At 44.7% G+C, this 60948-nt stretch overlaps 2 protein-coding genes across 2 annotated transcripts; one reads left to right on the top strand and one right to left on the bottom strand.

Annotated features, from left to right (window-relative positions):
• The first annotated feature begins 216 nt into the window (after positions 1 to 216).
• EIF3A (eukaryotic translation initiation factor 3 subunit A) lies at positions 217 to 33336 on the top strand. The gene is made up of 22 exons (XM_080597404.1): positions 217 to 375; positions 3368 to 3558; positions 3758 to 3894; positions 8244 to 8407; positions 9499 to 9698; positions 10879 to 11087; positions 12104 to 12275; positions 13256 to 13360; positions 14163 to 14261; positions 14833 to 14949; positions 15268 to 15453; positions 18138 to 18485; positions 19019 to 19123; positions 19984 to 20097; positions 20371 to 20493; positions 21409 to 21562; positions 22561 to 22745; positions 24329 to 24420; positions 27745 to 28562; positions 29928 to 30102; positions 30526 to 30695; positions 32059 to 33336. Exons 1-22 carry the CDS (start codon positions 327 to 329, stop codon positions 32298 to 32300), a joined length of 4155 nt encoding a protein of 1384 aa, XP_080453530.1. The 5' UTR covers positions 217 to 326; the 3' UTR covers positions 32301 to 33336.
• A 4761-nt stretch (positions 33337 to 38097) lies between these two features.
• NANOS1 (nanos C2HC-type zinc finger 1) lies at positions 38098 to 38948 on the bottom strand (the record flags this gene model as incomplete). The annotated part of the gene is made up of 1 exon (XM_080597424.1): positions 38098 to 38948. Exon 1 carries the CDS (start codon positions 38857 to 38859, stop codon positions 38098 to 38100), a length of 762 nt encoding a protein of 253 aa, XP_080453550.1. The 5' UTR covers positions 38860 to 38948.
• Between the last annotated feature and the right edge of the window lie 22000 nt (positions 38949 to 60948).

The following is a 60948-nucleotide window of genomic DNA, read 5'->3' as shown; positions in this document are numbered from 1 at the left end:
GTCGTGGGACTTCTGGGTGCAATTCGTGTATTTTTGTGTCGCCTCAAAGTCAAAAGATTGAATTTTTCAGTGAGGAAACGCACGGGCGAGCGGCTATCGCAGACCAATCAATATTAGAAGCGACCCCTGAAGCCCACCCACCCAGGCCCCCTTTTAACCACGCCGCTCCCCATCCCCACGCGCGCCCCCGCCCCGCGCGCGCCCCCGCCCGGTTGCGCGGCCCCGTCTCGGCGTGCGGCGGCGCGCGCCCCTCCCCTTCCGGCGCCGCGTGCCGCCCGCCCGACCCGGAGCGCGCCGCCGCCCTGTGAGGAGAGGCCGCCGCCATCATGCCGGTGTACTTCCAGCGGCCCGAGAACGCCCTGAAGCGGGCGAACGGTCAGTGCCGGCCCCCTCCCCGGTCCCGCCGGGGCTCCCCCCGCTCCCATCGCGTCGCGGCCGGGTCTCGCTGTCCCCGCCGGGCCCCGCTCTGCCTCCGTTTGGCGGCGCTGAGGGGAGGCGGCGGGGCCCGGCCGCATGGCGCCGGGCGAGGCCTGGGCGGGGAGCGGAGCCCGGCCGTGCGGGTTCCCCTCCACCCCCCCCGGCAGCCGAGCAGGCCCCGTGAGGAGCCAGGGCGCAGCGGGGGGCTCCGGGACGCCGAGGCCGGGCTCGTGAAGCCGCCTGGCCTGGGCCCCGCGGGGCCTGCCCGGCCCCGGCCCGGCTTTTCCACGCTCGGGAGCCGCCTCCGGCCCCGGGGGCTGCGGGGAGGGCAGGGGTGGGAGGCCCCGAGTGCGCCGCCGGGGTGAGGGGACCCGGGGGGACGGCGCTGCCGCCTGCCTCGTGCCTCTGCCGTGCACAAAGCCGGGCTGAGGGTGCTTATCGGCTGACGCCTTTCCGGCTAAATGTACGGCTTGGGCGCCTTTTAAAATAATATCCTATTTTAAGCGCTTAGGAAAAGCATTTAGGCTCGTCGTTGGTGCAGGCTGCATGTTTAGACATCCAGAAATTACAGAGGATCAGTGGGGCTTGAAATGCTGGCTGAAGAGGCAGGGTAGTCTAGGGATTACACATAATTCAGTAACTATCTTAAAAAAAACAAGAAATACAAGATATTACGTCTCAAGATTCCTAAAATTCGTTGTATAACCATTCCTACAAACATCACAGATAAAAATACGGAAAAGAATATGAGATCCAGTGCTTCCAAAGATAAAGTTGTGTTTTAGCAGTCCTTTTATTGTAAAAGATGCATATATGATAGTATTCAACCATTGATTCAACTTCAGAATTCCTGGGTGGGGAAAGCTCCTGCTTGCTGAGGAAGTCACACACACCGTTGGAGTATTGGCCTTAAACTGCCCTTTAAATCTGCTGTTGCATTTCTGCTTTCCTGGTATCGAAGAGCAGTGTTAAATCCATGTCTTTTGTACTGCTGCACATCTGTTAAATCTGAATGAATTGAAGGAGTGGGCTTCAAGGAGTGGAACTGAAGGAAGTGTTTTCCAGACAAGCACTGACGATCCCACGCTGCAGTAGACTGAATGGAAAACACGACAAGCTGGGTCAGGTCTTTGTGGCCTGCAGGGGCTCAGCCTTGTTGCTGATTTAGATACCTTTTTGCATTTCAAGTGGTATAATGTAAAAACCAGAAAAAAATGTCATTCTGACAGCTATTCCAGGGTTAATGCTCTTACATTTGGTCTGCTGCAGTTCTTTGGTTCCATAACCTACACATCCCTGTGCCTTACAGGAGGAGACACAGTGCTGTATTTGACTCTTCAGGTTCCCTTTGTGCCTGCTTTTACTACAGTGTCTGTTAAATTAGCCATAATTATTTGATGTTCTGGCAAGAACTTGCTTGGCCAGAGTTAATTAAAAGTTTCAGCACAGTATGAATTAAGGTTGTGCTTTGTCCAGTTAGTTATCGACCACTGCGAGCTGTGGTGCTTGGAAGGGCCTGGCATTGTTGCAAGATTCAACTTGCCTTTCAGGTTCATTTTCATAAATAAAACCCAGTAAAGCTCAGCAGTAATTGCCTCAAAAGCAGCACCGAGATAGAATAGCAGTTTACATCATAGGATGGAGGATAGCTTTATTAAAATTCCCTTGGCGAGTTTAAAATACTGCCAAATACTGTCACGTTGTAGCCTTATTTATCTTTGTATGTGACCTTATATTTTTTCTGTAAAGGAGCTTGCTCATCTTATGCAAGCTCATTATTTACATAAAGTAGGCTCCAAACATCTGATAGTGTGGTCCTTAAGTTAAATCGTTACTGCTGTTTTCAAAATGCAACTTTTGGCCATGTTTAACTTCAGTTCTGACATTCTGAAACTTAGAACACTCGTTATAGTTGTGTTTTTTTTTTTTGTGTGGAGTATGATGAGGACTGTACAAGAAACTCCTCATGGTCTTTGAAGTTCATCTGTGTGCCTGAGCACCTTCAGCAGGCTCCAATTTTCCTCCTATTCTGCCGCTATTTCTTGAGGAATGGAGGCACTTCCAAAATACTCTGTGGAAAGTGCTAACTCTGTTCCTCTTTAAGAATACGCTTACCTTTCTTTTTTAGTTGTACACAACTTTATTTCCTCCCCCCTTCCACCTCCCTCCCTCCTCTCTCTTTATCTGTAACCTGTTTGTTTCCCATTCTCATCATTCTTCTGACTTGCTTTTCGTGGTGAATGCCTTCAGCGTAGGCATTCAGCGTGTGTGTTGGTAGGTGGCTGTGCTGCTTCACGATGTGATGTGCTCGTGGGTGGTTGGCTCTGTTTTGTACTGAGCGGAACATGCGGCGTATCACACAATCACAGAGTGGTTTGGGTTGGCAGGGACCTCAAAGCCCACCCAGTTCCAACCCCCTGCCATGGCAGGGACACCTCCCACCAGCCCAGGCTGCCCAAAGCCCCATCCAGCCTCGCCTTGAGCACCTCCAGGGATGGGGTAGCCACAGCTTCTTGGGGCAGCTTGTTCCAGTGCCTCGCTGCCCCCGTAGACAGGAGCGGCTGTGATGCTGACAGATCCTGTTAGATCTGTACTGCGAGGCTTGTGGTGGGTGTTTGTTGTCCTTCGTGATGAAACGAGCTTTAAGACTGGATGCACATATTTTATTAATATGTATGAAGAGCCTAGTCATGCCTAGATGGATGGAGAGACACCTCTGCCATCCCCAAATTTGCATGCTAATGGAGAGGTCTGCATTTGTTTGCCAGTTACGGCATTGAAAAACTGCCCCTGCAGTTGCATGTGCCAACATTTTTGGTATAGCTAGGTAAATCAAACCATCAGTGGAATTTGATTAGAGCTGATTAAATTCTAAAAGGTTACACTATTAATCATAATAGCATGTATCTTCTAGGTTACAACTCCTCTGCTAATTAGATTTTACTTTCAGAATTCCTTGAGGTTGGCAAAAAGCAGCCTGCCCTTGATGTTCTCTATGATGTTATGAAAAGTAAGAAACACCGAACATGGCAGAAAATCCACGAGCCGATTATGCTGAAGTACCTGGAACTCTGTGTGGATCTCCGCAAGAGTCACCTGGCAAAGGAAGGGCTGTACCAGTACAAGAACATTTGCCAGCAGGTACGGCTTCTGAATCGTTTCTTTGTTATTTGTAGCAAGCGTGGTTTGTGTCAGCTGATGAGATCTAAATGTAACTGATCAGTCTTGACTCAGAATTAATCTGCTTTTTAGATGTTCCTGGTCTTGTAGCATTTACATCTTAAATATTTGTTGCCTGTCGTGGGGGGAAATAACTTCACATGTTCTGCCTTTGGCGTAGGTGAACATCAAATCTTTGGAGGATGTTGTTCGAGCCTATTTAAAGTTAGCTGAAGAAAAAACGGAAGCAGCTAAGGAAGAATCCCAGCAGATGGTACTGGACATAGAAGACTTAGATAACATTCAAACTCCAGAGAGGTAGGAGGCCTGGCTTTACACTGTAAGCACTTCGCAGATAACATTCAAACTCCAGAGAGGTAGGAGGCCTGGCTTTACACTGTAAGCACTTCGCAGCAAAGTATCCTTATTTTTGTGTTTATAGAGCACTGACGCAAGGATTTCTAGATTTTTGGTGAATGTTCTGAGTGTGTATATATATGAATATATATATATATATATACACACACACACATACCTATAAAGACAACAAGGAAGACTATATTTTGATGTTCTTCAATTGAGACTTTGTGTTTTTTATGAGCAGTACACCTGAACAGTAATTTCCTGACTTAATTATTAAACTATGGCTTTTGTATTGATTTACGAGGTGCATGGTGCAGTTAAATGACTAGTACCACGCTGTCAGATTATCTAAAGTTACAACCTGTGGTTTTATTTTTCATGCACTTACTTTCCTTGTATTTTAATGGCGTTATGGAAGATTTTTTTAAAAAGCCTTGCTGTCAGCAGCAGAGATGATGTTGGAATTTGCAAACGGCTAGGGAACTTATTGAAATAATTGGGAATGAAAAAATAAATAGAAGTGGAAGCTGACTAAGGGAGTAAAGGAGAAGATTCACCGTAATGACAAGTCAGAAGTAGCTGCGTAAAGAAAATGCAGACTGGATGTTTTACTGGCAAGGGTACGTAATAGGTGTTACGTGGATACAAAGTGCTTTCTGATGGAGCACGCAGGAGACTTGTGATCTAAAAACACAGCTGGAGATGACCATGGATATGAGGGATATAACGGAAGAGAAGGACTAAATGTGTACTTTCAGTGTTACATGCTGTGCTAAAGGACGAACCACTGCGTTACGAGGCTGAGACGTAGAAATATCTGGGTGCTGGAAGAAGGCGGCAGAGACGAGCTAATGGAAAAGACCTAGAGCTGAGGAACAGGTTTGCTTCACACAAAACAGAAAATCTGAGAGGGGAAATTAGCAAAAAACAGGTGAAGGTGATTGGGAAAGAATTGGAGAACTGCATCTACGAAAGACGAGAGAGGGAGAAGGTGATGAAGCAAGCCAGGTGTCAGTGTGCAAGGAGTACTGATGATGGTGCAGGAAGAAACTGTACCTTGAAGGGAGAACAAGAGGTAATTGAGCAGTCTCTTTCTAGCTTTCACTGTATGAGTGGGGCCATCTTTTTCAAGAGGCCAGATCCAGAAGAGGATAAAATGAATACCTCTAAGTAAAAGGATTGACAGCAAAAGAAGGGAAACGTGAAGTTATGTGTTCAAGTGTCAGAATAATAAAAATGTGGTAGAACCGTAGTTGCAGTTGGAATTCATCTGATGGAAGATAGTTAGGAAGCTGAGAAATAAAGATGATGGCTTGAAAATGGAATACTAAGGACGTTTGAGAGGTAGCAATAGAAATAGGAAGGGTCACCTCTATTGAACAAAATCCTTGCATCTGTAGTAAAGGACATAAAATAAGCAGTAAAGAGAAGAAAAAGGAGATGCAGTTCCGAGAGTTGGGTGACAGCTTTATGGGGTCTGCTGAAACCTGCACCTATAATGGTATTGGTGATTTTATTATTGAAAGCTGCTTGTTATCAGCTGGGAAACAATTAAATTTGGTAAAGCTGGTAAACTATTAATTGTATTAGGCTAGTTTAATTCTCTTATGTAGTAACCTTCAAACTTTTTCACCACATTGTGCATCTGCAAACAAAAGAAAATGTTACTTTATACTTGCTTAGGCAGCTGATGAGGTAATAGCAGAAAAGTTGTAACAAATTTGTTCTATGTGTCATAATTAATTGGATAGAAAATGAGAATTTAGGAATAATGGAAAAAAGGATCAGTCAGTATATCTGCTTTAGTTCCTTTGTAGGCCTTCAGTTAGCAGACAGCTTAAGCAACAGTGTGCCACGTTGGATGAACCACTCTGGCTTTTGGTTTCTTCTGCCTCTGCGAGAAGTCAGCGTTCTGTTGTCAGAACGGTTTGTGGGAGAATTTCCTAATCTGCTTCAGGCAAAGTGGGGTTAGCTCATACCGTGTATTTATGTTCTTCAGATGAATCCCTTAATTTTCGGGAATGGTCACATGAACGCTGCTAGTACAGCTGTGTGTGTGGTGATAGTTCTGAAAAAGAAGTGGCAAGGTGAGGTAATATAATGAGTCTGGGAGAGGATAATTGTCTGTATCCTTGAAAAAAAAATCAAGGTGTGTAGGTAATAAATCAAACCAAATTAAACTTTGCTGAAGTTGTTACGAGAAACAATAAAAGGATGTTTAGCCATAAGTGGAGAATTCTAGGAAAAAGGGTGGTGGAAGTCTGATAGGTTGAGATTGGCCATCCTAGGTGTGGTCTACATACCAAAGCAACACTTTACTGCTGCTTTTTTGTAAGCATATGGATTGTGGAATAAAAGAAACACGCTTTTTAGGGGCTTGGAAATTACTTAGCCTGAGATGGACGGAAAAGTCAGCTTTATTGTGTTGGGTGACGGCATAATCTCAGATAGCCATCTGAGCAGGCAGCGTGGTTTCTCATCGTCCATAGGCAGGCCTGAGGAGCAGTCTGAACAGCTGCTGATCTGCTGTTAGCTTGTCTAGATCATTATAGTGTTCAGGTCGTTAGCACGAGTTCTGAAGAATTAGTACGTGGGGTTAAAAACACAAAAACAATTCGGCACAGGCTTGCTGAAGGGTGAATGATGTCCGGTAACTTCAGAATCTTTTTTTTGGTGGTTACGTTTTTTAAATTCAAGAAATGACAGAGGTGTAACAAGGAGAAAAGTAAAGCTGTCGATACTGTACCGGATGGGATGTTCTTCAAGTTGGAAGGTGATAGAGGCATTGCCCAGGGACAGACAGACAGCATGTAATGGTGCGAGGAGGGGGAAATCGAGAGTTAGGGTGAAGTCTTTCAATTAAAGTCTTGGAAAGTAACTGGAAAAGTCAGCCATGTTTACTGACGGTACAAAGTTCAAAGAAATTAGCAGTGAAATTATCATTGTAGGTAGTGGTGAAGAATGGAGTTAGAGAAGTCAAATACAATTCACAGGGACTTGGAGTAGAAGACTGTGGATTTGCATGTTAACAGCAAGGCTCGTTGGTTGCAAAAACTGAAGAGGTTAAAGTTCTGTCCTCAGTAGTTGTTCCAGGATGATAGTGCAATCAGTGACATGTGACCACAAAAAAAAAGCAGTTAGAAACTAACATTTCTTAGGTACTGTGCTCTGGTGAAGACCAAGACTTTTTAAAAAGTAATCATTGAGAAGGATCTGAAGAGACTATTGAATCTTTTCTTTTGCAATGAGTCATAATAAATTATAAAATATTCTTTAAATATGCTTCTCTCATCTGTTCTTTAAGTCCTTCAGTAACAGGAATTCCTCAGCTTTCCTTGTAATTCCACGTTATTTTCAATGCCTGAAACAGTCCTTGTTACGAAGGAATCCCACTGGTACTTAGACACTGACACTGACTGCTCATTTCTAGTATTCTAGCTTTTAGTGTCAAAGCGTTGGTTAGAAAAATAGTATGTTTGTGTTGGCTGGAGAGATCTTTGGTTGAGCAGTGAGAGAAACTGCAGGATAGTTTTAAAAATAATAAGGTATGCTTGGTTATGTATGCTGAGATACTTCTGTGAGTATCCTTGACAAAGTGTGTTGGTTGGTAAATTCAGACTTGAGTTTTGCTGTAATGCTCCCGGGTTGTAAACTTATCCTTTACTGACCTCCAGTTTGCTTGCTGACAAAATTAAAGACTGTAAAAGGTGAACTGATTTGAGGTTACAAATAAAAGTAGAGGAAGAGAATGTATTGAGCTTGTTCGTTTCTCTGTGTGCCAGTATGGGAGTCTTCAGTGGCAAAAATGCAATTCATAAGGCACACATTTCTCCTGTGTCAAGTATCAACAAGCAGTGAGCTCCTCCTGGCAGCCTTGCCAGTGACTAAAAAGGAAGTGTCAGCAAGCAGCAAAGTATCTGAGTAGCCAGTGGTACTGGGGTCAGACAGAAGTAACACTGTGCTGCTCCTTGATAGAATGGGGAAGGTGAAGGTCCTAGAGCTAGTTTCCTTTGGCTTCCTTGTGTGAAGGGCGCACAACCTACAGAAGTCTTCACCTGTGGAACTTGTACGTATCAGTGATATACGCAGGGGCCGAGATTGGAAACTTAACATCAAGAAAAGATATCTACATCCTTTGAAGGATCAATCTGAAACTAAGGAGTAGCTAATTCAGCAGCACGTAGCTGTTTGGATTCCTACAGTCTTATCTTAGATCTTAATGAGAATTGAACAAAAAGAACAATGAGAATCTGAACCACTTCTTTTTCTCCTTCTTTTCCCCTTTTCTCCGTTCCCAACCGTAGTGTTCTTTTGAGTGCTGTAAGTGGAGAAGACACTCAGGACCGTACTGACCGACTGCTTTTGACACCATGGGTTAAATTTCTGTGGGAATCATATCGGCAATGTTTGGATCTTCTCCGAAACAATTCTAGAGTGGAACGTTTGTACCATGATATTGCACAGCAAGGTGAGTTGAAAAGATGGAAACTTACAGCGTAAGGAGATTATGGACTTCTGTGTTACATACTGTAAAACTAGAAAATGAGAGGTTATTCCTGTCTGACTATTGCATTAGAGTTAAAACTACGTTGATCTCTTATGCATATGCATGCACACACACACTGTTCTTAAAAACACAGTTTTCTTGTGGAGGTTTCTGTATGCTAAACTTTTATTGCAACAGAATATGCAAGGAAGAAGTTATTTTTTCCTGGATATACTGAGAATAACTTATTAACTTCTGAATAGTATTTTACTAGGAAAAGGACTTGTCTGATTCTTCCTGCCATTATTCTGCAGAAAAAATAATTTCTAAGAATGGGTACTTGTGTGCTCATCTTTTTTTCTTAAGGGGGAATGAGGAGTGGAAAATATGTTCCATCTTTATGTGTAACTTGAGGCTCTGTATCTTTTGAAAAAAAGCTGCTAGGTTTTTACCTCTAGGCCCAAACTGTGCAAATATATTAGGGAAAAATGGCCATCAGATGAGTTCTAGGTGCCTTAGTGTGTATTTAAGTCTTTGTGCAACAGTATCAAGAGCTACTATTTTGACTGTTCCTGGTAGAGATACTTCAGGGTTTTCAGTGGCAATGGCCCAGCGCAGTCAGGTTTTTGAAAGGAGCTGTAGGATCAAAGACATTTTTTCCTGTTATCTTCAGCCTTTTGAAAGCTTCATTTAACTTTACCATACTAGATGGCTTGAGAATTTTTTCCCACATATGAAGGCGAAGCTTTAATTCATGCTCTTCTCAGAATTGTATTTGCACATAGTTCAAAACAAAATCTAGAATCGCTGCTTAAATCAGAATGTTCTCATTTGATTCAAAGCATTCCCTCTGCTCCTTAAGCTTAATTGCGTAGAAACGTCTTAATTTTTTGAGGTCAAGCTGGTAGTGCTCTGCATTGTAACTTATTATGCGTGACTGATTAGATCTTGTTTGCTATGTCTTTGGACTGTAAATGAAGATTCTTTAAATGCATCGATTTACATATTTGAATCCCATTTAGGACTACAATGAAATCACCATGAGCAAACATTCTTAATTCGTGTTTTTGCAGCTTTTAAGTTCTGCCTGCAGTACACGCGTAAAGCGGAGTTCCGTAAGCTCTGCGATAACCTGAGAATGCATCTGGGGCAGATCCAGCGTCATCATAACCAAAGCACAGCAATCAACCTCAACAACCCTGACAGCCAGTCCATGCACTTGGAGACCAGGCTTGTGCAGCTTGACAGCGCTATTAGCATGGAGCTGTGGCAGGTATGCAGCAGGCCTCCTCTAATCACACGGTAGCATCCAACCTTTCCAGAATCTCTGCCATGCAGGTCATGTTTCATGGTGTGTGCTCCAAGGTAAAAACAGGAGAATAGTTGAAGAATAAACTCCTTAGTATCTTGAATGCGGTATTATTTGTGTGTTATACTTCGTCTGATGCTTCTGGAACTGCTGTTTTCATGTAGTGCTTCAAACCAAGCCTGTGCTTGTAGTAGTTAGTGGTGAAGTGGTTGGAGTTGCTTTGAGTTGGGAGAGGGAGAAGTTGACTGACGTCTTCATCTCTTACATGTTGTGTTCTCGTGGACTACATCACTGGGAAGTGGTTGGCAAATGTCAAACCCTGTTGTTAGGCTGGGGCCCCAGCACTTCCAACTGAGGTACATCAGTGTCTAGTCAGCGAGGGCGCTTTCAAAGTAAATTTTTCAAAAAGGTGCTTTGCTTTTGGAATCTTTCTAACGTCAGATTCCTAAAGAGTCAACTTCTCCCTCTCCCTCTCCTCTCATGAGTTGTTCTATCTGTGAACTTGGAGAATGCTCTCTGTTAACACCGATTCCTTTTTAGTTTTAAAAGTTGTTATATATAAGGCATTTCCAAGGCACATTTTTGTTTTTAGGGAAACTAACCTTTTTTGATCACAGATGTGATTTGTATGAAAACAGTAAAAAGAGTAAATAGTAGAATTGGTAGAATGATAGAAATGGTTTTTTCTTGGTTTGTAGATTGAAAATCTGAAAAAAAAGTTTCCAAAAAAAACCCAAATTAAATAACCTTTAATTCCCAGTTTCTAACAGATGAGAGTTAATGGGTTTGCAGTACGTCCAAATAATTTCTTTATTATGAAGGAAATTTTTAATTACATGTAGCTGCCAGAACTGGAGATGACAGCTTTCAGTGGTATTAAATAAAGGTAGTCTTTGTGGAATCACAGAATGACTTGGGTTGGAAGGGACCTTGAAGACCACCCAGTTCCATCCCTTGTGATAGCACCCACTAGATCAGGCTGTCCAGGGCCCCATCCAACTTGGCCTTGAACACCTCTAGGGATGGGGCATCCACAACGTGTGACTTATTGGTTGTAGTTTTATAGTCTTTAGTGAATTTTCATTTTTTTTCCCTTTTTGCAGGGTTGCAAAAACTTCCTAAAAGTAGTGTGTTTGTTTTTTAGGAAGCTTTCAAAGCAGTGGAGGATATTCATGGGCTATTTGCCTTGTCTAAGAAACCACCCAAACCACAGCTGATGGCAAATTACTATCACAAAGTGTCAACTGTCTTCTGGAAATCAGGAAATGCTCTTTTTCATGCATCCACACTTCACCGACTTTATCACTTATCGAGAGAAATGCGAAAGAATCTCACGCAAGAGGAGATGCAGAGGTGGGCAAAGATATTTAATGTGATTTTAGATTCTATTTCTAACCTTGTAGATTCAAAAATAAGCTAAATTGTACCCCAAAAGAAGCAGATAACGTATAACATGTATGGCTATGAGCAGCTTTGCCTAAAGTGGCCAGTACTAATTGCCCCCAAAAACTAGAGAAAGAAGGATATTTTACAAAGCTACAGTGCAAGTAATGTGAACATCAGGATCACCTTATTTAAGCTTCCTTCTTCCCTACTGACAGGGAATCTAAGCAAGTGTACGAAGTACCTAGTTCTTGCTTTCAGTTTCTATTCTGAGTGGTGATACCTACACCGGTAATAGGGAAGTCTTGGGAAGTAAACTTTTCCTTAATATCTGCAAGTGTGTGTAGCCAAATGACCTTTAATTTTTTTTGGTGATAAAGTATGGTGTCTGGCAAGGGTTTTGAAGCATGCAGAATCATTGGCTGCATTAAACTCTGAAACTCATTTACAGGTATTTATAGAATCAGTCTGGTGGAAATCAACACTGTAGGGAATTCTTACATTCCTGTTCATCTGGTACTAAGGTCAACATTTAAATATTTAATGTTACTTGCATTGTAACATCAGAAGGCACCTCTAGCAGTAATTTCTTAAAAAGCAATGTAATCAAAATGACTTGCATGGATTTGGAATAAAGTAAGTTTGGAAAGGTGCTGCTTTCTGCTGGTTTCATTATTTTACACTATTTTGATATTTTACAGAGGCAGCTTCAATTTATTTTGTCTCTGTGTATACATACATGTGTGTATATATATATATACACACGTATAAGTAATGAAAACGTGTTACCAAAATCTTTTCTGTGATTACTGAAGAGCACTGCATATTGTACTTAGTGCACAGTTGCCATCTTTTCAGTTATTGCTGTTTTTTTTCCTGTTCCGCATTATGAATGCTAAGTATTCCTACTCTTGAATTGGCATGTGTATGAAAATGAAGTAGTATTCTCTTGCAGTTCATCTTTTGTGGTTATACTTCGTCAACAGGATGTCCACTCGAGTCCTTTTGGCCACTCTGTCAATTCCTATAACTCCTGAGAGAACTGATATCGCCCGCCTGCTGGACATGGATGGCATCATTGTTGAAAAACAGCGGCGGCTGGCCACTCTGCTAGGTCTTCAGGCGCCGCCGACACGTGGCAGTCTTATTAATGATATGGTAGGTGGTAGTGTCTGGATCAGATCTCTTAAACTCAGTCTTCTTTTTGGACTTTTTTTTTGTTCTAGAAGCGCTGCGCCTAGTTAAGGGATGGCAATTTCAAAATTGAAACAGCTTTGTGTTTAACTGTATATAACTTGTAGTTAAAAATTGAGATTCACGGGAAGGACTGTTTGGAAATGGTGGTGGTAATGAAGGGCCTGAATCCTTGTGTGCAGAACAGAGCGGTATTTGGTGTTGTCCTGTATGTCACCCAGGCAACAAATGTCTTGCTTTTCAAACTCTGAGGGGTCTGAAAAGCATTGTGAACCACAACTTTTTTTCCCCCTCTCTAAGGAGAGGCCTGTTTATTAAATGTAGCTCCAATAAGCTCAGGGCAGATAAATAGTGGAGGATAAGGACTTAGCTTATTATGAGAACATCCTTTTGTTTCATTAGAAGAGAGGCCAGATTTATCCGTCTTCAGACTCTTCTGGGTATTTACAAACAAATTAGGCATTCGGTCATGGATCCTTTTCAGAGGATGCTTGAATTTCTTGCTTTCGTTTGCATACATATCTAAAACTTACATTCAAGGTTCACTTTATGTTGGTTTTTCTTCTGGTACTTCTCTAGTTTGACTTAAAAACACAATTTAAAATGTCAGTTGTAAACTGAGACGTATGGTTTTTAGTTTGGATGTGGGCCTATGTCTGTGTAGTGGGACTGTAGGTCTGTAATACGTTGAGGGTGACACTCCAGTCTAAATAATTACCATGCTGCTATGTTTATCTAGTTTCCCATTGTTAAATATGGTTAACTGGTATAGTGTACAGTTTTTGTCACTATAATTAGAAATGTTTTAATTAAAAAGTCAATGAACTGTATTAAGAGGTACATGTGGTGCCTATTCAACTTCTGAAATGCAAAATTCTTAAAGCATAACTATTTGTTAATATTTATTTTGAGATCTTTGTGGTTTTTGTTGTTGTTAACGTTAGGTGAGGTTCAACGTAGTCCAGTATGTTGTTCCTGAAGTGAAGGAACTTTACAATTGGCTTGAGGTTGACTTTCACCCGCTCAAGTTATGTAGCCGTGTCAGCAAGGTAAGTTTTGTAGCTGGGTGCGTAGTAATTGGTCTTGGCTAACAGTCTGTTACTTAAATATAATTTATGGTAAGTATCAGATAGCCTTTTCCGTTGCCAGAATTTTCAGTAGGAGGCTTTGTTTGGTCAAATTCCATTAAAACTGTACGTGTATAGTAGCTGATATGTAGCACACTAGCTTATTGAAGCAGCATAAAAGTTCATTCAGACCTCTAGGGTGCTCTGTAAGGGCACTGAATTTTGGGAATATATCGGAAGATCTTGAGAGTGGAAATGCTACTGAGTTAAATTTGACTTAAATACGAAGGAATGAGAAAACTGCGTGTGTGAAGATGAAGGTGTGCGTGCAAGTGGATTGTGTAGGAGGTGAAAAAATATACCATAGACTTACTATCTGAACTATAAAAACTATACCGTAGTTTTTACTACCTCAACGTAGTGTATTGGGAATTATGTGAGATCTTGTAGACTGTGTTGATGTAAGTTCTGCAATTAATGAAGCACATCACATTCTTTTTCTTTGATAGTGGGAACAAAGATATTTGAAGTGCTAAAAAGAACTTGAAGGTAAATTAGCAGTGTGGTTGATGTTGCCAGTACTGTCAGTCACCTTCATACAAAAAGTGTTAGCTATCATAAAAAGATTCTGATAAAAAGATTGACTTTGGTAAAACAACCTAGTATCTGGACATAAATGCTGTTGTTTCATGAGCTGTAAAATGGGAGTATTTAAGGCTTAGTATTTTGATGCTGAAGTTTTAAGTGTTGGTGCAGATTAAGTAACTTTTTAGAATTTTGATAGGTTCTGAACTGGGTGAAAGACCAAGCTGAAAAGGAACCTGAACTGCAGCTGTATGTTCCTCACCTGCAGAACAATACCATTCTTCGCCTTCTGCAACAGGTATGAATCAGGAAAATGTACGTTCCTAAGTGTGCGCGAGTTAGAAAACGCTTTGGAAGAACACTGAACTGGAAACTTCCATGCTGAACTAAATTGCTTCTGTCAACTAGAAGACCATTAATATTTCTAAATACCTTTTCCAGTATATAACCCATATCTTCAGGTTTGTACTTCATTTAGGTACAGCCAAAGTAACTGTACGTAATAGTGGTTGAATACAGTGACGCAGTCTTTTGCCTAGATTTTCTTCGTGACAGATCTATGAAGTTTTATTTAAGGTAATTTGTCGTGTCTTAAAGCTTTTTGGAATAAGGTTTGGGTGCGTTTCTTTTTTTGTCTAGGTGTTCTCTGAAATGCACATTTCATTGACCTGCTTTCCTTATAAGTGATGAGCAGTGTTATTTCTGGTGTGCTAAAGAAATCCGTAAAGGCTAATTAGCAGCATAGCTGTGTGTAGCTACTGCTGCCAGTCTCCTTTATACAAAGAAGCCATGCGGGAATGGCTTTTAATCTTAGGTTACATTTGAATACAGTACTGAAAGAAAATCCTAATGTTTCTTTTCATATATAGGTGGCCCAGATTTATCAAAGCATTGAATTTTCTCGTCTGGCTACCCTGGTTCCTTTTGTTGATGCTTTCCAGCTGGAACGTAGTATTGTCGATGCAGCCAGACATTGTGACTTGCAGGTAAGCGCTGTCAGAGTACTTCTGTGAAGTGGTGTATGGATTCATGGGTATTATGTTGGATGAAAACTAGCTGGTAGACATTGAACACAAGGAAGATAGTGATTTTTAAAAAACAAAACATGGAAATTAAGCAAAATTTTATTCAGTGCTATTTTTCTTCTACTAATTTGGCATTTCCCTTAGTTTGAGAAATGTTTTTTAAATTAATTTCTGCTTTGTTGACCTCCATTGGTCATAGGCAGAGCAACAGAGAAAGCATTTAAAAGCAATAAATAATAGTCCTATTTTATTTTTCACGCTTTTTTTTTTTTTGCAAAGGTTCGCCTCGACCATACTACCCGGACATTGAGTTTTGGCTCGGATTTGAATTACTGTACTAGAGAAGATGCTCCACTGGGCCCTCAGCTACAAAGCATGCCTTCTGAGCAAATTAGAAATCAATTGACTGCGATGTCCTCAGCTCTGGCTAAGGCTCTTGCAGTCATTAAGCCTCCTCACTTGCTGGTGAGTAATCCTAAATCTTCTGAAAACATTGACGAATCCTGACATTCCCCCAAGTGTGTTGTGTGATGTGTGCCAGTTGCCCTTATGCAGCCTTTTATTAGTTTTGGCTTGTGTGATCTGCTGCTAATTCCAGTAATCTGCTTTCTGTGCAGTGGTAATGATATTGTTACTGATGTCCCCTCTCTTAAGAACAAATACTTTCTCCTTGAGGTGTTAATATATACAAATGCAGCGTAGCATTAACTCATTTTTGTTAATGACCAGATATCCTTCTGCATCTGTTGCATGACTGTTCTAATAAGCTTTCTGCTGTAGCAAGATAAATTTGTTTTGAAGTTGTGAGATCATACTTGAATATTACACCAAGAAGTTGCTTGGTTTGCCTTTCCTTGACATAGGAAAGGCACTGAGCTATCTAATGATTAATTTAATGGGACGCTGCAAGGATCTGAGTAGACAGGTTGGTGCTTCGGTATGTTTTGCTTATTTTCAGAAGTGTACTGCTCCCCTTTCAGAGCATTGTGATAATGATCACTGACACAGTTTGTCAATAATGAGCTCCATTTAATACATTGTACATTAGGTAGAAATGTAAGCTAAGAACTTGACACTTTTTAATAACTTATTTTCATGAATGTGCTCCCTCACGTTAGATGTCTCTTCATTTTTATCGACTTTTTTTATTCTATAAGTGTTTTTATGCTTCTGAAGAGCAAAGAATGATTCGTAAATGCACCCAGCTAGTTAGTATTTGGTCATAACTAAAATAATGTCAAAAAGTACACAAGAGGCATGAATTTAAATTGCTGTTTTTTGCATATCAAGTTTAGAATATACCATGTAATAACTTAGCCATAGCTGGGTCTGCAGAGCTAAGGCTTGTTTAAAATTTTGCATGCGTTTTTTGAAAATCTAGAGCCTGCTGCTCTGCTGCCTTTTTTTCTTTCTGGAGAAATTGATGTTTTAAGAAACCTGTAATGTGATTTCATAGTGGAATCTAAAAACACGAACCAAAGATCCCACAACTGAAGAACTGTCTTGTCTTTCCCTCTCACTGGGGCTGTTGGACTCAAGGTCGGACTCACTGATGAGCTCAGCTCACATTTCAGGTTCTACAGAGCCCTGTAGGAGCGAGGTCTGAGTCACGCTGGGATTGCCAGCGTGCTTGGGTTGTGGCAAGTTTAAACCTTCACTTCTCTTAAAAGAGCAGGGGTAATTTCTTTCCTTTGCTACATGCTTATGAACGAAAGATTGTTTAGCAAATACAGAAAACAATTTTTCCTTATCAGAAAAAAGGCTGACAGCAAGATGTCCATATTGGATGCTCTGTCCAAGTTGGAAATAGTAAGTTATATTCCTAAAATACCAGCACACAAAGTAGGACTGTATCAAGACACCAAATACTAGCTTGCTTGCGTTAGCTTGAACGTTTGGTAGTTGTTTTGTAGTGTTTAAGATCAGAATATTTCATGTAGGTTTTCCCCTAAAAAGAGTTTTATTCATACGAATTGTAGGCTTAAATAAAATACAAATAAAGCATATTTTATCTTTAATAGATAGAAATGACAGGTGGTCTTCTACCTGACATGTCAGTATGATTAGTCGAATAAGACAAACTTGATAATGTGCTTGATAGCGCTAGCATAATTACTAATATTTAATATTGATCTATGGGATTGGAGAAGCTTTAGAACAAATGGATATCTATTCTCCACTATTCAGATAAAAACGTGACTCTTCAAGTGGATAAAAACTCCTAATTTTCTGTCAAATTTATCACAATTTACGAAGTCATTAATTTCATCTGAAGCTTTTTATTTTCATGTTTCTGGCACCCTCATTTGTCTTTAAGTGCTTGTAGATCTGCAACAAAGTGGGGATGTTCCAGTGTTATTGTTTCATGCCCTGGAAGGGGCAGACTGCTAAAAATACCTCTGAGCTAACTCACATTTCACGAACAGCAGGACTGAGTGCTTGCTGTGAGCTGATTAGGCTGCAGTGTTTGGTGCTTGCTGGTGTGGTTAAAATGGGCAGCACCCTCAGCCAGCGCAGTTAGAGCTCGTCACGTGCAGGGCGTGAATCTCTACAAAGAGCGAGTAGACAGCTTTGGAGCAGAATTGTGGGGTGGGCAGAAGGAAGCTTAAAGAATGGTCTATATGCAATCAAGTGCTTTTCATAACTTAATTAAAATGGCTCTAAAACAAAACCTAAGCACATTAACAACACGGGAGTTTGTGGTGGTTGATGATGTGAAGGGTCTCTTCCAACCAAAATGATTCCCAGATTCTATGAAATACGCTACATGTAGTGCTCTGTGTAGAGAGAAACCAGATGGGTTCCCCCCATCTCTTTCAGGTAGTGAGTCTTACCTATCACTAGCATGTATATGTGCAGTATTTCTGAACAAAGTGTGAAAATAACACACCTAAAATAGGTACTGCAGAACACTGTCTGATACAGACAGCTTTTGACTCCATTTGCACGTGGGTCTGTTGAGTTGATGCTACCTTGTATGCCATGTGGAGGAGTGAGTAGATTTGCCATTACAGTTGCATTTCCATGCAGTTGGCAAGTTTGGGGAATAAAATAAATTTTGAGATTTCTTTGAGAAGCATTTGCTATGCTTTCTGCCTTTTTAAAGAGATGCTACATTCATCACTGTCTTATTCATAATTTAAATTCAGCAAGAGAAGGAAGAACAGCATCAGCTGGCAGTCACTGCCTTCTTAAAGAATTCGAGGAAGGAGCATCAGCGCATTCTTGCACGTCGTCAAACTATAGAGGAAAGAAAAGAGCGTCTTGAAAGTTTAAACATTCAGCGCGAAAAAGAAGAACTGGAACAGCGTGAAGCAGAATTACAAAAAGTCCGGAAAGCTGAGGAAGAGAGACTGCGCCAGGAGGCAAAGGAGAGAGAAAAGGAACGTATCCTGCAAGAACATGAACAAATCAAAAAGAAGACTGTTCGGGAGCGCTTGGAGCAGATTAAGAAGACTGAACTGGGAGCCAAAGCATTTAAAGATATTGATATTGAGGTAGGCAACTTATTATTGAAGTATTGAGTAGTTTTTTGTCTTTTTTTTCCTAGGCTGATTGAATTTCATGGTTTTTAGTAGTTTAATACTGTAATTGGTCTTACAGTCACCTAGAATTCAGAATGCCAGTTTGGCACTTAAATGTTTAAGTTGCTCAGTAATGTAAGTTGAGCCTTAATACTGAATTTGGATGGAATTTATTTTACCTGGAGGAATGAAATCCAGCTGTTTTTTATTCCTCCTTCCCTCTCCCCCTCCTTGTTGGTGAAACAATATCTGATATATGAAAGAGACCTTCAGATCCTATTTTGTTGTATCTGGACCGTGTCTCAATTAAAAATCAGGATACAAATGCTTTACAGAGCTTTAAAAATGAAATAAAAGTTACCTACCCAGAAGAGAGGAAAAGAGACTGAGAATGCTTCTGATGCATTTTTTTAAAGTTACGGGGAAATCTGCAGAGGCTTAAGTAAATAACTAAAACTGCATTTGTGACAAAAAATGTTTATTTTGTATTGATAACTTGGCTGTAGGATCTTGAAGAATTGGATCCTGACTTCATTATGGCTAAACAAGTTGAACAGCTGGAGAAAGAAAAGAAAGAACTCCAGGAACGTCTGAAGAATCAGGAGAAAAAGGTATAAACTACTAAGGGTACAAAGCTGTGTATGCAACATTTTAGTGAGTGGTTGCGAACTCGTGTGTGTATGTATTAACATTTTGAATACCATTTTTTAAATGTACAAAGCTAAAAAGTAAGCGTGTTACAAACCAACCGAGTTTTTAGGATTGATGCACAAATTTGTTATATTTATTGGAGTTGATTTGAAACTGGGCCCTTAAGTCGTGTGTGAACTGGGTCGTATTTGGGAGAACTTGTAATTGGAAAGTCTTCAGAGAAGATGAAATGCCAGGAGAAGGTGAGGCCACTACAGGAGCTAAATTAATTAATTGTATTATTCCTTACTGAAGCAGAGGAAAATCCCTTGATAGAGTCCTAGCTTGCAGAAGAGGATCTGCCTGTAACTTGTGTAATTGTAAGTGTGAGGAATGTCCTGCCAGAGTAAATGAAAAACATACAGCCTGTGCGAGGTGAAACTAACCCAGGGCTTCCACATCTTTTCAAGAAAGAACCAGAGGTTATGCCACACTGTTGGTAATTCAGTTCATGGGAAACTGACTTGATGCTAGAAAGTCGTGAATGTGATGCTAGTTAATTTGTTGTGAGGGGGAGCTGAAAATTGGTGATGCTGAGACTAGACTAGGAGGAGTATGGTACATATGCCTGCGTCTACTACATCCTTTCCTAGGAATGTGCGTAATTGCCAGTGCTCAAGCCAGGTGTTTAGTTAGATGCGGCTTTGAGCTGGTCCAGTGTGGTTACGTAACAAAGATCTATTGGAGAACTTTCCAGATACTGTTTTTTAGGAGATGTTGACGATTGTGTTCCACATTTCTTTGCGTTATGACATTCTAAAGGTATGCTATCTTTATTTAGATCGACTATTTTGAACGGGCAAAGCGCTTAGAAGAAATTCCTTTAATAAAGACTGCCTATGAGGAACAGAGAGTACGTGATATGGAGCTGTGGGAGCAACAGGAAGAGGAAAGGGTAAGAATTCTTATTCAGGTGATAAAATCTGTTAGCTGTGAATAAAAAATGGCAGTTTGGCGCTGTCTTTTTCCTGGCTCAACCCAAGACAAGAAGGGAAAAAGTTGGTATGAAAAATTCTTAGTTTTCCAATTGTATTGTGCCAGTGGGCAGCAGCCTCTTTTGGCTTGGGTTTAAAAGAGGAAAAGATAATTTGAGAAGTGACTGAGGTAGACTGAATGCAAATATCTGAAGTAAAATCTTACTATATAACTTTTTCTTATCTATTTTTAGATCACCACTTTGCAGTTGGAGCGTGAGAAAGCCCTTGAGCATAAGAACAGACTCTCAAGGATGTTGGAGGATAGAGATTTATTTGAAGCCAGGCTCAAAGCCTCGCGACGAACAGTTTATGAGGTATGTGGTAAATGGTATTGTAATCAAATGTTCCTCCAAATTTAGGAACTCAACTTGTGACCCAGTGATTCTTCATGAAAATTACAAACAAATTAGAATCTACAATGGCTCAGAATTATAAAATAACTTACTGCTTTGACTAAAATATCTATATTCTTGCACCCATTCCGAGGTATTACTACTTACAATTTATGGCAACTTCTGAAACAGCTTATGTGGAAAATGAATACCTAAAAGCTTTTTTTTAAAATGCAATTAGTAAGAGATTATCGGGTACCATATGAGCAGCCAGCTGTATCTCTAGAAGTACTTGGACTTACTGTGGTTATGGCATACTTAAAATAATATAGAAGCTGAGAAATACATAGAAATACTTGCCTCATTTTTATCTTTTTCTTTGAATTTGAAAGTTTTTTTGATAGTCCAAGTATTTGGTACTTCAAATTACATTTTATGTTTGCTAAATTTAATAAATTAGACCAAGAGGGTAGGGAAAGAACAAGGCCTTTGTTTCTTGCTCTGCTTTTTGAAAAGTCTGTTTTCTGAGACTGGTAGCTTTGATTATTTGGCTATGTTGCAGTAAAAACTGGTTGGGGAAAAAAAAAATCTGTGTATAAGTAACTGTATATGGTTCTCTGCTATAGGTATAGGTAACTTATTGAGGTCAGTAACCAGGTAATGTATTTACTTTCCTTAAAAATGCAAACACAGGACTGAAGTTGTACGTGCTCTGTCTTATAAGTAGGAGTATATTCCCTTATACCAAATTTGCTGCAGAAGAAGCTTAAAATGGTAAACAGAAATACATTGCAGTTAGTTTATTTTTCTCTACAACTTTATTTAACAATCTGTATAATTGTCCACCTCTTAAACATTACAGTTTTGGTGGTTTCAAGTGTGTTTTCTGTATTTCAGGATAAACTCAAACAGTTCCAGGAAAGGCTAGCAGAAGAGAGGCGTAATCGTTTGGAGGAACGCAAGAAACAACGTAAAGAAGAAAGACGCATCACTTATTACAGAGAAAAGGAGGAAGAAGAGCAAAGATTACGAGAAGAACAACTGCTTAAAGGTATGATTTGAGGATATTATTTTCCTTTCTGATTTCCCTGTTTCCACAGTATTGGAGGAAGTCTTCTAATCTTCAGTCAGTGGTAAAGGCTCCGTTAGTTGCTGTTAGTTATTTTACCTTTGCATTTTACCCAGTACACCTTCTGAATGCACGCTTGTACAGCATAGAGGTGAAGGCAGAGCATTACAGGGGAAAGGAAAAACGAAAGCAAATGAGTGCTTCCTGCCCTCACGTTCCCTCAGACATGAATAAAGGAGGAGATAAAGTAAAAGGGAGGCTAATGAAAAATCGAATCTTTGATTTTACTCATTTAACTTGTGTTCTGACCCCTTCTTTGTCTACATCTGAAAGAGTAGAAGGGGAATATTGGTGGCAGATGAAGAACCCAAGACTTGCAAACAACTCATGCAAATTGTTTTGTGAACAGTTTTCTCTGGTAGCCAATTTCAAAGCTTTCAGAAGAGGTGATAAGTAACCTGAAGTAAATTTCTGTCCTACTTGTAACTTGGATTGTAATTAAGATTTTTTCAGTGTGTGTTTGCGTTCATGATCACACAATATTTTAAAATGAATAAATAAATCCAGAGGTCCTGGATATCAATCTTATGATCATACTAGCTGACTTTTTGTTTGCCCTCTTCTAAGAAAGAGATCCCCTACCATACTTGATGTAGTTACTGATACTTTAGGTGGCATTTTTGTGGTCTGTTTGTGTAAGTAAGTAACATGTGGGTATTGGAATGTTTTTCTTACCGTCCTAGCTAGCAGCTATTGTTCAAGGTGTCAGGGTCGTGAATATATCAAGGGTTCTTTTCCTATTGCCTTGGAGTTAGGATACTTCCAGAAAATAGATTGTGGTTAAACATGTCTTGTGTAATGCTTACTTGGATTTTTATTTTTAAAAGGAAATGGAAGGGATTGTATTTTGTAACCTTTCTTTGGATATAGCAAAGTAATGTAATTCCTAATACATTCTTCTTATTCTTCCAACTCTGCAGAGCGTGAGGAGAAGGAACGCATAGAGCGGGAGAAACGTGAGCAGGAACAGCGTGAATACCAAGAACGTGTCAAAAAACTGGAAGAACTAGAAAAGAAGAAACGTCAAAGAGAAATGGAGATAGAAGAAAGAGAGCGTCGTCGAGAAGAAGAACGAAGAGGTCTGGATGACCCATTTTCAAGAAAGGTAGGTAAATACATGCAGGTGTGTTTTCTTGACTGCTCTTTTTTCTGTAGATTATTTGGAAAAAGTTGGCAACACAAAAATAAGAGGTTAAAAAAAAGTTGTGGCACAAGTGACTAATATTTAAATTATTAGTGTCCCTTTCAGCTCCTTATTGGTATCTGTAATCTGTAATAAAGTAAAGCAAAGAAACTACCAAATCACCAGGTTGTTCAAAAACTAAAGAATAAAGACCTGATGAATGAATAAAGAATTATGCAATAAAATTAAAAAAAAAAAAAAGTGACTTCCCTTTTACAAGTATAAGTATTTGGGAATGTCATTATCCCAGTCCAATGGGAGACAAAGAGAAAGTTATTTTGCAGATAATCTTTAATGATTTTAGAAATGGAACTGAGTACTGCAAGCCTTCTAAACTCCCGCTTTTTTGATCGTTATCAATAAGAGAGCTAGTTTTAAATTTCACCCACCATAGCCGTTGTCCTTGTTCAATGAATGCCTCATTGAGTAGCACTGTGAAAACAAGCAATCAGACCTTGTAGAAATTTTGGTGATTGTTTATCTGATAGACTGTATTATCACTGGTATTTTTCCACAGAAGAGGTATTCTTAGCCATGGGCACTTGACTATATGGAAAAGCTGACTCAAGTTCTGAGAGAGATCTCTGTACCACTTGAAAAATGCCACTTGCAGTTCTGGAATTCTTTGGTTGTCCGTGTTTGTTGGGATCATTCACAGAAGAAGATTATCAAAAACATTTAGATATACACACAAAGTAGTGAATGCGAGATCTTGCCCTACTTGTGTATCTCCCCATATTGAACCATAAACTTTGTCAAATTAAAACATTTTTCAAAGAGCAGTAGCAAACTGGACTACCCCATTTTAAATGTGTGATTATTTGAAATGTTAGTTTGTGTGGTTTACCTAATTTGCTGCTTAGGGTGGAATTTAGGAATAAATATCTCCGTAAGAAATAATTTAAATTGATTCTCTTTGTCCAGCAATGGGCAGAGGTGCTCTACCTTTATTTAAAAAATAAATAAAATTATTGCTCTGCCTTGTATCTAAGCATTTGTGTGAATGCCTTGAGGTCCCGTGTTCAGTGCTATTTAAACCCAGAATAAAACAATCTCTGCTGCATAGAGCTTAGTTTATTCAGTCACATTTTCTGATGTGATTAGAAAGCACAAAACAAAGATTTTTTTAAATAATAATTTCTACTGCTGTAACAGCAGGAAAGTGAAACTGTTACATCTTTGTGTCATCAGCTGGTAGCTATGGCTCACTGAAGCTGTCATTCATAAGCTTGTTCATAAACATTTGAGTGTATTAACTTCACGTGCATCCTACTGTTAGTAAAATGTGTGGCACAAATGGATCATGTTTTAAAACAGCCATAAACAACATAGTTGGTTAAGACCATACTTCAGTTACTCAACCTCCTGGTACTTCAGTATTCTCTACAGTGTAACAACTGAGTTTTTAATGGCACAGCTTGCTCTGAACAGTGTAACTTACATGCTGAAAATCTTTATTCTAACGTATACAAAAGGATGTTCCTAATTTTCTCTGATATATACAGGAATCTCGTTGGGGTGATAGAGGGGAGTCTGAAAGCTCCTGGAGAAGAGGTGGTGAGACAGAATCCGAATGGCGACGAGCTCCAGTGGAAAGGTAATTACTGGGCTCAGTATGGGGGGGCTCCCTTTGGTTTACTAACGCTGCACTAACTGAATGCCTTTACATTTCTGCAAGTTACCCTCTGATTGCTTTGTTAGAATCTAAAAATGGGAGATTTTATCTTGGAACTGATTCAGATAACGTTACTCTTTTACTTAGGTTAGATACATGGAGGCTGGCTGAAGGCCTTCTGCATCTGATAAACTTGTTTACTTGGTTTCTTTTTTAATTTAAAAGGTTGCGTCCCACTCAGACATTGGTGTCAGTTGTATAAGTACAAATCTAGGAAAGATAACGAACAGATAGAGTTCCTGGATGACGGAACTGTTTGAGATTTTCCATTTAGAAAGCTGATAATATTTAAGAAAGGTAAAAGTCAAAATTCAGTGTCTTTGTGAGCCATTCTGGGACTTGAATGGCTTTCGAGCAAAAAATGTGGGCCATAAACTGAAACCAAGTTCTGAAAGACTGTTGAACAGAGAGGGAAGATTTTCTGAAGAAAGAATATTTTGAAAGTACTTCGCACCTTTTTTTAGGTGCTTGTTCACATCTATGCTTTTTAGGTGTTTTGGATATATTCAGTGATAACAAAGACTGTTTATATGGTTTTAGTAGAAAAGGTCTTTAAAATTTGTTCATCCTTCTGCTCCACAACAGGATGAATTGTGCATCATCAGAAATAGTTTACGCACAAACAACTGTTTTTAAAAGCCTGTGCTGATGAAAATACCACTGCTTGCTCTGATTGGCAGTATGTTTTATTGCTTAATTAGCCTTACAGATTAGATATTTATAAGTGTCTAACCTTAATTTCCAGTGCAGCAGTTTCAATCCTTACAACTTACTCTGACTGCAGTGGAAGGAAACCAATTTACTGTTTTCCTCTCTAGTAATTTATTTTAACGTATTGGAAAAAGTATGATCTTTTGATAAACAAAATAGTGTTTCGTTCTTTCTTTAAAAGCTGTGCTGCCCTTCTTGGTAGCAGTTCCCTTTTTCTCCAATCACAGAATCAAAAATGGGATGAAACTCCCAGGTGAAGCGTTTAACTACTTGTAATGCATCTGTTTATATGCTTCAGTGTGATATGTTTTTTTCACAACAGAACGATGCTGGTGACGCATTCACTTTACAATCATATATTCAAGTTTTTCTGAAGAAGTGTTATCTTTGTTATTACTCAGCTTCCGCCCAAATTGAGCTGAGTGGCTGCTGAGGAGGAAAAATTAGGCATACTATGGATTTCCTTTTGCCTTTCACTAAAATACTGAAAAGAATTTAAATCATCTCTATGGAATTTTAAGTAAAATGGAACCTTTCTCAGTTATTTCCTTTTTCCCAGCTTAGAAAGCTAACAAAAATAAATGACGATGCTCAGGCACAACTGCAGAAGGGTGTAATTCTGCATTCTTTAGAAGCCCCTCATAGAACTTCAGTTGGAGTTTAGCCCTAAAAGGAAAAAAGGCAGAGGCATAGAGGACAGGGAATGAGATTTAATTTGCAGCTAAAAGTTGTCTGCAAAACTAGCACGCAGGTCCTGGCAGTCGTGGAGCAGCCAGCTGTCCTGTGCAGCCATCCCCAGAGCACCGCATTCCAGGTGATCGGCACGTTTCAGTGCTCTCAGTCTTTTCCAAACCATGACTCCAGTTACAAGCAAAACCAAATGACAGAAACACAGAAGAGGTCAGCAAGGACGGGCTGTCTCAGACAGCTGGCGGCTTTGTTGTGATATATAATGCTGTCTGTCTCTTGGACAGCACTGGCTTTTTCACAACTGGACTGGAAGTAGTGACTTGGATCCTTCAGTGTGCAAGAACGATAGTTAGCTGTAAGAAGCAAGAGAGGGAAATAAAGCTATTGATCTTGCTGTGGTAGATACGAAGTTTTGTAAGGGAGAGAAGGAAGTCATTGCCAATATAAAAATATTACTAATATTGCAGTCGGGAAAGATGATGTTAACATTTCCTATGTAGGAGTTAAAGTACTATGTAGGAGTTAACTAAAATCTGGTTGTTTTAGCAGAAAAAGTCATGTTATGGTGGTACCTCTTGTTTTCTCTCTAGATCACAGAAAATCCTTGCAGTGCTCTGCGGAACTGGGCATTTGTTGGAACAGTGAACTGGCAGCTAACGTAGATCTAGCATAGCTAGAACTAACGAAGTCACTGAGAGGGACAGGGCAGTGCTGCGGGCTGCCAGACCTCAGCACAGCTCATTAGAGTTACTTCTCGTCTAGAAGCACGTAAGCATTTGCTGATAGCAGTATTAAGCCAAAGAAAATAGAAAAGGAGAGTTGACCTCATGCCTCTGCTATTTGTGGCTGAGTTAAGAGAAGCAACAAAAAAAAAGTTAGAAACCTATAACAGCGGTAGACACTCTGGTGTGAATGTTCCCAGTATGTTTCTGTCCAATTTGGAAAAGCTGTCAGCATGCCCCCAGCTCTGGAAGATCTCTGCATATAGCACTTCTAGAGGCTGCTGAAACACGGGTTATATGGTAGGAACTAGATGGCGTTGCTACCAGTACCGTTCCGTTATGTTCTTTATATTAAGGCACCCCGGGTGGTTGTTTCTCTGAGATGTCTCCTACGGAGTATCGTGCAGGCAGGTTTCACACGTTCTGTATTTTGCTTATCCGATGCTGTTTGGCTCGGTTTCAGTAAACTTTTCAAGTGGGAGTTGTGAAAGTTCCAAGCAGGAAAGGATAGAATCTGATACATGAACTCCAAAACTGTCATGAGGGGAAAAATCTAAAAACAGAGGAGTCATTCCATCTGCAAATAATCGTTTAAAAATGAGATTATCAGAGAAATATAGAATGGTTTGGGTTGACAGGGACCTTAAAGCCCACCCAGTTCCAACCCCCTGTCATGGCAGGGACACCTCCCACAGCCCAGGTTGCCCAAAGCCCCGTCCAGCCTGGCCTTGAGCACTTCCAGGGATGGGGCATCAACAGCTTCTCTGGGCAGCCTGGGCCTGGGCCTCACGAGCCTCTGAGTGAAAATTAGTAATAGTTTAAAAGTCATAGGATTTTAAAATCGTTTTTTCTTGTAAATTAAGACCCTGAAACAGAACCTAGGTATGAATGAATTAAATATTTGTTCATATGAACTTTATAAACATTTCTCTACATATCTGTTACTTCAAAATAATCTGCAGATTTTTTAGAGGAGAAAATTAACCAATTTGAGTCTAAATGGAAATTAATACTGTCTTGTTTTTATCTCACAGCAGTAGTTGTATCCTCCCTTACTCTTCCAAAACTTAAAAACATCTTCTAGATGTCACTTTCTACTTGCTTATTCCTTGTGGTTTTGTAGAGATTGGCGTCGAGGCGAAGCAAGAGATGATGACAGACCTTTCCGGCGGGGGGACGACCTGCCCCGGCGGGGGGATGACCTGCCCCGACGAGGGGACGATCCGCCCCGGCGAGGCGCTGCAGAAGACAAGGACCGTCCTTCGGTGGAACCGAGCGAGGACAGGCCACCGCGGCGCGAAGGGGATGAAGAGAGGCCACCTCGGCGCGAGGGGGATGAGGACAGGCCCCCCAGGCGTGCTCTGGATGAGGACAGGCCCCCCAGGCGTGCTCTGGATGATGACAGGCCGCCCAGACGTGCTTTGGATGATGACAGAGGGAGCTGGCGGGCTGCAGATGATGACAGGGGTCCCAGGCGCGGAATGGACGACGACAGGCCTCCCCGGCGTGCTCTGGACGATGACAGGCCGCCCAGGCGCGGGCTGGACGACGACAGGCCGCCGCGACGCGCTCTGGATGATGACAGGCCGCCCCGGCGGGGCCTGGATGACGACAGGGGCAGCTGGCGTGCCGCGGACGACGACAGAGGACCCAGGCGCGGGCTGGACGACGACAGGCCGCCCAGGAGGGTGCTGGATGACGACAGGCCGCCCAGGCGTGGGCTGGACGACGACAGGGGCAGCTGGCGGGCTGCGGACGACGACCGGGGTCCCAGGCGCGGGCTGGATGATGACAGAGGTCCCAGGCGCGGGCTGGATGACGACAGGGGGCCGTGGCGCAGCGCAGACGACGACAGGCTCTCCAGGAGAGATGATGACCGGGGGCCGTGGCGCAGCAGTGAAGATTCCAGGCCGGGTCCCTGGAGGCCATTTGGGAAACCAGGTAAAATAGCCTAATAGATCATCTTTCCTCCAAAGCACGCGTTAACCCAGCCGATAACGGGGGTGTCAGAAGAGAACCATCTCTGAGAACGTCTTCAGTAATTGCGCTAACATGAACGCTCCGTTACTTGGTGTAATCAATCCTTTTCGTTTGGCTGAATTAAGCAAACAAACAAAGCACACACAGCAAAATGCAGCAGCGTTTATTGCTCGCCTCGAAGATATCTTAAGGTCACATAGTAATGCTGGTATTTGTCATATGCAAAAACAAAATACACAAGTTTAATGCTTTGGGAGAGAAACGTTATCACTAGGTGAGCACACCTTCGTCTCTTTCCCTACCCTGGCTGAAAGTAACCTGCTAGGAAGGGTTTTGATGCATCATTCAGGTGGGTCTGGTTTTGATAAGGTTGTTATTTTTTAGTGTACAAAACTATTCCTGTTCCTACCATTCCTTTTTTTTTCTTTTTTGAAAATCCCTTTTTTTTCCTTTTTTGAAAATCCCGCTCTGAGTAGCAGTTCAGACTAGCTGACCTTCTGAGGCCCCTTCTGACCTGCATTACCCTACTGCCCTCCTCTTGGATCATTTATTTCTAGTCCGAAGTCTTGCGGGTGGTGACTGCTACACCTCCTTCCTGATTCTGTTCAAAGCTGTTGATGATAGCTGAATGTGATTGTGATTGATTTTCTGGTTCTTTTTATTCAGACTTAAATATTTACAGTTGCCACATCAACTCTCTATGGCAGGCATTAATTCTGTAATTCAGACTAGTAGCAAAATTAGCGTAAGTCATGATATTTGCACTCCAATAGCTTTCTCCTTCTTCCCATTTTTTAAAAGAAGGCTGTGTAATAAAGAACTCTCATTCATGAATAACTGAACGATATTTCAGGGTGCACTGTGTAGGTTCGTAGTGAATGACAGTCCTTTTAAAGGAGCGCTTTAAAAAGCAGTAAGTTCTTACAGATTTGTTTGCCTAAGATCATCTCAGCTGTGGGTTTTCAGGAAGGAGTCTGCAGTCCGAACCACCCTATTTCCTCCTTCCTCTACTTGCTTTGCGCAAGACCTTTGAGGTGATGGCATTTTTCAGCCAGAAAACACAGGGTGTATTCAGCTCTGTGTTAAACTGACACAGGCAGTCCTGGTGTGAGGTATTTATTAGTGTCTTTAATTTAAGCAGTTTCTACGCTGCTTTGTCAGTGCTTCCCACTCAGAAGCGCACACTTCTGACAAGCATCTTGAGTAGGATGCTCAGGTGATCAAAACTTGAATCAGCAGCTTCTGTGTGGGAAGGAAATGGTTCTTTGCCTATAGGCAGGGGCCAGAGGTCAGTCAGTCACAAATTCCTCCGGCTGTTGCTTACAGGGGGATGGAGAGAGCGCGAAAAGGCTCGTGAGGACAGCTGGGGGCCTCCCCGAGACTCCAGGCCGCCTGGAGACCGCGAGTGGGACAGAGACAAGGACCGCGATGAAAACGAGAAGGACCGTGAATTCGACAGAGAGAGGGATTTTGATCGAGACGATCGTTTCAGGCGTCCCAGGTTTGACTCCTTTGTTTAAACATTTGAATGTTTCTGTTTTTAAAAAAAAAAAAAAAAAAAGTGCCTTGCTGTTTAAGAAATAATGGGCCATCACCTAGTGAGAGGAGCAGTGGCTAGGTCGTATGAAATGAAGTGCGTTAAGGCAATAAATGGATAGTGGCATTCTGGGGTCTTTTGGTTGGTTCTTAAGATGCTACCTGTTCACAGAATGAATCCCAAATGTTTCACTGCTTTCAAATATTTTTTCACTTTGTACATTAAGACAATTTCACGTTAGGCTCCAGAAAAAGAGAAAAGATTTTGGAAGTCGGTATATTAAATAGAGACCCCCTAGGCCTGAAAATGTGTTGCGATTTATTATCGCTTCTTTCTGCAGCAAAGGTAAACTGTTAACAGTTAGTCTTACGTTTTGAATGGCAACAGGGATGACGCTGGTTGGAGAAGAGGACCAGCTGAGGAAACCTCTAGCTGGAGGGATTCAAGTCGTCGTGAAGAATGGGACAGGGGTGGTCGTGACATGCGAGATCGCCGTGCTGATGACAGAGATCTACCCCCCAGAAGAGGACCACCACTTAGATCTGACCGCGAAGAACGTAAGTTCGTTTTATCGTTCCTAAAGGCTCGCGTTTATTACAGGTCCTTCACGTTACTCTGGCTGTGCTAGGACGTGGTAAAATGGGAGTAAGTTTTGTTTTCAGCCACTTAAACTCTCTTTACATAAAAAGTAATGGAAAGAAGCTTTAGTGTATTGAGAACTTTTCTCTGAATCTTAAAGTTTCTTACTTCCTGCTCTTTGCTATCATAGTAGCAGCTTGCATCTCAGTAGAAGGATAAGAAGGTTCTAAGTTTGCAGTTAGCAGAGTCGCGTTATGTTAGGGGTGAATTAAATTCTTGTAGTTTAACTGTCAAGACAGATGTCCCAGAAAATGTTTCTGGCTCCTTTCTCAAAACTGAGGAAAATATTTGCAAATAAGGCCTTACGGGTTTCACACCATTAATGATATTTATTTTTGATGAATAACCTATTTTAATTATGTACATTAACCAGGTTTAATTATGTACGTTCATTTATACTTTGCTGCTGCCTGGAAAAAAAAAAAGTAACAGCAAAGACGTTTAGCCTGAGATACCACATCTTCCAGTGCTGGACTTGTCCTGTTCAGAAGCTCGTTTGGTTTCCGCCCTGAGTGTTGGTGCTCCCCGGACGTGGGCACTGTCACGCAGCCGATCTCAGAGAGCAAACTGGAACACAACATGTCCTACAGGACCGCCAGCTGGTGGAAGGGCTGAGGGCTCTCAGGGTGGAGATACTTCTTTTAAAAAATATATCAGGAACTGTTTTGTTGTTTGACTGTCTGGTTTGGTATTGACAGCTTTGTTCACACGTAGCTGGGTTAGAATTTTTAAACTCCTTTTGGTGGAAATGAAGAATTCTTCATGTAGTGAAGAACGCTGAAGGCCATCGTCAGTGGGGTTGTGTAATCCAGTGTCGTATCTACCTCTGATTTCAGTAGGCTGAACAGCAAGGTGCTGTCTTCTGAGACATCGAACACCTAAAGATTTCCACAACTGTTTTCAGTCAGGAATTTTCTGTTTGCAGGGTTCAGTCATTTCTAAGGAGATGCTTTTGTGCTTTTAATTCTGATAATATAAGGATGTATTTTTACATTATAAAACCATGTCCATCAATAGAACATTCTTATTGCAGTTAGTGTTTTAAAGATGACGCTTCAGTTGCTCACAGCAATCCTGAATCTGGAAAGAGGCTTGAGTAGTTCCTGGCCGTTACTTCACTATAAAATTAAGTTGTGCATTTGGCTGTCATCTTCATATTAGCTCTTGGCAAGATTGAGAATCAGTAAATCTGACTGTCAGTGCTAGGCTTGTTTGTTTAGACTCTTGCAGGCTGCTGGTTGAATGTGACAAAGGTTGTTTTATTGTCTCTTGTACTTGCAGCAAGCTCATGGCGGCGTGCTGACGATAGGAGAGAAGAACGTGGAGAAGAACGTGAAGCAGTTCGGCGATCAGCTCCTGCTCCTGCTGCTCCTCCAGCTGCTGCTCCCCCAGCAGCATCAAAAGATCGAGAAAGAGATGGGGAGAAGGAGAAGGGCTCCTGGAAAACAGAAAAGGAGCGTGAGCCCGTTCGTCGTACTAAAAATGAGACAGATGAAGAAGGGTGGACCACTGTACGACGTTAAGTGGATATCAAAACAGTTTAACCAATGTTTTAGCTTTGATTTGATTGAATCCACAGATTATATTTGTGCTTATAAACATTCTGAATTGGAATTCTTTAACAAATGTTTTGAGGTAACATGAAAGCATGAGCTTGAATTACTTACTCATATAGATTGATCATGCACAAAACTCACAGCAGAAGGTTGGAAATCGAATGCCAGTTTTTGAAATTTCAAATGATGCTTATTTCATGGATCATTTGTTGCTAAAATAAAAAGAAGCAAGCCCAACAGCTGTCTTGAGTACTGCTTCTATCTTGCACCAAAACAAGCTGACCTTTTTATTTTTAGTCTTTCTTAATTCGGCATGGGGTATTATCGTCACTGAACACGCATATAAAAACACCTCTGTTCACACAGTGCAATTGCTGAAAAAGCAGAGCTATTTGCCATAATTAGAAAAAAAACAAGGGGGGGATACAACCCCCCTCTTTTTACAATAGGGATCTTTGAGGGCAGGCAGTTTGAGAGTCACACTTTATTACCTAAATTCAGTATGTTTAAATTGGAATTAAATACAATAAACATTATGAGCATTAGCTACACTGGGATATTTTCTGTAGATTTACTTGAATACATTACATGACGCCATGTTGCAGTCATTGTTCCAGTACCGTATACTGCTGCAGTGTACAACCACAGAACTTAAAGCTTCTACGATTTAAGTGTTTTGGTAAGCATATTGCGATGTATTTTCTGTTGCCAATAGCACAACTGCTTTTCCATTACTGGATAACTCATGCCTTTCAAGGATTTATAAATATTGTCATATTTAAAATGTGTGGTTTTGGAGAAGTTGTTGAATTTTTCCCCAATTCTTTGTCTTCAGGGTAAATTCTTTCCCTTTTAAAAAAAAAAAAAAGTGATTTGTAGTAATGGCTGTGTTGACTTCAATTTTGGGATGCAGATCAACAGTTACTATCTGGTCATACTGAGGCCGGCACAGAACTTGCTGCTGTGTGTTTCTTCGATGATAAATAAACAACTTATGGAATTAGCTTCTACAGTGTCTTGACTTTTTAGTAACTTCCCATGCTGTATTATAATGCCAAACAGCAGTTTGTTTTTTTTTTGTATGCATATCTACTTTTGTACTGTCCGAAGGAGAAAGTGAGGAGCCCTGGGCTAGTTTCTTCCTGAGTTAACCCTTGTTTAATTGTAGTATGTGTGAACAAAAGTTATGTTTTTCTTCTTGTCCTTTTCTGAGCTTTCCAGCTCCTATTCACTGCTCAGGATAAATTTGCTCTCATACTCATCTAATGTGAGGGCCAGCTGTTTGTGCCACTGCAGCCTGTCACTTCAGGGGTTTGCTGACTGCCAGGATTCCCTCAGAGCCATGAGATTTTCTAAACAATATTTTTTGTGTGTGCCTCATGCAGTTCGTGGGTCCCAGGGCTGCTGTTGAGCTACCTGTTGCTGTACTTGTGTCAAGAATCACAGAATGACAACTGTTCAAAGGGACACCAGGAGGGCTCGAGGCCATCCTCTTGCTGTGAAGTCAGCCTGCATTACAAGAGCCATGTTCACCCAGGCCAGTCCTGAAAAGCTCCCAGGATAGAAGATGGAGACTGCACGACCTTTCAGGGCAACCTGTTCTAATGCCTGTCAGAAAGCTTTTTTTTTCTTTCTGTCCAGCTTCTACCTGATGCCTTTCATCTTCCTGCCCCTGCACTGCAGTGAAAAGCCTGATTTTATAACTTCCTTGTAGGTATGGTGGTTTTTCTGTTCTTTCCCTTCCCAAAACTTTCAAACATCCCTTTTCCCCAAACCTTCCCTTCTCCAGGCTGGCCAAGCCCCCTTCCCACAGCTCCAGCCCCTGCTGGCCTTGTTGCCCTTTGCTGTAGTTGCTCTGGTTTGGCCACATCTCCCTTACATGTGCACACAAGCTGGATGCAGCAATCAGGCTGAGGTGTGCTGAGTAGAGGGGCACAGCTCTCAGCCTGCCAGAGGAGCCCTAGGCTGGAACACCCTAACTCAGGTACCAGAGCATCAGGTGGGAGCGATTAAAACCTTGCTAAGCCAGCCCAAATAACATCCACTGCTCTTCCCCTCGTCCACAAAACCAGATGTTTTACTGCAGAAAGCAGCCAAGTTGGGCATCAGGTGAAGTCCATGCTGCCTGCTCCCAGTCACTTCCTCCTTCACACAGCCAAAAAAGCAGCTCTGAGATAACTTCTTTCGGGAGTTTTCCAAAGAACTGAAGCCCTGTCATCTGGCTGACAGCATCTCAGATGGTCCCTTTGGCCTTTTTTGAACATGGATGCAACAATTATCTCCAGTCATCAGGGAGTTAGAGTGGTTCCATCTCCAGTTGTATATTTGTAATTGTATCCCAACAGCCAGAATTAGTTATGTAGTTAACGGTCATTGCACCAGAAAAAACTCTTCCAGGATCTGTTCTTAACTTACTTGAGCATGTAAGAATTTTAGGTGTGTGTTGGCAAGACCGGGCAGCTCAAGAGCAGATCTGCAAGATGAGCTACGCAGACATGCCCGTGTATTTGTTTTACTGCTTGATCATTTCAGAACACCAACTACTGTGGCAAAAGTTTGCCATGACCAGACCAGCTCTAACCAAAAGGCTGTGCACGTTTACCGCTCCTGCTCTTAGCAAGTCAACGCATTTAGTTGCGGCAGGATGGAGATTGTGCAAGCCCTTCTGTTTCTTGCTAATCCAGAAGTCCCTTGCTGCAAGGTAAGCTAAGCTTTGTTAGTTTTCCACCGCTGGCCCACCCAGAGGACAACGCACTGGTTTTTCTGCCTGTGCATTTGCAGATTTAGCACACTGCTCTTCAGGTGTATTAGACAATTATTTTTCCCCTCATAACTGTTAGCGGACTACCTCCAATCTGTATTAATCTATATATTTGGTGGGCCAAGCTGGCATGCCTAAGGGAAGTAAAGAAATTATAGCCATCAGAGCTCTGGTCAGCAGCAAGCCAGAGCCACCCTGCCCACGCAGGGCTTTCACTAAAGCTGTGCACGCTCACCTGACTGCAGCTGCACCGAGCCATCCACGCACCTGAAGGCAGCACTGCCTTACAACAAGCCTGCTTTTTGCCAAGGCTCATAGCAGCTGAGGGCAATTACAGGCTGCCTGGTACTCTGTGCTTTCACCAGAGTATCACCATGGAAAAGGTTCCATCACTTACAGGATTTGGAATATTTCCCTGGAACAAAGCGATTCTCTGAGGATAAGAATTTGGGTTAAGCCAGCAGCCGTAACTCTGATGTGCAGATGCCTGCAGGGTGACAGTAGCATCGGGATTTTCTTAGATCTCTTCTGTGGAGCATAAAGTAGCTTCCAACCCAGGCTGCTTTTAGATTAAGCTGTATGCTGTTCCTAGGATTTAAGTTACTAACCTAAATTGTTTCCAGTAATTTAAGGAATCAAAACTATACATAAGCAGTATCTTCCGTAATTAAGAGTGACAACAAAGAGGCATGTTTCTGCTCACTCTGTGTTGCAGAAGTGTGCTGGGGCACAGGAAATAGCTCCAGAAATTTATTTAAAAAAAACAACCCCTGAGAAGTTCAATCTTTCTAAGACACAGGCTCGTAAAGCTTTAAAGGGCAACTCAGCCTGAAGAGCAGGCTCCAGCTGGATGACCACGTAACTTCAGGACCTTGCTGTCAGCTTTTTGCCCAGCCTGAGTGCTGTTACCTCCCCTCCGGAGCACACTGCCTTTCCCCTCCCACCCCAGCTGGTCTTTCCAAGCGACTGCTCTGCTGCCTTACCTGCCGGGGCCTGGATCCCACGCCCAGCACCGCGAGGCCTGCCACAGGCAGCTCCCGGCCTTTCCACAGCGGGCCCGCCCGCGCCGGGGAGCACGAGGAGACTCGGAGTCGTAGGCAGCAGAAGCCGCTGACACAAGAGCGGCTTTCTTCTGACACAGGCAGAGGGAAGGAGCAGGCGCTGCACGAGGCCAGCGCCGCCATCCGAGGCTGGGTGACGTTCTGGTGGCTTGGCAAACTCCCAGGCATTGCGATAGGACAGTCGCTACGGGGTAGCTTACCCTATAGGCCAGGGAAGGCACGCAGTGTGTTGCTGACCTCCCACAGAGCCCCCTCAGAAAACACCTGAGAGCGCTTTTCTTAGGTCTTTCTTGCTTTTATGTCCGTAAACAGTCAACTGGATTAAAACGCATATACTCATCTTCAAAATTTCCACAAGAAGCTAACAAAAATACAAAACAGAATTCTTCCCATAGCATTACACTTCAGCTCAATTCCAATCTGTGGTGGATACAGATTAAACATATGTGGAACAGACATCACAAAATCAAACATACCTAAATTCTACCAGCTTACAAGAGCCTGTAGTGCAAGCCCCCCGAATGAGAGACGGTGCGCAGCTGAGACCTCGCACAATGGGAAGGCAGCTGCCATACCGCGAGCTGTCGCCACAGTGAAGTGTTATTTCATGCAAGTCCCTTTGCAGCTGATAATCAGACCTACTGCTATCTTTGGAGCCGTCCGACGAAGATTTTTGAGAGACCACTTCCATAGCAAACCCTTTCCTCCCTCCTCACGGTTGCAGCTGCGCGAGTAACGCCTCTCGGGCCCCCTCCCAGCCCCTCCTGCACGCTCCGACTCCACTCCCGACCATCCTCTCCCCAGCACGCATTCTCCCACCCTGCTGGGCAGCTTTTCAAGAGGAATTCACCCAAATGACAGTTGCCTCTCACTCTCCAAGCTCCCCTTTCTGCTAGGACCCATCGCCTTTCTCAGCTTCCAGGTGACTCCCTAGGTACAGCCAACTACAGCAGAGCCCCTCGTGTCCAGAGGACCCCCACGCAAACTACAAGCCCGCTGCTGCTCCTCCTCCTGCCTCTGCCTCGCACTAAAAGCAGGTCCCGATCTCCTGAGGGCTGGAAGCGACACGGCCCTGTAGCAGCGCTCAGCAACAAGAACTCACGTCTTACCTTTTGTATACTCTAGCTAAAGGGTATTTGTTAACCACATGGGTAGATCCCTCCCACTTTGCAATGAGTTAAAGCCACATTCCCTCTCATCTTAAAAAACGTAAGACCCTCCCCTTCTACAGCTCTGCCACAGCGCTCAGCTTTGTCCAGGTCCCTTCGAGAGCCGCTGCCATCCTGTCACGAACACCAGCCGCAGCAGAGCCCGTTTCCTGCCATGCCTACTGCCTCCCTCCGCTACAGAGGGCTCACTTCGTGCCTCTGCCCACAGTCGTCACCTTTCCAAGCAAGCACTTTGCTGCCTCCTCCTCCCAGACCCTCGCTAAAAGCTGCACGCTGGGCACGGGGACCCGAGGCCGGAGCTGCCCACGGTCACGGGTGGCCGCGGGGCACTGCCCCCGGCAGGGTGCTGGGATGGAGGGGAGTAGGTGCTGCCCGCCGCACCTGTAACCGAGCACGGGTTCGATCGCAACTTCCCTCCCGGCTTTAGGATGGGTGAAGGAAAACAGCTCAGCTACTTAAAGACCCGACAAGCTGGGGGCTGGACCCTGATGAAGCCCAGCGCTGCCGATGGGCACCCTGCAGGAGCAGCAACCGGGCGCAGGGGGGCAAGGAGGGTGCTGGCGGCCGCTTCCCCACCCGGGGCGATGCGGGCAGCAGGAGGGGGACCCCACAGCGGGCAGAGGAGCCGGGCCGCCCCCTCCCCAGCCTCCCCCTCCTCACACCTGGCAGGGCACGCTGCTTTCTCCCCGACCACCCGCAGCCCTCCGTCGCGGCTCCCACGGAGCCGAAGCGGGGCGCCCACGCCGCGCTGGAGCCGCCCGCCGCCCCGCAGCCTAGCGGCCCTTCCTGCCCAGCGCCGCCCGGGCGTGCCGCAGCTGCTTGGCCGCCTGCATTTTGGACAGCGGGCAGTACTTGATGGTGTGGGCATTGTCCCCGCTGGCCCCGCACAGGGGGCAGGTGTAGCGCCGCAGCACCGGGCACAGGACGCGGCCGTCGGGTCCCTTGAGGATGTGCGTGGTGTAGAGGGCCACCGCCTCCTTGTTGTTCCTGCAGAAGACGCACACCTGCAGCTCGGGCTTCAGCAGCCGCCCGGCGGCCCGCGGGTGTGCCGGCAGCCGCCCCGCCGCCACCACCACGCCGCCCCAGGCGCGGGGCGAGCCGGCCCGGGCCCCCTCCGCCCCGGGGCACTCCAGCAGCACCGCGGCGGGGCCGCCGCGGCCCGGGAAGGGGCTGAGGTCGGCGAAGCGCTCCTCCAGCAGCCCCTCGCCGTGGTGGTGGTGGCCGCACAGCTCCAGGTCGTGCAGGTCCAGCGCGCCCTCGAAGTACGGCCCCGCCGCCTCCTCTTCCTCCTCCTCTTCCTCCTCCTCCTCCTCGGCCGGCGCCGCCACCACCACGGCGGGGGGCTCGGCAGCGAAGCCCTTGCCGGGCCGCACGGCCTTAGTGATGAGCGTGGCCAGCCCCAGGTAGTCGTTCCACGAGTTGAACACGTTCCCGCAGGCGCTGTGGCTCCGGCCGCCGTAGCGGGAACCCGGCAGGCGCTCCACGGCCGGGAGGTGCCGGTGCTGCTCCAGCGCGCCGCCGGGAAACGCCTCCATGGGGCACGGGGAGGGCGCCGCCGCCGCCTCCCGCCCGCCCCCGCGGCCCCTGCCCCGCCGCAGCTCCGCGCCCGCCGCCGCCGCCTCCTCCTCTGGAAGCGCGCGGCCGCGCGACGCCTCTTAAATAGGGGCGGCGGGGGCGCGAGGGGGGCGCGCGCCGCTCTCCCATTGGCCGCCGGGCAGAGCCCCCTCCCGCTCATTGGCTGAGGGGGCGGCGGGGCGGGGGGCGTCTGGGGGGGGGGGCGCAGGTGGCGCGGCACGTGCGCGCGGAGGGGCGGGGGCGGCGGGGCCGCGCGTGGCAGGGGTCGGACCCCCCCCCCGGTGGGGGTGGGCGTGTTGTTACGGGCCCAAAGCTGCTGCTGGCACCCGAAAAAGCGCTGTTAGTGCCCCAAAACTACTGCTAGTACCCCCAAAGCTGTTATCTGTACCATAAACCTACTGTTAGTACCCCAAAACTACTGTTGGTACCCAAGAAACTATTATTAGTACCCAAAAACTACTGTTGGTACCCCAAAAACTACTGTTGGTACCCAAACAATTAATGTTAGTACCCCAAAAACCACTGTTAGTACATAAACAATTACTATTAGTACCCAAAAGCTATTGTTAATGTCCAGAAACTATTGTTAGTACCCAAAAAACTACTGTTAGTACAGAAAAAAGAATTGTTAGCACCCAAACAATTACTGTTAGTACCCAAAGAGCTATTCTTGGTATCCAAAAAATACTATTAGAACTCAGAAAGCTACTGTTAGTACCCAAAAAGCATTTGTTAGTACCCAAGTGCCGTTAGTTCCCAAAATGAACTGCTAGTACCCAAAAAACTACTGTTAGTACCCTAAAAGCTACTGCTAGTACACCAAAACTACTGCTAGTACCCCAAAACTACTATTCGTATCACAATAGGAATTGTTAGTACCCGCAAAACTACTGTTAGTACCCCAGAAGGAATTGTTAGTGCCCCCAGAATTACTGTTAGTACCCAAAAACCCACTGCGAGTTCCCTAAAACCTGACAAATTTTTGGGATGGGCTCAGGAGAGGCCTGAGCACGCCCCCTGTGCGTGAAGCCGGGTTCAGGCCCAAAACCACGGGGCTGAGGCCTCGTGCCCAGAGAGCCCAAAGCGTCCCGTCCTTGTCCTTCCCCACGGGGTGGAGGGGGTAAAGGCACGGCTGCAATTAAAATCGTGGTTAATTTCCAGCCGTGGTGAGGTGAGAGCACCGCTTGGGCACGGGGCCTTCACCCATCGCAGCGAGAGAGCCGCCGCGTGTCAGGGGGCCGCGGCCTGCTCCTTGGCGTCCTTCGAAGGTGGCTTGGGTTTTCCCGGGCTTTTCTTTACAACCCCCGCGGACACTAAAGCGGTGGCTGTTTGACGTGGGAGATGTCCACAAGCCGCCCCAGGAGGCTGGGGAGTTCCCAAAAACGCCTTTTCAAAGTGGGCCTCAGCGCCGCTCTCGGGTGTTTTTCTCCTCCCCGCCGCAGTACCGAGGAGCGGCTCGTTTCTGACAGCACCACAAACACACCGGTGTCTGCGGGCAGACGGAAGAGGTGCCCCGCGCTGCTTGGGCTCCCAGGCTGGCGTTCAGTGATCCTTTCTAAAGCTTTTGGCTTAACAGATGATGCTTTTGTTTGGAAAGCCGAGGTTTATAGTACAGAGCTATCCTGTTCGGAAGATTGAAAGCAGCTGGTGGGACTAACGCGAGCGAGCTAGGTTTTAATGAGATACAAACACGAGTCATGAAAGCAAAGCTTCAGCCCCGGGGCCTCGGAGGCTCCAGCGGTGGTGTGAGAGCACCCCCAGGCTGAACGCCCTGGGCATTCAGGGAGAGGGGTGCAGGGCTGGTGCTGGAGGGGCTGGGGGGATCGGGGGGGCACCAGGGCTTGCCCTCGTGTGCGGTTTCAGGGAGAAATGCGATGAATCCGCTCCAGCCCTTTTTACTGGCAAAGCCCGACGGGTTAGGGAAGTAAAAGCCAACCCTGAAAGACAGCTTGGGCTCTGGGACTCTTGCTCTGAAGACGTGCTCGTGCTTTTGCCGTGCGGAAACGTTTGCAAACCCTCCTCCCGACCCGTGCTGCACCCGGCGTGCCAGCCCTGCACAAGCGGGCACCTGGCGGGTTCTGGAGCAGGGTGCCAAACGTCTCCGTGGGGCAGACCACAGCCCTGCTTTGGAGGCACGAATGATGACATCCGTCATCTCCATACATTTTGGAGTTGCATGACAGTCCTCAGGCAACTGCAGCAAATGTTTACACAGGCAAACGGAGCTGGTGGGGGGTGTCATGTATTTTTAGCTGACTTTTAATTTGATTCAGCCATCGAAAACCCAGAGCAACACACAGCGCGGCGGTAGCCAGCTCTCTAAGAAATGCTGCTCCACCTCTTTGCAAGCAACTGGAAAGAGCCAAGGGAAAATAATAAGGTGCTTCCAAGAATACATCATTGCCTGCTGAAGGGACACCAGCAATTGGAAAAGAAATTAAAGAATCACGCTTTCATTTGTATTGTTATCTCCGTAGGAATGTCAAATGCGTGAAGGAGAAGCCCAAATTTAGGGTGCCTGCGCAGTAGATACGTGCAGCGTGATACTGCCTTTAGTTGTGCCATCACATACTCTTTTCTCACGCTATTGCTGCCATATATTTTGAGCTCTTATTTTCCTGGATATGCAACCACAGCAGAAGTGTTCATGGGGGTAAAGCCAGAGGAGGCAGCTGTAGGCCCCCAGTGCAGCAGAACTAGGCAGTGGCTCCCAGGTCTCAGCGCTCACCGAACCCCCCCCAGCTCTGCAGCTGTGTCTGTTCTGGGCTCACGTGGGGAGCTGGGCTGCAAGAGCTGCATCCGTCATCTCAGGCCAGCCCCGTGAACACGCAAGAATGAACAGTCCTGAACAACCATGGACTGACAAGTGCCACCAGCTGAAGGACCTGGAGGAGAACCCCGAAGATCTGGCTTGTCGCCTGGGGACCGGACCAGCTGGGAGCTGAGCAGGGTGGCGAACCCGAGCGGTACGCGATCTCGTAAGCAATGTGCACACCACAGCAGAAAATTACACAGGCAACTGAAATACGGCTCTGACTGACTGATTTTGGAGCACTTGGCTTTCCAGCAAAATGGCATCCTTTTCCCTGCTTCAAGCAGATCCTTCTACAGCAACTTCTGCATCCTGGACGGCTGAACCTGAACCGTCAGCAGACGGCTGTGGTCGCAGCAGCAGGCGTGCAGGGCTCACACTTCTCACCCTTTCTTCAGTAATTCTTCAATACATAAAAATGGGCTTTTGGATGAGCTGTGGAGGAGTTGAGCAGCAGGAAGAGAGCTGAGGTTTTTGTCATTTTGGGTCCCTCACGCTCTGCAGAAGCTGGTTCTTCCTGGTGCTCCCAGCTCTTAGCCCCAACAGCAAATAAGAGGAGAACAAACTTGCCCATGTTTTGGGGGCTGCCAGTGCAGAGTGGGGAGAAACTGATTTTCCTCTCCCCACAGAGTTTGCCAGCTGAGGCTGAATTTGTTTTCAAGGGGCAAAATGTTTTCTGGACACAGACCGTTTTATATCTTCAAACTGAAAGCACGGCTGAAAATGTTGGAAACATTTGCTCTTTGCAAAAACATCAATCCATTGCACGGCTATTTTTACAATCAAAAATGTATCCACTTGGATTATAGTGGTTGATAAACAGTAGAAGCTATCAGCTCTTCTGTTCTCTCTTTCAAATACGTTGAATTTAAGGAACGTAAAAGTCCCAGACCACTAGCCATGGTTTTGACTTGTCCTTTCAAACTGCTGCAGAACACAAACACAGGCCAAGAATCAAATGTTTATCAGCAGGAGCATATTTTTCCTGAGGATACAGTAACTCACATTCATGTCTCATGGAGAAGAATGTCAAAGTAGCATGGAAAATTATGTATCCTGTTTATTAGAAAATCAAACGGTTTTATGAAAACTGAAAGGTCTTTTTTTTTTTTTTTTTCTTGAGCAATTTCTGCATTTTACAAATACGTCGGGGCAGTGTAACAAATGCTGTAAGCATTCAGGTTTCTAAAGGCAGAGCGAGGTTTCCCTCTTACAGCAAATCAAATTCACTTCTGTAAAGATCCTGCAAACTTGAAATAGCACGGCAAACTTGCTCGTTTTACAGTTTTATAGTGAATTGCATTGAACTCTACATTATTGGACTTTACAGTTGGGTATTTCTGCTAGATGTGTTAGATCACCGAAAGATAGAGCGGCATTACTTCATTACGTGCTGTAACTGTGGCTCCGTTCATCGCTGTCTCCAGGGTGAGGGCTCCACTTCTTGTCTCCGGCGGGGAGGCGCTCAGACTGCTGCATGCACCGAGGCCTGTCGTGCTCAGAGCAGCTGTGTGTCGGCAGAGCCTGCTGCTGGAGCCTCTTGGAGAGCTGTGGTGGTGTTTTGGAGGTGTCACGCGTCTAAACCTGGGGTGTCGCCTGGCCTTGCCTGCACACAGCGCTGCTTCATGCGTTCCTGTAACTCCGGGCAGCGACAAACGTGGGCAAACACGCAATGTGTGCTTACCGCCACAGGCCTTGCGACAGCGCTTGCGGTTTTTCTCAAAGCTGGTGGAATCTGCAGAGTTTTTGAGCAGAAGAGCAGAAACGTTACGATGGCTTGCCATGCAGAGTGAGATCCTGTTCAGTCGATATCACTGATGAAACCCCCGCTTACTTGAAGAGGGAGGCCACGAGTTTCCACGCTGCCTCCACCACGTGCACGCCTGTGCTTTTTTGTGTCCTGTGCAAGGTCATGGAGATCTGAGGCCAGACCAATGAGGACAGGAAACAGCAGAGGCTTTCAGTTTTGGAAAAGTCTTTAAATTCATTGAGAAGAGTATTTCAAATAAAATTTTGGCTAGACACTCTACATTCCTTTGTGTATTCCTGCTCTCCAAAAATCACTGCTCCAAGATATACTTGATAGGGCTTGACACTTGCACGAGGATTTATTGCTCTGAGTTTCTGAATTGGTTCTGAACCTGAATTAGCAAATGGTAGTGCATATTTCTAATAGTGACAAGGATTCCAGCAGAATTCCTGAGGTCTGCCTGGCTGATTAAATGCAGCGAAGACTCCTGCTAAGCTCCTAGCCAGAGCCAGCCATAGCCAGGGCTTTAGGATCACTGCAGATTCAGTTCTGAAGCCTTTTTTATTGTGTGAAATGTTACCAAGCAGAAGACGTATATACTAGCTGTTCCATATAAGTGTCATATGCGCACATAATACAGTCGATAAATTCCTGATATATTAATTTCACATGGTGAGGATAATAGGATTTCTTCTGACAACTTGATTAAATTTGTAAGAAAAGTCCTAGTGAAAAAAAGTTATTGCATTTTTGTCAGGCTGATAAGTATGATTTAACTGCAAGAGAAAAGCAACCAAAAAATGAGGCTTGCACTTGGAAGCTCACGCTCTTGTCTTCTGCTTTGTTATTTTGCAAAAGGAGTAAACAGAGGGTTTCCCATCGTTTTGTTTGCCTGGTGGTGCTTGTTTACTTAATCTGAGATTGAAGTTGTCTTTATCGTGAAGAGCAGTGATGGGCAAGAAAATAGTGAAATGACTAAAGAATGCTGAAGTTGAGAAAACAATTTTTAGTCAGTCTAAATGTTTTATAATTCTGATATCTGTGGGGTATTTTTGTCTTCTCAGGATTCACAGTAAACTTCAAGGTCTAAGATTTTGGGGAAAGGAGGCCTTCAGCAAAGGCTCAGCAGCCTGAGATTTTCAGCAGACACGGCAGGGGCGCATCCCTTGCCTCATGGTGCCTGAACAGCCAGCCAAAGCATCATGCACGGGAGCTGTCATCCACCTCTCACTGCTCTCCTTGACCCAGCTGCAGGGCTGAGTCGTCTTCTGCTGGCCCACGTGCAGGCCCCACTGCTCTCTGACACCACCGGTGCCTTTGCCGCAGAGGGAGAAGCTTCAGCAGGAAGGTCCTTCACTCCTTCAGGGTGCCCCAGCGATGCTTCAGGAGCCTTGCTGTCAGAAAAGCGAGGTGCCTGGTGAGGCCGGGTGCTCCTGCACACACAGCTCTGTGCACAGCCGTGGGTCAGGGGACTGCCGTTTGCAATTTGGCATTTCACATCCCCCAGGAGCCTGCGCTGAGTTTCCAAACTGTTGTGCTCCTGTACTCTCGCAAATCTGGAGTCCGACCCTGAGAGCACAATGTCGTTCGTGTTTTCAGCAAGAACTGTTTTGTTCAAGCCTTTGGGTGCTTTTGAGTTTTTTTTTTCTTCCTGAAGGGATAAACTACTAATTATACATGGAAATTGTACCTCAAAGATCCATCTTAATAATATAATTGTAGTAGCAAAGCAACTGGTATGATTATGTGCATCATTGCACTTTTCAGCCATTAACCAGCTTTTCTTGGTTAATGAAGTTAGTAAAACCTAGAATGTGCTGTGCTGGAATATATCCAGTGGAATCTCATTATCACCTACAAGCCTTTGTAATTGGGGTGATAATGTGTAAAATGTTATATTGCTGATAAACGAGACACGATTAAGGGAGGGCAAAGTTCTGCTCTCAGGCACACGTGACAGATCCTGGGGTGCTGGTTTGTGTCTGTGGCGTGCCTGCAGCCCCGTGTCCACCTCGGTGGTCGCGTTTCAAGGCAGATGAGGTGCACTTGGAGCAAGTCCAGCAGTGAGACTAATGAGAGCTGTGACCTCTCAGGAAAGGTGCAAAGGATTGGTGCTGCCGAGGCAGGAGGAGGCTGCAGCGAGGCATGATAATGGTCTTAAATGCCTTCAAAGAAGGGAATAATCTGTTCTCCATGATCCTGTTGGATAGGACACAGAGGAATGGGCTTATGGCACAGTGAAGGCAGTTTACGTTGGTTATTAGGGAAACACAGAAAGGGTAATTAAGAACTGGTATAGATCGCTTGGACTGGGGTGCATCGAAGGAGCACCCACCATTTGCAGGAGCCAGGAGGAGGTGAGGGAGGGGGCTGGAAGTGAAGGTGAAGGCGGTGCTGGGATGGCGGTGGCCTGGGTGTGATTGCAGGGTGTGATTCAGGCAGTGGGCAACTGTCTATTTTCAGTTATGTTAACCTAGGACTGATCTCAACATTATACTCTCCCTGGAAACACCAGTAGTCTTCAACCAAGTCATCCTTTTACCTTCTGTCTTCATAAACTAAACAGATTTTGCTGCTGGATCTGGGACTGTAGTGGCTGTTCTCCCATCCTTCATACTCCTTTATGAACTCTCAAGCAGAAATGACACCAGGAATGCCAGGGGCAGGGGATGTCTGCTTTGTTTTGCTATGGTAGTATGCTCAAATATCGTGTATGACTGAGTAGGAACATAAAAATAGGTACAGACCAAAGGTTCATCTGGCTCGTAATCTTGTTTCTGACAGTAGCTTGTAGTAGGTGGATACTGAAGGGTGATATTTCCCTGCCTAGCCCCCTCCTTATCTTTTGCCAGCTTTTAAAAATAAAGGTGCAATCTGAAATTCCAAGCGAAGCCTCTGGCATTTATATGTTTCTGCTGTCTAAATGGTGCCTTACGCCTGCAGCTTTCCAGCATTTGCATTGTGTGCTGCCCAAGGAGTTAAACTGCGAACCAGAAGATCTGTATCTCTGGTAAGGTTCTGGGAAGGGATATTTTTAACTCACAGCGGGGCCCCGAGGAGGCAGGGTGAGAGCTGCAGCCCTGTGCTCTGGGGAAGGGCCTCATCAGCAGGGTGAGGAGCAGGCTGAGGCTGCCCCACACCCCAAAAAGGCAGCGGGAGCAAACATGGGGCCCTGCCAGGTGCTGCCGGAGCTCGGGCTGTTAATACAGCATCCTTAACACTGGCTCTGCTTCTGTGATGTTCAAGTTGTGCTTGGCTGACCAGCTACTGCGATCCCCGCGCTGGCTGTACCGTCAGCGTTGCCCACGCCGAAGCCCTGCCTCCACCACGTGGAGCTGAGCGGCTCGATGTGGCTGCACCGAGGCTGATGTTGCTGGTCCCATGGCAGTGACTAACCCTCTCCCTTGGTTATCACTCCCTGGTATTGTGTCTCCTGCAGCTTTGTTAGAGCATGGTTTCACGTCGTCTTCCAGTAAAGATGTCACAGCATTGAGCTCAGAACAGATCACCACGGAGCTTCTTGGAAGCTACAGAGTGAAGGTTCCTTCTTTATGTTTGTGTTTTGAGGTTTGTCAGCTGGTTTTGGGGTTACTTGGGGTGTGCCAGGTTAGTTTTGCACTGCTCTAGTTTCTCAGTCAGTGAAGTTTATTAGCTTCAGTGCCATGCAGCCCTTTGTTACACTGAGGTTAGTACACATGTCAATGCCCTTCATCATCTTGCAGTTAAAGGACACCGAGCTAGTTCAGTAGGGCGTACTTTCTGTAAACACATGCCAGAGTTTATGCACTGCTGTCTTACTGCAGCTGTTGGGCTGCTGGGAGGATGAGTGGGTGGGCGTTTTGGACCATTCCAGTAGCAGCCTAACTAAAATAAGATACCATTGCGTGTCACAGATTTTTTTAATTATTATTTTTAATAGAACTTCCATGGAAAATGCAAGATTTTCAAAGATAGAGTCAGTGCTAGTAGGATAAATGTATATGTTTAAGTTTCAAGCCAGTGCTGGCATCCCGATAGCCAAAGACATGCTTGCTAGTGGTGGGCAAGGCTGGTGGTGAGGAAACTTTTAACTGCTATCGAAGGAGGTGAGGAAAACCTTTGCTTTAAGGACCTGAGAGTAAAAGCAGAGCAAGGAGAGTCAGCAAGAAAGTAGAGATAAAACGGAGAAAAACCACACAAATGTAAATGCAGATTTCCAGAATGTCCTTAGACCCTGATCCTTTCAAAGGACAAGTTCATGAAATTCTGATCCCGCTGAAATTAATGGGGAAACTCCTGCTAACTTTATCCTTATTTATCCATTTATTGCTATCATATCATTAAGGTAATTGAGACATGAAGAGCCATATTGACAAAGTATTTAACTTTTTTTTTTTTTTTGTCTTATTATATAGGTAAAAAGAGCAAAAGATCAAAATCGTATTCATAACTTCTCATTGCTAAAGAAGGGTAAGACCCGTGTGCTCTGGTCATGTGTTGTTTTTCTTGGTATAAGGAAAGGAGGGAGGGAAAAACCCAGGGTGGGGGCCCTCTCTTGGCATTTAACTGCATACTTTCTGTTGTTGTTGTTGTATTTTTTATATAAATATCTATTTGTTATTATTATTTTTTTCCAGCAATTTGCCAGTTTTGGGCACATAAAATGTTGTTTGTAAGTGCAGGAAAGCAAAAATACTTGTCCACAGGTATGTTTAGTTGTGCGAAGATTCCTCTACCATGCTTCCGGAGGAATCGCCTTTATTTTCTTGGCAGCTTTGTCTTGCTACCAAATGATTATAGCATTTGAGATTAATATGAATGCTCTTCCCATTAGGAAAACAAACAAAAACAAAATAAAAAAAGAGAGAGAGAGAGAGAGAGAAAATGTGAATAAACACCATTGTTTCCAAAACTAATAAACAACTTTCCTCTAAATTTAACACCCAAATGTTATAAAAATTGAAGCTGAATGCTACTGAAAGACAATATTACTGAAATGATCTTGTACAAGGTTCTAAAATAACAATGAACAGCACAGAGATTTGGTTGGATTTTTCTTTAAGTTTACGATGCTCCTGAGAGCCAGGTACATATTACATGTGTGTTAGAACCTAACTGTATCCCTTTGAAAACAATACACTTGTAAGCTTTTACTGAAATTGAAGGGTTTCACACATGTGGTACTCATCAGCACTCGAACAACAGTTTTAAAACCTTATGGTTAGTTGAAAATGTTTCTTAGTGTTGTTTCAGTGACCATAGCTGTCAGAACGATAAAGCTGGAGTGTCTCAGCCTTCTTGAGATGAAGCAATTCAAAAGACACATTTTACCATTTTTATAGTGTTCAGAATTTGTGAAAATTTTTTACAGTGACACTATTTTTTTAGTGAGACTTGCCAGGTTGTAACCAGCTCTAGAGATGTGCTGTTCCTCACAAAAACATCACAACATACACTCACCATCGCGGAACCCAGATGGTTTTATTTAGATAGTTGCTTCGATCGTGGCTGACATTGTGGTGTGGAGGAATGGTAGCGAAATGGCAAGCCTGCAAGAGAGGGAATGGGAATGAAAGAGATTTCATTCATCTGCAAATGAAAAGAGAGGTGAAACCCGTTCTAGGACAGATTTGCTCCTTGTTACTGGAGTTTTATCACCTACCAGGAACCCTTCTTTTTGCCATTACCGGTGCGGATGGCTGACAAAGTAGCTGTGTTGTTGCTGCAGCTTTCAGCAATGTCACAAAGCATCACGACACCGGAATGCAAACATGTTCAATGTGCTTTCAAACATAATAATATACGAGGATCCAAGTTTCAATGCAATGAAACAAATAGGAATTTAGTGAATCCTTCTTAAATTCTATCCTGTGGCCAGGACTCTTGTGAATTCAGTTACAGAGTCTTTGACTTACATTCAGCCAGCTTTGCTAGCAAGACCCAAGGACAGCTACTAATTTTTAATATGTAGAGGATTTGTATAAAGTCCAGAATTGAACGATATAGTCTGTGCAGGATTGTGTAGGTGGTGGTGATTGTTTTCCTCTGCAGCCGAATCTTTGAACGTTTATTAAATGCTGCCTGAAATGTCATCTGAGGGCAGGCTTTGTACCTCTTGCTTGCTAGCAGTGGTGCCCTGCTGCAGATAGCTGCATCTACTTGAATGAGATTGTATGCTTCATAAAATATTCTTCATAGTGAGAGAAGATATTGTGTGCTGGATGTTTACGGGATGTTTAATACGGTTATTCTTATATTACTGACTTTTATGTCTTCGCAAAACAGCTACAATACCTTCTTGATGGGCTTCCGTTGTTTTCCTTCACGGCTTGCTGACACGCTAAGAAGAGATCAGACATGTTTTTATGTTATTGTAACAAAAAGAGTTCCATGGAAATGGCAGTGGGTGCTCTGGGGAAGACCCCGGGTGGCCGGAGGTCAGAAATTATCCCACAGATGAAGGAAGGCAGCGCAGGCGGGCCCCGCTCCTAGGCCCAGCGTCCCCTCACTGCCTGTTGGCAGCCATCTCGCGCAGACCTGTGTCAGGCCGTCTTTAGGCGAACATCCTGCAAACTGTGTGTGACGTTAAGTTACGGCAGCTGTAGGCCGTTCACACAGAGGCCGTCTGTGTGTGCCATGCATAGCTGGACGTGCGGCTGTGGCACAGTAGGAAAGCTGGCCCGGCCGCAGCCTCCGTCTTCGCTCCTTGTAGTGCCAAAAAGTGATGTCTTTCATCCGTCGGCTGAAGGCAGGGGTCCTGCCCCGGTGATGAAGGCAGGCAAATTACTTACAAGGACACTTGGGGGAAAAAAAAAAAAGCACTTGGCAGTGTTTTACCTACTGCTGTCTGCGGTGAGCCCCTTCACCAACGTGAGGGAAAGAGATAAAACCCAACAAACTCTTAACCACCCTGCAGCCACCGTCTCCTCCTCAGCCTGATTACTTTATTGGTTTTACTGATTTCTACTTAGTTATTTGCTTTCTCTTCTTGTTTATTTGTGACTTTCTCCCGGCAACAGTGGAGAGAAAATGTTATTTCATTGTTTCTTTCAGAGGCAAATCTGATAACGGCGACACAAACTGTCAGGAGAATTGGTGGGCCGGAGGAACACCTGACACTACTCATTTGGCTGAAGTGGAAGAGCTCGCAAGCTCCCTGGTGCTGTCAGGGACTGCAGAAATCCCTGTGGCCATGGGGGCTGTTTCTTTGGGAGGTACAGTATTTGTAAGTGCAACTGCAGCGCCCTGTGGCATATGTTTGTAAGCTGTGAAGAAAAATTGGAAAAAGACACTTGTGTCAGTATCCAAAGCGTCTCAGACCCTTCAGTACCTTTCCTCCTCATGCCTAAAGGGTCCAATAAAAGCAAACGTTTGCAAAAGGTCCAGTAGGAATGCTGCAGGAGGGAGGAATTAAAACCTGGTCTTGTCTGCCCGACCTGGGATGAGTCCCTGGAGCACATCCCTGGAGCACCAGGCATTTCCTACACAGAAATCGCTTGGGCTCCGGGTGGGCACAAAATGCTTATTGCCATCCAGCCCACACTGTGTCTGTAACAGCTGCTGTACTTGCTGGCTCTGCCTGCCTGATGTTTTCCAGGCAGGCTGCTGTGGGGCTGGATGGCAGAGTGCAGGGAAACAATGGAACTACATTTGCTGCAGGTGCTGCAGGGAGACCCAAAAGACCTTTGTGATCCAGCTATTACATGCAGGCTTTTAAAGCTGGCACAGCAGGGCTTTCTCCATTTTAGTCTTTACATTTCACAAGCATTACTGCGACATTCATCCCACTAATACCTGAACCCCCTGCATCCTCCTGTGAGAAAGGACATTTTCTATCTCCTTTTTATGGCAGTGCACTCCTAAGAAAGAAAATGGTTACAGAATTTGTCCACAGTCACCTACTAGGGCTGTGAAAGAGCCGAGAATAGGTTTGTTTCCCCATCTGGGCCTTAATAACACAAAAAATATCCTTCCACTATAGTGAAGCAAGTCACAGTGGGCAGCGGCTTTTGTGACTCCGTGCATTAGCGCTGCAGCTCACAGACCGCTCTCATTACACGGTCACATGCTGCACACCGAATGCCAGGCCAACCTGCCAGCCTCTGCTTGCGGGCTGGAGAGGCAAATGTTGGCACTGAAGAACTCAGCTTTCATTAGGCACCGTCTGAAATTGGCTAATCTTTTTTGACTGAGCATAGAAGCAGCGACACTGTTAAGCAGAGGGGTTTGGTGCTTGGGGTATGCCTGGGGATACAGCCACATCAGAGACTGTCCCAGCTCCACTGAAGCCAGCGGAAACCTCCCACTGGCTCTGCTTTTGGGAAACTATTTGAGCAAAGCCAAGAGAGAGCTGAAACTGCCGAGCACACAGCTACTGACAGCTGGTAAATAACAATCCAATTTGGAAACAGTAAATGAACAAATTACATTTAACCTTTGGTATCTTCAGGGAACTTTGTGGTCCCCAGGTAGCAGGAGTTCAGGTGTCAACTGCCAAAGCTGGGAGGTTATGGTAAGTGATGAGCTGGTCTTAAAAAATGTCTTCTCACGTTAGTAAATTCCTTTCAGTAGCAAGTGAGCCGTGTGTGTTTCCCCTCTCTGGTTCCCCGAGCACGTCTTCACGGTGTGGCTTGCTTTCTTCTGACTCCCTTTTCAAGACCAGCTGTGTGGACCTGCTTTTTCACTGCTTTGGGAACCATGGCCACTGTTGTGAGCGTGTATTTCTTCATGCCAGCAACTGTCTTTCCGCTTGGTTTATCAGCAGCACCTAGCTCCGTGGGGCCTCCTCCCTGCTCAGGAGCTGTCACCAGCTGAGTGACAAGCAGCGATAGCAATCTCTGCTCAGTATTTGCAAGGAGGCTGTCTCCTGTCAGCCCAGGAGCTCTCCACAGCCCTTGTGTCCACCTGTGGTCACAGGATACACGACGGAGGGCCAGAATCATCTCGGTATCTCAAGTCTTCCATCATCCTCACAGCAGCAACAACTGAATGGTGCTCATTTACATCGGGTCATTTACAGTCAGGTTCAGGCCTCACTGCAATGAGGGATGTTTGTACAGAAGCTTCACTGCTTCCCAGCACGTTGTTAGAGATAATCTTGGTCACTCCGTGCTCTCTTGCAGCACCATGTCAGGACGTGTAGCTTGGGGTCCTACCTGTTTTTTGGTGTGCCCGGAGCGGGTGAGGGAAGGCGGGCAGAGAGGGCTGGGGTAGCACAGACGTGTGCAGTGCCATGGATGCAGGACTGATATGTCACTAGGATACTAATTAACTTTGGGGTGCAGAGGAAAATAACTCAAGTGTGAAAGGAACACGTCTTAAAATGAGCATTTTCCTAAATGGATTTTCTCCTCTGGCTCACTGTTCCAGTGCAGGCTTTCAGCCTCCCCAGAGTAGCTCATTGTTCACTCTTTTTTTTTTCTCTATTAATAAACATGTACAAGCACTTAAATGGAATAATGTGCCTTGTGAAAAAATAAAAAAAAAATTAAAAAGCAACACAACATCTTGATGTCCCAATGGGGAGAAAAAGCTGCATAGAGAAAAACAGTGCCATTCTGGCAGATTTTTGTTTACTGAAATAAATTGGTTGCTTACATTTAGCTCTTGGGGCTTTGCTGTGCGGGGCAAGGGAAATTTAACTGCTTCTCTTGTTTAAGGTACACACTGGCATTTTTCCTGATATCTTTCTTTTTTTTTTTTTTCTCCTCTCCCTTCAGTCCACCCATCATTATGTTTTATATCTGAGTCAAATCCAGTACTAATTTCCTGAGGTTTTGTTTGAACCGACGTTATACCAGTATTTAGCAGGGGAGCTGGGTCAGGATCAGACCTGCAACATGCATCGTGAGCAGAGAAAGACAAAAATCATTTTGGAACAGATTGCAGTTTGGAATTGAAACAACAGGGAAAGTGACATTGTGAAAAATTATTATTTCTGAGGTGGATGTGACCTGTGGGTTCCCTCCCCTTTTCTCTTCTCCCACCTCCTTGGACATTACACGTTTGCCAGGATTTTTCCTTCATGCTGGAAGAAATCTCACAGCAGCTCTGAAATTCCCTTACCCTGGGGAGTCGTTACAGGAGGTTTTTTGACCTGGGCAGACAGCAGGTCTCAGAGGAATCATCTCAGAGCTCCGGGGTGGAGGTCATATTTCCTACTAATACTGGATTATGGTAATGATGCTGCTTTCGAGGATTTTTTCCGGTTAAACTCTGCTCTGCTTCCAGGTGTGTGCCCGTGTCTGTCTGTGGGTGGCGGGCAGAGGCACAGCCCCTTCCCGAGCACCAGGCGGAGGCACTGAGGTCCCCGCTGCCTCACCAAGCTGCTCCCATGGGTGCTGCAGGACAGAGGGCACACATGGCTTCTCTTCTGTCCCTGGAGGCTCCACGCTGTCCTCCACCCCACAGCCCTCATTGCTGCGGGTCTCCCATGCCAAGGAAGGTTGCCCCCTCCTTTTCCTTCCCATCGGCAGCTTTTCTGCCTGTCTTGCCCTGTTTCCTCCTGCTGCCTTCCCATGGAAGTACTCAGGAGGCTTTGGCCATCTGCCCTGGGCTCTCCTTGCAAGGGGGGAAGCAAAGGGTGTTTAGACAAGCCCAGCGCATTAACCAGCCGTGCTGCCCCACATAGCGGGAACGAAAGTGGGACAGTCAGCTCACTGCTAATTTTACACAGGCCCAGGGGGATTTTTTTCTTTTTTTTCTTTTTTTTTTTCCTTTTTTTTTTTTTCCAGGTAGGGTGTTATCATTAGTTTCTGTCCTAAAGGGCCTAAAATTAGTGCATGTGAGAAGCAAGCCACTACTGGAGGCTTCATCCCAGCCAGCCCAGGCCTGGGGAGAGCTGGTCTCCAGTGCTGCCTCTCTGCACCCTCTGCCACAGGCGCATTTGGGTGCCCTCCAGGCAGGGAGCAGGGGACCCATCGGCGGTTCCCAGCTCTTCCAGGGCTCCTGGTTCACCCGCTGCGATGCTCCATCTGCTGGGTGAGCCGCAGGGAAGCCCCAGTGTGCCCAGTGCCCTGTGCACCCAGCGCTGGGATTCGGGACCTGTCCCCCCTCAAGGAACATTACCACCAATACCTGTGCCTTCAAGGGTCCATCCTGCAAGCGGCTGAGCACATGAGGCCAAGCAACGCAGACTTTAGTCAATGGGCTTGTTCACACGCTTAAACACTTCGTTAAGTGGTTTGCTTAATTAGGCCAGACCACGCCGTTCCTCGTGGGATCGAGCGCAAAGCGAGGCGCGCTGGATGAGATCTAATATTTTGAAGCGAAAACCTAAAAATGAAACAGCCCCCAGTTCGGCAAATAATTAAGCACATGGGTAATTACTGATTTCACTCCATTCACCACTTGTGTTGATTTCAGGAGGGCCACGTGATGCCGCGAGCTGCTCGGGTGTGTAAGCGTATGCAAGGTCGGGCCCCCGGGTTGGAAGAGCACGGAGACTGAGGAGCCAGATATTTGTACTGCATCCAGCACATGGGGTCTGAGGGCCTGTCACGCGTCCCTGGGTGGTTCAGTAAGAATAATAATGCCATATTTAAGTACTACTGACTTTTAACGATGCTAGGCGCTAGCCTTCCCAATGGCCTGGGCTTTCTGCGTCAAGCGGCGAGCTATCACGAGCCTCATCATTAACGGGGCAAAGGAAAGAGCTTGCAATATCTGGACAAGAAAACCTGTAGCCTCGTGTCCACCTGGGCTATTCTTTTCCTAAATGTCAACATTAAAATGCTGTCTGTGATACTGTAGCCCCTAATCCAGAAGGAACAAAGAGAAAACGGAGCTGCAGCAGGTTTTGTCTCAACAAGTTGGAGAGAAACACTTTTGCTGCTATTCTTTTGTCTGTTTGCTTTTCCCTGGGTATGTTTTGTTTTGTTCTGATTTTTTTTTTTCCCTTTTAAAAACAGACACAGCCCTTATCTGCTAGGAAAGGCTTAATTCTCGATATCTTTTTGTTCCCCCCGCAGATGATTTGACAGTGATGTTTACAGAACCCGCGATTTAGAAAAAACAAAAAGGGAGCAGAGAATGGAAAGGCAATGAAGTGAGCTCACCCAGGAGAGCCTCCTGCCATTGCACGAAGCAGCTGTTAATGATGCCTTTGATAATGTGCCATGCTGACGGGGCCGGTACATGATTTCTTTTCTGTACCCAGACGGCAGTGGTTTTAAGCTGATTGTGCGTGCCCTCGGGGGGGTTACGATACCATGTTTTCAAACACAGCCACCACGAAGCACCTTGTGTCACAAACAAGGCTCATTAGCATAGCTCAGCAATTAAAACCCAGCTCGGTCTGCTGTCCTGAGATAAAGAACTCCCAATTTACGGCCCGGTTGACTTTCGCTGGAGATGAATTGGCTGACAGCTTGGGCTGGTGACGTTTGGTCTCACGAGTACAGCTGTTCGCAAGGGTGATCTCTCAGAATGTGACTTTTCCACAGCCTAACCCAGGGTATTAGCACTCACTAATTACAGGGAAAAGCCAGGGGCGATGCTTTCCTGAGAGTGGGAACATGACAGGCCCCAAACAGCTGGGTAGTGCGAGTGCTTCTCTGCCTCTGAAAACAGCCCTGCTGGAGGAGAGCTCCCCATCTGGCAAGCCCTTCTAATTCGGATAATAAATGCAAATGGTTTTTATCTTATTTATTTTTGACTACTCTTTAATGGAGTTTAGAAGGGACTGGGTACATGCAGCAAGACGTGTGAGCCTTGTCTTCGGAACAAATGTGTGTTTTAGCATTTGATTGGTGATATTGTGTTACAGGAGCTGTTCCCATCTTAGTCTGTTTTCAATTTCGTGTATGTTGTTTTTAGGAAAGAAATTTTTTTGTGTTTACTTCTCAGCCCAGGGACCTTTTGATGTTTGATTTTGGTTCTTTTGGGTTGAGCTTATGTAGGATTTTTTTTTTCCTGATTAAGCACTGTTCATCTTTGTACAATATTATGTTTGCTACTTATGAAGACAACGAATAAAACGAATTGATTCCTACAGCAACTTCGACGTAGGGATTCTTCATGTAAGATAGATGATTGAATGTGCTCTCCAGGATCCATCAGAAGGAAACAAGGAGGAAGAGTCAGTGGTGAAGCAGTGGGAAATCCATTGATCCAGGAGCTCAGGCAGGAAAAGTCCCAGCACCTGCCAGAGATTGGGTCCTCAGGTGGGAATTCAGGTTGCAGAGACGTGCTCCCAGGGCTCCCTTGATTAGACAAATGCCGTAGCAAACCTGAACTGAAGGCTTACCATCAGCATCTGCAGCCACACATCTATGGGGACTGCTTACATCCATTGTGGTCAAAAGTGCAAGAGAATTGCACCTTATAGATGTTTAGGGTTTGATCTGCCAGTAATAAAGACAGTGGGATTGCCACAGGGGTGGACTAGGTGACGGTGTGGGTGTTTGGGTACAAGTGAGCTTGGGAGTATGTCCCACAGCTTGTCCCAGGAGACTGTGGTTGGGATTTGGGGCTTCTAGAATCTTTACAAGACATTTATTGACAAGGGAACAAAGATCAAGGATCCAGGAGTAAAAGGCTGAAAATCTGGCAGGTCGGCAGAGCAGGAAGCCATCGGATGCTGAGTGTACGTGCACCAACTGCAGGGGGGTCATGCTGTTTGCAGGGGAGAGGGCCAAAAAGGGCTCTCCAGCTGACTGCTGTCCATCTCAGAAAATAAACTCTTTTTTCTTTTTTTTTTCCTTTTTTTTCCTTTTTTTTTTTTTAATTTAATTTTTTTTTTTCTGTGAATGTCTGCAGAAGCCTTTTCATTTCTTATTAAAAAAGACTTTTCATTGAGCTTGTGGATCTCCATAGAGCTAATTTAAGCCCATTAACAATAGACTTGCTTTACTTAATTACCCTTTGCAGAATCATCCTAGGATTCCCAGGTGTCCTTGGGCCACAGGTTGAAGACTATCTGTACGTTGAAGGATAAGGTGCCTAAAGGTGGCGGTTAGGAATATGGAGCACGATTTCTGAATTAAGGAGACCTCCTGTTGTTTTCGTTGTTGTTGTTGTGACGTAATCCCTCTCATTTACCCCGACTTGTAACTCTTTAGGGAAAAAGATCACTGTGGTTTGCCCACCCAGGAACAGGGAAGTCTTGGTGAAAGGAGGGAGAAAAAAGATGGGAAATAAGAGGAGATGCTGGTCTCTTTTTTTTTTTTTTTTTTTTTTTTTGTGATTCTGGTGCTGGCAGCTTGGCCAAGTCTTAGGATTATTAAACCATTTGTGTGATTAGCAGTGACTGTTTCTTACAGCTTCTTAATGACTTATTTGTGCCATTTAGGGGGAGGTATACAGTGACGTTCAAACTATTTTTGGTAAATCTGTGAGAAAGAAGTAGAGTCACAATGCTAAGCGTGCACACAGGTCTACAGAGAGCCCAGACTTCCTGAAGGATCTCTCAGTGCGGAAATTTGTGATGTGTGCTTGCTGTGCTACCAGCGTGGGCTCAGGGACACCACGCCACGTGCAGGAGGCGAGATCAGTCGCACTGTGCCTTCTGGAGCCGTGAGGGGTGGGCTGAGGCCAGGCAGGGTCAGGATCAGACCCACCTGACCCTAAACCCCAGCAACCAAACGTGGAGGGGAGGGAAGGATGCTCTCTGCGGTGCCCTGCTCTCTGTACTGCTTCTCGTGGGCTCTTAACTTCTCAGCAAATAGCCACAGCAAGGGTTTCTCTCCCACAGAATTTGCAAAGCATGAAAGAAGTGAGGAAAATCTCAGTGCTTGTTTTGCCAAGGGAAATGTGGGTAACCTCAAACCAGGTGGGGGAAGATAATTGCCATCCCAAGGCAGAGGAGGGGAACAGTGTTTTTTCACAGGGAAACCAGGTAGCGTTTGTTGATGTTCCTTCATGCTGCAGAGTAGGTACTGCCTGGCAGAAATGTTTTGGGAATTAGCAAAAAGTAAAATGGAGACAACCAAGGCAAGTGTTCTCAGCAAATTCTGTTGGAACGTGCATTTTTCTTCATTATTTTCTCACTGAAGCGTGATGGTATCCGATAGAGCATTATGGATGGGGAGAAGGAAGGGTGAGCAGAGCCTGAAAACAACAAGCTACTGCGCTGGCTGAGGAAGCAAAATGGAAATTCTGGCTGTGGCAGCAGTGAAGCCCAAGGAGACAGAACTGGGCTTAAGCTTGGGTGAGGGAATGGGGCTTGCAGAAAGACCCTTTCTGGGTCAAACTTATAAAATCTTTCACTTTAGAGCCTTTCCCCACCTTAATTATATAGAAAATGAGCATTCAGATGGACACAACTCCCAGCCGCCCACTGCATGGATAGCTGTGGTGGAGGTGACTGCTGTCATTTGTGGTGGTTTTCATCCATGGGTTTTCCTAGCCTTTGGAAGAGGAGGGGGACTAGGAATCAGCCTCATATAGTACATCTTGTAGACACCTGGCAGGAGCTGGAGACAGGCCTGTCATCCCACACACCAGATGGAAATATTTAATTTTTCACTCAAGCCAGTTTCGTGAAGAGGTCTAGACCATTTCTATGGGGCAGGTGCAGTAAGACAAAAGTTGTTCTTTCTGGTGGTTTTGCTTTACAGAAAACAGAGAGAGAGAGAGAGAGATTTTGGGATCCCCCACATGAACGTGGCCATGAAAAGGTAGGCGCCAGCGGGGTGTCGTGTGAAGGGAAGGGAGCTTAGCGCAGTGTGACAGCCCGTGGATATTACCAACGGTCCTGAATTTCATATTCCTTTGGAATGAGAAGATCAAAGAGCTGTGATCCGGAAACAGCTAGCAGCCTGACACGGATCATTAGGAGTGAACAACAACCCCGCGTCCAGGTGAAAATGGCTTTTGTGCGATTTGGTATGTGGTTGTAGGATGGGAATCCCCACATGTCCAAGGATTAGGCACACAATGCACACTTGGTGAGTCTGACGAAGCCAAAACTCTGCTGCCTGGTGGGATTTGCCACTCCGGGTTACCGTCCCCAACAGGGAATGAGGAGAGGTGTGCTCTCTCCTGGGATCCACAGGCTGGATGGGGATGGCCGAGGGAGTTGGCAGCTCCAGCTCTGAGGCGGGTGCTCAGTTTGGGATCACAGCTCTTTGAGTTTCCAGCTGTGAGCTGGAAGGGCAGGGCTGGCCTGAGACCCCTCGGAGAAGAGGAGGAGGAACAGGCACGTGGCCAGCCGCGAGTGAGCCCTACTTGCCCAGGCTCACACCGTGCTGCAGGTGGACTGGGCTCCAGGTAAAGAGAAATACACGGCTCTTGTACCCATTTATGTGATGATTTCTTTCCTAAAGTCTCCTCTGATTTCTATGTTTTTATGCAGTAGCTTTTTGAACCCGTACACACTCTTAGTGTTCACATCCATGGGATTATAAGCGTGCTGAAGTCTTTTACAGGCACCAGCTTGGAACACCAGGCTTCCTGGGAGATTTCTGTGCTTAAGACACCTCTGGCAGGATGCTAGAAAGTGCTTAGTACAAAGTCTGAGCTCTGCTTTTATTAGATCTGCAGGTGCTGATATGGCCATTTAACGGAAGTAAAAATAACTTAAGCAAAAGCTGTCCTTTTACTCAGCCATCACTACGTCTTAGGTGGTGCTCTTATTCTATAAATAGATGTCATTTTGCCCTAGGAATAGTCTGGTGTTTTATAAACATTGTCTCTTTACCAACACCTACTATCTATTCTGTAGTACTAATCTGCAGAAAGCTCAAACTTTTATACCCTATATCAGCTTTCAAGTGCCCATAAGAGCATCGCATTTGGTGTAAGGTCCAGTTATGATTTTTAATGGATATTTTTGGGGTTCATTTTGACTTTTTTTTCCCCTCCATTGACTTGCACTGGTACAGAAAATAACCACCGAATTGCATTTGGCTTCCCCTGCTTCCTTTCTCTGCGAGATGAGGTTACAACGACCTCATCTACCTAAATCAATAATCTGCACCCAAATCTAATAAAGATCTAGCAGGGCCTGTAAAATAGCATGCAGCCCAGATGGAAAGGGAGGTCCTAACGTCCAATCCACTCATTAGCTATTTATCAACCATTAATGATGAGAATAGGAGTGGTGTGGGGGGAAAGGGACGCAAAAGCAAGACAGCAGAGAACCTGCGTGTGTATGAGGAGGAGACAAAGACTATAAGGCAGCGTGACTCTGGCTGGGGAAAGGAAGGTGCCTAAAAAGGGGGAATATCACGGGCATTTACTTGCAGAACCCCTTATTCTCCTATACAAAAGCTGAGCGTGTCTTCGAGCTGCTGTATGAGAGAACACAACGAAAAGCTGAAATACCTTTGGCTTCCCACCAGCTGACCCTGCATCCCTTTACAGATCTGAAAGCATTAAACTAAAAGGCAGTATTTCCTGAAACTGAATATTAGATCCCCCCCCTTTTTTTTTTTTCCCAGTAAGAGAAGAATTGCTCATCTCATCACAGACCAGTCACGTGATCTGTAGCAGGTTTAGGAAAAAAATGCAATTTCCCAATTATTTCCTTTAAGGCCAAGACTTCTCTTTCGCTTGAAGAAAATAAAT

The sequence above is a fragment of the Anser brachyrhynchus genome (genome assembly GCF_964034855.1).
Source record: "Anser brachyrhynchus genome assembly, chromosome: 6".
In the NCBI taxonomy this organism is placed as follows: Eukaryota; Metazoa; Chordata; class Aves; order Anseriformes; family Anatidae; genus Anser; species Anser brachyrhynchus.
This window is presented reverse-complemented; position numbering and strand designations above follow the sequence as displayed.

Coding starts and splice junctions, on each gene's coding strand:
- EIF3A (XM_080597404.1), top strand. CDS start 327: ATGCCGGTGTACTTCCAGCGGCCCGAGAACGCCCTGAAGCGGGCGAAC. Junction 9,699..10,878: donor TTAGCATGGAGCTGTGGCAG/GTATGCAGCAGG, acceptor TTTGTTTTTTAG/GAAGCTTTCAAAGCAGTGGA. Junction 20,494..21,408: donor CGCGACGAACAGTTTATGAG/GTATGTGGTAAA, acceptor TCTGTATTTCAG/GATAAACTCAAACAGTTCCA.